The 60,948-nt window shown below is 45.5% G+C and overlaps 1 protein-coding gene across 1 annotated transcript; it reads right to left on the reverse strand.

Moving 5' to 3' along the window:
- Positions 1-33,102: 33,102 nt before the first annotated feature.
- LOC124515749 (cytochrome P450 27C1) lies at positions 33,103-55,461 on the reverse strand. The gene is made up of 9 exons (XM_047084766.1): positions 55,180-55,461; positions 48,421-48,611; positions 47,043-47,242; positions 45,209-45,418; positions 44,004-44,167; positions 39,908-40,074; positions 38,654-38,732; positions 38,015-38,218; positions 33,103-34,591 (listed from the first exon to the last, which is right to left on the reverse strand). The coding sequence occupies exons 1-9, from the start codon at positions 55,459-55,461 to the stop codon at positions 34,475-34,477; spliced, it is 1,614 nt and encodes a 537-aa protein (XP_046940722.1). The 3' UTR covers positions 33,103-34,474.
- Positions 55,462-60,948: the final 5,487 nt, after the last annotated feature.

Below are 60,948 nucleotides of genomic sequence, written 5' to 3' on the forward strand. Positions count from 1 at the left end.
TGTGAGTGGGGGAGAGGTAGAGAGAGAAGGAGACAAAGAATCTGAAGCAGGGTCTAGGCTGAGCCATCTGCACAGAGCCCGATGTGGGGCTCAAAGTCAGGAACTGCGAGATCATGACCTGAGCTGAATTCAGACACTTAACTGACTGAGCCACTCAGACACTCCTTTTATTGCACCTTTCTTCCTTTTTTAAAAATGTTTATATATTTTGGGGAGACAAAGAGAGACAGAGCATGAGCAGGGGAGGGGCAGAGAGAGGGGGACACAGAATCTGAAGCAGGCTCCAGGCTCTGAGCCATCAGCACAGAGCCCGACGTGGGGCTCGAACTCACAAACCACGAGATCATGACCTGAGCTGAATTCCAATGCTTAACCAACTGAGCCACCCAGGTGCCCCACTATAAAAGTGCACTTTTCAACTGCAGAATTTATATATATGTGTGTGTGTGTGTGTGTGTGTGTGTGTGTATGGGTGGCCATGTCGTATTAAAATGAAATATGAGGATGATGATGGCACTACAAATATAAGACACCAATAAAGAGATGGAAATTATATATTAGTAATATATATGTTTTCTTTCAGTATGATATGGTGTTTTTAGTTCTTTGAACGTATTTAAAATAGCTAATTTAAAGTTTTGACTAGTAAGTCCAATATCTGGGCGTCCTCAGGGACAGTTTTTATAATTTGTTTTTTTGTTTTTGTTTTTATTTTTTCCTGTGACTGGGTCATGCTTTCTTATTTCTTTCCATGTCTCACAAATTTTTTGTTGAAAACTGAACACTTCAGGGGCGCCTGGGTGGCTCAGTCGGTTAAGTGTCCAGCTTTCACTTGGGTCATGATCTCACAGCTTGTGAGTTCGAGCCCCACATCAGGCTCTGTGTTGATAGCTCAGAGCCTGGAGCCTTCTTCAGATTCTGTGTCTCCCTCTCTCTGCCCCTACCCTGCTTGTGCTCTCTGTCTCTCATAAATGAATAAATGTTAAAAAAAAAAAGAAAAGAAAACTGAACACTTCAAATAATATTCTGTGGCAACTCTGAAAATCAGATTCTCCCTCTCTCCAGAGTTTATTTTTCCTGTTTGTTATGCTTGGTTTTTGTTTTTAGTGCCTTTTTTGAACCAATTCTGGAGAGTAGGTATTCTTTGTCTTATATGGCCAATGAAGTTTCTGTCTAGTTAGTCTAGTGGTCAGTTAATGGTTGCAGAGAAATCTCCCTAAAGACCTGGAACCAATGAGTCTCACAGCCTTTGCTGAGGGGCTTTGTGTGTGCTGGGCATGCCTTCAAAACTCAGTTTACAACTCTTCTTTTACTTCCTGATTGCACAGAGCCTCAAGATCAGCCAGAAGTGAGGGCTTAGAGCCTTTTCAGGTCTTTCTGGAGGGTGCATACAGCCCTCAGCATGCTTACAGCCCTACTCATGAGCATGGCCTTCTAGATTCCCAGGAACATTTTAGAGCTTCTCAATATCCTATGGAGATTGCATTCCCCAGCTTTTCCTCTTAAGCTTATTGATTAGTCTGTTATTTGACCCAGCTGTTATCAATTGCCTGTAATTATTTTTAACAAATGCTCCCTGGGAAAAGGCTTTTCACACTGTGTGTGCTCAGAGTGGTCACAGTCAAGTCAAATACAGACAGCCTAGTAAATAGGGTCTTCCAAGAAACCACCAGCAGGGCAAATCATGACAGTTTTCTGGTAACGGGGCTTTGGAAGTGCTCCAAGCCAGTTCTGCTCCATTCGGTGGCCTCCAGGCTGCTGATTTTCACACCAAATGCGGGTGTTATTTTTCAAGGCCCTCATGTGGGGGTGGGGAGGGAATAGGACATAGGACAGAATAAAATGCCACTAAACTTACCATTCTTGCCAAGACTCAGGCATTTGTTTTAATAAATGCTCCCCAAATTTCTGCAAGCTTGTAGTTAACTTCCAGGGTTCTTAAAAAAAAACTGATTCTGACCATCTTTGCCAATTTTCTCATTGCTTTTATAGACAGAAATGTCAGAGGTCTTTACTCCATTTTTACCAACATTCACTTCATATTTTGCATTCAACTCCACAATATAGCCAAGTGTTTTTTCCAAGTGTTTTAATAAAACAGAATTTGATTTTAAATTATTTAACATGAAATGAAACCAACTCTCTAAAAAGATACACTGAGTAGTCTATTCTGGGACTTCACACCCACCAGCATACTGCTAACAAGTATCGCTCATTATAACATTCTAATTATGTGTGGTCTTCTGTACCAGACTGTAACCTCCCTGCTGCAGAACCAAGTAGCCTTCATTTCTGTCAACCATTCCTACCAGAAAACTTGAAATAAGGCAATTATAAATGTGGATCCAAAATTAATAGTCCGTGTTGTTATTTATCTGAATGTCCCAACATTGGACAGGATAACCCAATAACCCCTGGGGAGAATGCCCAGATGACCTGAACAGACTTAGTTCAGTACTTACCTCAAGCTCTGACATAAACCTTGGTCATTCCCAAACTGTATGTTCTCTGCCATGGGCTCTAAAAGGTTTCCTGGTGGGAATCACTGTCTTGAAATTCTAGGTTAGAAGCCTCTGATGCCACCAAAAGAGAGACATTTCCTTCAAAGTGAATAAAATCAAGTAGTATATATAGTGTTATATATTGTTATCTATAATTACAGCATATATAGTATATATAAATTACATATATACATATAATATTCAACAGCATATATACATACAGAATTCGTTTACCAGTCATTTCAAATGCATGACTAAAGTACCACAATTTCTTGGCCACTGTAGTGGACATCTGATATTTGGGGATACCCAGCCAGGGGAGTAGTCTTCTTATCTGTCTGGTGGAAACCAGGCTTTGCCTCCCACTGTGTGGCTGAAGGAGGCCAGGCCTTCTCCCTCCTCCCTCCCTGGTAGCCAGGGAAGGTTACGCGACGCAGGCTCAGCTGACTGGGTATGTCTGCCAGGGTCACTGAGCCAGCGACACCATCCATTCTAGTAGAGGAGCTGAGGACCCAGGGAGGGTGGCACCATCCCCAGATGGCTTCTGGGTCAAAGCCTGGGTGGTGACCAGGCCACCCTAACAGTCTTGTACATTTTCTTAACAATTAAGAACCAAGAACCCACTGGTCCTGAATCTAAGCAGTAGCATTTCGATCTCTGGAGAAGATGGGCTCATGACTCATTTCTGTTTATAAACTCCTATGTACACAGGTATCCTCTGGATCCCAGAAGCTTTTCCAGGACCCCAAATGCTGGTGTCATCAGTCTCTGCAGGTCGTTATTCCTTCTGACCCTCTCCCACAGCTTCCCCACTGACTTGTAAGTCAACCTCGTCGAGGCCTCAAAGACACAACTACACTTGTGCACATGTGATACTCGTGCTGCTGAGGTGGCAGTATGCGGGGGGCAGGGAGCTCGAGGGAACCACGCTGTTTTCCTGCATGCATTAAGAAGCATCTCCCTAAGGGCTGGGCATGGCACTCCCCAAAGGGGAAAGGAGCCGATGATGGGAAAATGAGCTCATTCATGGTCCCGCCCCCACTGCCCACTGGGGTCTAGGTCAGGGGCAGGTCAGCCCAGCCAGCAATGGGGAGGGAGGCCAGGAGCTGTGAGTCCCTCAAGGCCTTGCTGGGAACTTGGAGCAGCTCCCAAGGGCTTCTCCTGTGGGTGGAGGTCAGAAGGCCTTGGTCTCTGGAGAGGGAGGTGAGGCACAGAGGCTGGGAGAGCTCCGGTCACCAAGATTTCAGGTAAAGGGCACTGCCTCTGCGTAGTTAGCATCTGTGTTTCCTGACAGCGGCTTTCCTGTTTCATGCGCATCTTTGGCCTTACCACAAAGTACCGTCCCCCCACTCACATAATCATGCCTGATTATGCAGATCGCCAATGAAGACACGCGCTGCCAACATATTATGTAACTGCTTCTCCAGCTACTACTGTGACTGATTCCAAACACACAACAAACTCTGCCAGGAAGGCCAGGCGCTACCACACCAGCCTCCAAAGCCCATGAGAGCTGTGTTAGCACAAGCGCGTCTAGGCAGCAGGGCCCAAGCTAGGAGGCCTTGGGAAGGGAGGGGTAGCACAGTCACAATGACACATTCTAGAAATCTTACACGAAACCCCAAAATAGAAGAACAGGAAAAGACAGCAAGGCCCTCAAACATAGTTCATGATTTAATATAATGTTCTTTACAAGTTCAATATTGACATATCTACCTACTGTGCTGCTAAGGGGGTTGGGCCTAGAATGGAGCTGCCAGGGGACTTGGTTCAGCCAGGCCCAGATCCTGACCACAGGCCCTGTGGGATGATTAAGGTGGGTTGTTTTAAGCTGCCAGGGCGTTATTTGTTTTTTTAAACAACGCAATTTTTTTTTCACATTTATTTATATTTGAGAGAAAGAGAGAGACAGAGTGTGAGCAGGGAAGGGGCAGAGGGAGAGAGGGAGACAGAGAATCCGAAGCAGGCTCCAGGCTCCACACTGTCTGCACAGAGCCCGATGTGGGGCTCAAACTCACAAACTGAGAGATCATGACCTGAGCAGAAGTCGGACACTTAACCAACTGAGCCACCCAGGCACCCCCAAGCTGCTAAGTTTTGACTTAATTTGTAATGCACCAATAGATGGCTAATACAGAGGTACTCTCTATTATGACCATCTTGCAAAAGAAAATTTTTTTTAATTCTTTCCGCTGTCAAATTAATATATACTCTGTAAGACAATTTTAGGAGGAAAGACAAATTAAAATCACCACATTTGTCACCATGCAACTGCCATCATATTAATCATTTGATTCTATTTCTTTCTTTTTTCTACCTAGAAGGTATTTTGCCTAGTTGCCAACATTCAGTATATTTCACTTAACACTTTGGGGTTTTAACATTCATCTCTATTAATTTTATTCTAAACGCATGTATGAGGTGTCCTGGATCTGAGACAGATTTCTTATGATCTTACAGTAAATAAGAAGCCTGGGGCCCCTCCTGGCTCTAGCCAGGCGACATGAAGAGAGCCAGATGGAAGAACCCCAAAGAGCAGACAATATTCTTTGGCCGAGGGATGGAGAATGATGTGTTCGAGGCCCTCTTCTCCTAGAAGAAGCAGAACACCCTTGCTCCTTAGACTGTATGTCAGGGATACCGGATCCTTACTCTTACTTTCTGGAGTGTAAATACAGCTGAACTTTACACAAAGCCGGAGTTAAGGATGCTCACCCCCACACCGTTAACAATTACCATATAACTTTTGGCTTCCCCAAAATTTAACTACTAACAGCCTATGGTCGACTGGAAGCCTTATGAATAACATAAACAGTTGATTACTACCTACGTTGCATGTCAGAGGTGTTACACACTGTATACAACATATACTAAATATACAGTAAATACACTATATGCATTATATAGTAGATACACAGTAATTACACTATATGCAGTATATAGTAAACAAAATAAGCTACAGAATAGATGTTATTAAGAAAATCGTATGGGGGGGCACCTGGGCAGCTCAGTCGGTTAAGCGTCCGACTTCAGCTCAGGCCATGATCTCACAGTCTGTGAGTTCGAGCCCTGCATCAGGCTCTGTGCTGACAGCTCAGAGCCTGGAGCCTACTTTGGATTCTGTGTCTCCCTCTCTCTCTGCCTCTCCTCCACTCGCACTCTGTGCCTCTCTCTCAAAAGTAAATAAACATTTAAAAAAATTAAAAAAGAAAAGAAAATCATATGGAAGAGAAAATATGTTTATAGAACTGTACTGTAGTTCTGGGGGGAAAAATCCACATATTAGTGGATCTACACAGTTCCCACCAGTATTGTTCAAGGGCCAACTGCTTACCCCTCCAGGATAGGTAACTGAGAGTTATGTCCAAGCCCCAGGCCTCACTCCAGGCTGAAGTGTAAACACATACCCCCAGCTTAGGTAAACCTCTCTAGAGTTCTCTCACTACCTTCACACTAAATTAACTTCTAAAACTTGCTTTTAGCCCAGTATTATGGACTGACTGCTTGCCTACCCCCAAAATTCCTGTGTTAACCTCCTAACTCACAATGTGATGATATTTAGAGATGGGACCTTGGGAAGGTTGTTAGAGCTGGATGAGCTCATTCAGGTGGGGCCCCATGATGGCATTAGTGCCTGTGGAAGAAGAGACACCAGCAAGTTCGCTTCTGTGCTGTGAGGACACAGCAAGATGGCGGCCGTCTGCAAGAAGGGAGGGAGCCCTCACCAGAGACCGGATCAGCCAGCAGCTGGATCTCAGACTCCCAGCCTCCAGAACTGTGAGAAGTACATTTCTGTTGTTTAAATCACCCAGCCTGTGGTATTCCGTTACGGCAGCCTGAGCCAACTAAGACAACCAAATTCCAAGTTTCAGCAAAATTTGTCTAGAAAGCCTGCAGAAACACAAAAATGTTTCCTCTACATTCCACAGTGTTATAAAATAATACTACTTCTCTTATAAGCCTACAGTGCTGTTGAGAAACTTGGTCCTCAATATTTCATACACTTATCTGGTATTGATCACAGAGAGACAAACATAATCAATGAAAGCGTTAACCAAATTTCAACTACAGTTCTGGCTTAATAATCTATATATGTAAACTCCACAGAAACATACTGCTTTCTTTTTTTTTTTTTTCCCAATTGCATAACCACCCTTGGGGTACATATCTCTGGTTTCCACCTGGATCTCAAAATATCTTCCCTGGTTTCCTTACTGAATAATCAATATTAAAGAATAAACAAACAAACAAATTAACAAAACCAGGCTCTCCCCCTGGCTGTACATTAGAACCACCTGGGAAGGTTTTTAGACATGCAACCCTGAGTTGCTTTCTGGAGGGCATAAGACACTTGCAAAACAAGAGGAGCACCTGGGTGGCTCAGTCTTTTGAGCACCCAACTTTGGCTCAGACCTCGAACTCATAGTTCACAAGTTCAAGCCCCACATCAGGCTCACTGCCGTCAGCACAGAGTCCTCTTTGGATCCTCTGTCCCCCTCTCTCTGCCCCTGCCCCATTTGCACTCTCTCTCTCAAAAATAAATAAACATTTAAAATATTTTTTTAAAAAAACACTTGCAAAGAAAGAAATTATAAGCACCACCAGGAACCAGAATAGCCTTGCTCTCACTGACCCCTCCTGCCTCCTCACAGCCACAGAAATGTGCACAGGAGGGGTGTTCACACAGAGAAGTGGTCGAGCCTACGGGGATCCAGGCCTTAAGCCCTGTGGCTGGACAGAGGGTGCCCAGGGCTGGAGAGTAAGGAGGCTGCCCCAAGGTGGGACGTGGGCACAAAATTAGTATCACTCCCAATTGGGAACAGTAGTGACTTGCTAAGAGTCCCTTGGGAAGGAGCAGGGCCAAAGAGAGGGCTCCTGGACATTCAGGAGATGCTCTCAGAGTGAGAAGAGCAGACAGACCCCCAGTGGAAGGCAGGAGGGCAGAGCTGCACAAACAGCGCCTTGCCCAGTGTGGCTCCAAAACTCTGTAGCAGAACCAAGGCATCGGCCCGGGGGCCCCATCCCTTCCTGGTTCAAGAACCCATTCCCCTGTGATTCTGATAGCACCCCAGCCCCTCCAGTGCCTCTGAGAGCCCACCTCTCCCCTTACCACTTTCAACCCATTCTGCAGGAAGGCCCTGGAAACCACCTGACAATGTCCAAGCCTGCATGGTCCAAGGTCAAGGTGTTCTGTCTTGATTGCTTTCAGCAGAAGCCAAGGAAAGGAAGACATGCCTGTGGGTTTCTGCCCCTTATAGTTGGGTTGCCTTTCTGCTGTTGGCCTGATGGTCCTGTGGCTAGTTCTCTTGTTGCAGGATTTCCAAATACTTTAAATATTTTAAAAATACCAATTCCCCAGGCACTGCCCCAAACCAACCAGTCTCCAGGGGGTATCTCTCAGGCTTTGGGCATTAATGACACATACCCTATGACAAGTACTTTCACAGACTCTATTTCCCGAATTTGCATCCCAGAGACGCCAAGCATTCAGCCAGCAAACATTTATGAACTTCTGCTGGGTGCCCAGCCCCCACGGGAACCTGGAGCCATGCTAAGAGAAATTGAGGGAACATACCCATCACTGGCTTGAAGATGCTTCCATTTACAGGTGTTCAGAGTATAGTTCAGGCAGGCTGGAAATCCTATGAGACCTTTATAGGTGTGCACGAGGTCAGAATTATTTTCATAATAATAATATTGGAGTGTAACCTGCCTCTTTCATGTTATCGGCACTTGCACTGGCGGTCACACACATTGGTGGGTAAAGATGCTGAGGCTTTGCACAACTCGGGCAACAGCTCCAAATCATAGTCCTTTGCTTCTCCACCACGCACACTCGCAAATTTTTATGAGTGCCCATTCTCCTTGAGATTTCCCTTGAGGAAGCAGTAAAATATATTCATTGCATTAAATTCTAGTTGGCATAGAACATTTATTGCATGCCCAAGTGTGGCAGTTGTCGCAAAGAAATCACCTGTGGGACTATTTGCACTGCAAGTTGATCTGGCCACTTTTGTTTTTGTTTTCGTTTTTTTTTTTTTTTTTTTTTTTTGTGCGTAGAATACCATTTTTACTTGAGAGAATGAAATCTCACAAACAATGATTATTTGGACTTGGGTATTTGACAGACATTTCTTGGAAAATGAACAAAGTGAGCCTGTCATTTCGACGGAAACCATCACGGTGTTTGTTGGCAACAATAAAATTTGAGCATTCAGGCAAAAATTAGAATCTTGTGAAAACTGTACCTGCCATCCTAGGCTTGACAAGCCTCCGGATATTTGGAGTCTTTTCTGACATTGGTGGCCTTGTTAGCAAATTTGATTTGTGATACTGTGTGATGAAGAGGAGAGTCAGAAGCGGGAAAACTGGGTAACTCTGTGAATCTTCCTAAGGACCTGTGCACAACAGCACACGTCGGGGGAAAAGACATTGTTCAAAAGGCAAGTTAGACCAGTGGCTTCAGGACAAACAGGATGAATGGTTTCAGATTCCATGTGGAAGTTAACTTTTAAGAAGCCACCACATGTCACATTTCGGTGCAGTAACAAAGAAGCCAATCTCCAAGTACCTGAAAGGCTATGAAAGAAAATCCACCCCCTACTCCAGCGGCATATTTTCCCCAACACTTCAACCAGCATAACCTCCAACAATGTGTTGCCGGCAGAGGCAGGAAGGTCCAACTGTTTCCCATTAAGCCAGATAGTTTATGTGTGTTTATGTTTATTTAGTTTGAGAGAGAGAGAGCACAAGCAGGGGAGGGGCAGAGAGGAGAGACAGAATCCCAAGCAGGCTCCACACCAGCAGCGCAGAGCCCCATGTGGGGCTCGAACTCAAGAACCACGACATCATCACCTGAGCAGAGATCACGAGCCGGGGGCTTAACAGACTGAGCCACCCAGGCACCCCAGATATTAAACCAGATATTAACTGTAAAAAATGGCACTAAATTTATTTTGGAGACATGTGGTTATTTTTCATAAAAAATATGCTTTTTATGTTTGTATGCAATGGCTTTATTTTTTTAATGAATTAATAAATAAATATTTAAAACGTTCTCAGGTTTGAAGAGGTAAAATATCGATAGATATAGTCCACACAAACAAAAGCTCCTTGGGGTCCTGAGTCATTTTGAACACTGAAAAGGAAGCCAAGGGGCAGCTGGGTGGCTCAGTCGGTTAAGCGGCCGACTTGGGCTCAGGTCATGATCTCGCGGTCCATGAGTTCTAGCCCCGCGTTGGGCTCTGTGCTGACAGCTCAGAGCCTGGAGCCTGCTTCAGATTCTGTGTCTCCCTCTCTCTGACCCTCCCCTGTTCATGCTCTGTCTCTCCCTGTCTCAAAAATAAGTAAACATTAAAAAAAAATTTTTTTTTAAAGAAAAGAAAAGGAAGCCGAGACCAAAAAGTTTGAGACCTGCAGCTTTAATGCAAACCAAACTCCATTAGGCTAGATGTGAAGCCCAGCTGTGCCGTCATGGAAGTCCTGACGTGCGACAGGCACTTTGCTCATTCGCTCAAGGGCTCAGGTATTGGGTGCCGACCTTGTGCCAAGCATGGTGCCGATGGCTGCACATGCATTCACGAGCAGACACCGTGCAGGGCTCCAAGGCAGGGAAATCGTTTGGAAGGGCTTAAAGTGGAAAAGCAGGGGCAGCTCTGCAGAGCAGACAGGGCCTAGGAAATTGGAGGCTAAAGACTCCCACATAGATGAGTAGAATGTTCATTCTATTGTCATGTTGCTGGAAAAGCCAAAGAGGGAGGGAATTATTTGTATTAATCTGACTCCTCTTCTGATGAGGTTTTTCCTAGACGAGATGAGGCTAGCAGTCATGTACACCTTAGTAAGACATACTGAGATCACCTATTACTTTTCCTCCCTGAGACCAGCTGCACTGGCTGAGACTTCTGCTGCCCGGGCACCTGCAAAGAAGGGGTAGATCAAACGAAAGCCTGCAGCCTCTGAGCAAGGAGCAGAGGTGACAGATGGCAGAGAGCACATTTTGAAGCAGCTGAGGATACTAAGGGCCAGAGAATAAAAGTACTCAATGAAAAGATTAAGTTTTCTAGTTATTTTTTATTTTAATTTCTAATATCCTAAATATCTATGAATATGATCAACACGAGCTAAAGCTCTTTAGGACTTTTAGCACTTTCAAGAGTTTAACGAGCTCCGAAGACCAAACAGTGGGAGAAACCACTCCCCCGTGGCGGTGGCCGGGCATCCCTAGGTCTCACTTTGGCGCCATGATTACCCACCAGCTTCACATCCAGCATCTGAAGCGGGAGGTCGGCTGTTCCCACGGTAGGAGTGGTCGGTCCTCCATTGGCCCTGAAGTTCCATCACTGTTGGGTCCGCCAACACACGGACACAGGAAAGTTTGTGCGCAAGCTCCCTGCTGGTGTGTCCATCCCACAAGGAGGGCAAAAGGGAACAGCAGCGTGTTTCCAAAGAAGCTAGGGATGGGCTGCAAAGAGAAAGGGAGACACCAGCTGCTCTGCGTCCCCAGGGAGATTTCTTAGATAAAAGACCCCAGAAACAGCCCTGCCCTCAGAACACGGGTGCCTCTGCTGAAATAGCACACACCAAGAGACGTGGCCTCTGTCCAGACATGGCATCTGCCAGGAGAACAGCAGGTGGAGAGCAGACCACCAAAGGCAGGCCAGGACATCAAAGCACATGGACCCTGTACCCCAGGGCACTGAGAGCCCAGCGAGCCCAGGCCCCTGCTGCCTGTGCGTGCTGGGGAACAGACATCACCTAGGCCCCTTCCCACCTCTGTGGTGTGGGACCTTTGCCAAATATCAATGCCCAATTAGTCTGGATTGATTCCTGGCTGAGTATATCTATGTACATATTTATTTTAAGAACAGTTTGAATGTGTGTCCTCCTTCCCTGATCTGCCTTCAAATGTCAAGAAGCCTGAAAACCAAGCTTGATCTCATGGCATGCAATCAAGACAGACTGCCCAGGACAGGTTGAAGGGTGTGGACAGAAACTCAGAGATCCTTCCAGAGGCCGCGGAACATGCAAGCAGCAACCTAGAGAGGGTCCCTGACCTCCCAAAGGTCCACCTGTCTTCCAACAGGGCCCAGCTATTATAACACAGAGCCTTCTTGGCCAGGGCAGTGATTAGGGTAGTAGTCCCTAGAAGCTTCCACTCAGGCTGGGGCTACATGTCTCAATGGAAGTTTCCTTCCCAGAAAGCAAATGGCAGCTCCTCACTGCCCTTCATGTGCCGACCAGCTCAAGCTGGGTCTGGAACAGTGGGCCTTCGGCCCAGCTCTGTGCTCTGCCTTCTCCCCTATCCTGTCCAAGAGGAAATGTGGTGTCAAACTCCCTCTCCAGAGCTCCCACTCCCTGCTTCCTTTAAGCAAGGGCAATGCTAGCACCCCATGCTGATCACTAGCCCCTACCCCAGTTCCCTGCTTTGGAAAAAGACATTTCTTCAGTGTTCTGCCCCAGCCAATGTTTCTCTGAGAATCACTCCCCCAGGCCCTTTTTGGGGGCAGCTGAGCCTCTTCCTGCTCCTGGACCCCACGGTGGGCTATGTCCTTGCGTTCAGAACCTTGTGAGCGCTGCCTCTGGGCCCACTGGCCTGGTGCTGGGCCAAGGCAGGGTGGCCGCCATGCTGTGTCTTCCGCCATGCCTGTGTTATCCACCATGCACAGAGCCCCTGCCTGCCAAGGCCCCAGGAGCTCTATCTTTTGTAAATCCACCTCTTGGCGGGTGGTGGTCAGACACAAGCCTATCCTCAGGGGCACCCAGCCGAATCTGCTGCCAAGTCTAAAATTTCTCTCAAAACACGTGAGGGAGGGATGAATCTTTTAAACTGGCTTCCTAATGTTTTCATTCTTGGCAACCAGATCTCACTGGGGATTTTTCAAGCTCTTAAGCCAAGTACATTTTCCCTTCTTAAAAAGCAATACCACCAAGAACAGCATCAGGGCTGTGTCAGGGAATGTCCTTGTCTTTAGGAGAGGCATGTTGATATGTGGAATTTAAGAAAAAAAACAAATGAACATAGGGGAAGGGGAGGAAAAATTAAAACAGAGAGGGAGGCAAACCATAAGAAAATCTTAAAGAACAAACTGAGGTTTGCTGGAGGGCAGTTGGGTGTGGGGATGGGCTAAATGGGTGATGGGCATTAAGGAGGGCACTTGTGGATGAGCACTGGGTGTTATATGTAGGTGATGAATCACTGGGTCCTCCTCCTGAAACTATATATATATATATATAGTAAAATAGAGTTCCCATTAAAAAAAAGAGGGAGACACGATGAAATGTTCAGAAGAGAAGTACCATGTCTGCAACTGTTATGTTTTATACACACACACACACACACACACACAGTGTGAGAAAGAGACCAGTCAGGCATGACCACATGTTAAGTAGTGAATCTTGGTGAGACAGAAATAGGTGTTCCCTGTACTATTCTTTCAATTTTTCTATAGGCTTGAAATTTTTCAAAATTAAGTTTGCAGGAAAAAAAAAGAAGAAACTCTAAAAATTAATTCCACAGTTCCAGGATCATCTCCATCGACCTCCTGCCAGTAGAAGTGGGGCCAAAGGTCTATCCGCCAACATCTTCTTCTTGGCCCCACCCGCCTCCTGGAGTCTTCTGGAGCTTCCTGGACACTTCTAGAGCTGCAACTTGTGAGAAATCAAAGTGCACGTCTTGAGACTGGGATCTCCAAGTCCCCTCAGGCTCCAGATTTCTGTGATGCAGTAACTCTCTTGGTGGCTTCCTGGCCGCTTGAAAGTACTCTCCTGGCATGACTGGAGCTCCCCCTCTTCCAGGAACAACGTGGGCCCCGAGAGGGGCTGAGTGGGGATTGGCAGTTTATCCCGCGCTGGCCTGGGACGGTCGGGCCAGCAGCTCCACCTAGTGGTGGGATTGGGGCAGTGCCTCCCTTGCCGGCCTGGCCCCCGCCCCAGGCCTCTCCTTCCGTCCAGTCCTACTTCGCAGTTTGAGAGGCAGCTCACTACATACAAAACACATGGGCTTTGGAAGCAGACAGCTTGCAGTAGGTGCCCAGTTAATATCTGCTGACTGCGTGGGCAACTTGGATTCAAACCTAGACCTGCGATTTACTGTCATTATAATTTTTGAGCAAGCTATTTAATCTCTGAGCTTCTGTTTTCTTATCTGAAATCTGGGGATAATAAACGCATTCCAGGAGGCAGGTGGTGAAGACTAAGAGAAAGAAGAAGAAAGCCCGTGGGAAAAGGCAACAATTCTCCAGCCATGATTGTCCCAAACTAAACGCAGCCAGAGAAACCCCCCAGGCAGGTAAGGAGAAAGTTTTGCACAGAGTCCCTGGAGGGACTTGAGCCCCACGTCTGTGCCCCATCTGCAAAGACTCAGAGTGAGGGGCCAAGAGAGGCTCAGAGTGGGGGAGAGGGGGCTTCTCCCTTGTCCACACTGCACCTGGCAGAGCTCCACAGAAAGGGAGAGCGGGAATGTCAGGCAGGGTCTTGAAGCTCAGGCAGCAAGAGAGGGGGCATATGAGGCAGAGAGGGGGTTTGCCATGCAGGCCACAGCAGCCAGGGCCTGATGAGCGTCCGGAGGGGGTTCGAGACGAGCAGTAACCCCAGAGAACTGCTATGGTGGCGGGGGGGGGGGGGCGACCTGGGAGACAGAGGAGAGGGGCAGACGCCCTCAGTCACAGGGACTCCGAGAAGTGAAGAGTGGAGAGCAATGCAACAGGACCCAGTACCCACGCAGAGGCTGGAGAGCCTGTGGCCATCAGCTCCATATGTTTCTGTCAAGGACTTGCACGGACATAGGGGTTGTGGTTGCCAAAACTGTGACCCACACAGGGCCCGCAGAGCCATGCAGCGCTTGAGTTAACAAAACCAGGATATAAAAGTGATCCCATCGGCCCAACAGGCCGAAGCCAACAAAGGTAAAATCTGGCAGGGACAGAATGTGGGGGGAGGATCCAGGGTGAAGGGTGGTTCATGTGGGAGGAAAGATGGGGCTAAGCCTTTGCCAGGTTTCCAGAGGGCTGACCACATCTTGGTTGCCTCAGTAGGTGGACAACACCTTGAACAAAGGAGGCATTGGCCAAGCCCACCTCAGCGTTTCCCTTGGATCCTGGACCCAGCTCTGAGGATCATGCTTTAAGAACACATCAGATGGAGCACATCCGAAGGAAGAAGGAAGGGGCCACGGTGGCAAGGGAGTTGAAAGCCACAGCATGAGTCATGGCTGAGAAAAGACCTGGAAAAGACAAGACTTCACGGAGACAGAAGCAGCATCCACACGTGTTGAATGAGGGGCTGCCATGTGGAAAGGATGGGACCCGCTCCAAGATACACACCTGGCCTGGGTAAGGAAAGACTGTCTATCAACAGTTGGTCCCCAGTGAAGGAGCTGGTTTCTCGGCACAACCACGGGTCATGGGAAGAAGGTAGTCAAGCCATGTGCCTAAGCTCAGGAGGGCCGGAAGAGGAGAGGTGGAACCAGGCATCCCCTCTGGGTCTTCTAGCCCTAATACAGCATCATTCTACAAATTTGGGATATTTAATCTAACGTACCTTAAGACTCATATTTATAGGCAATCTTTCTTTTTGTTGTTGTTTTTTTATGTTTATTTATTTTTGAGAGAGAGTGTGCATGTGAGCAGGGGAGGGGCAGAGAGAGAGGGAGACACAGAACTCAAAGCAGGCTCCAGGCTCCGCACTGTCAGTACAGAGCCTGTCATGGGGCTCATACTCACAGACTGCGAGATCATGACTTGAGCCAAAGTCAGATGATTAATCAACTGAGCCACCCAGCTGCCCCCACAGACAGTCTTTTCATTTGAGCATAAACCCAAACCAGTGTGACCAGGGAAATAAAGACAAGCCAAGGCATGCTTATGATTCTTAAATAACTAATATAAATCACAGGGGACTACATCAAAATAAAAAGTTTCTGCACAGGAAAGGAAACAATCAACAAAACTAAAAGGCAACCTACTGAATGAGAGAAGATATTTGCAAATGACATATCTGATAAAGGGTTAGTACCCAAAATATATAAAGAACTGATATGACTCAACACTCAAAAAACAACAAAACAAAAATCCAATGAAAAAATGGGTAGAAGACATGAACAGACATTTCTCCAAAGAAAACATCCAGATGGCCAACAGACATATGAAAAGATGCTCAACATCACTCATCAGCAGGGAAATACAAATCAAAACTACAATGAGATATCATCTCACACCTGTCAGAATGGCTAAAATCAACAACACAAGAAACAACCAGTGTTGGCGACAATGTGGATAAAGGGGAACCCCCTTGCCCTGTTGGTGAGAATGCAAACTGGTACAGCCACTGTGGGAAACAGTATGGAGCTTCTTCAAAAAATTAAAACTAAGAATACCTTATGATCCAATAATTGCAGCTACTGGGTATTTACCCTAAAAATATAAAATCATTAATTCAAAGGGATACATGCACCCCTATATTTATTGCAGCATTATGAATAATAACTATGGAAGCAGCCCAAGTGCCCATAAATAGATGCATGGATAAGAAAGATGTATAGGTATATACATGAAAGGTGTATAGATGAAAGGAATATTAGTATATTAGTATATTATTCCATACTAATGGAATATTAGTCATAAAGAGTGAAATCTTTGCCATTTGCAGCAATGTGGTTGGATCTAGAGAGTATAATGCTAAATGAAATAAGTCAGTCAGAGAAAGACAAATACCATATGATTTCATTCATATGTGGAATTTAAGAAACAAAACACAGTAGCATGGGTGAAAAGAGAGAGAGAGGTAAACCAAGAAATAGACTCTTAACCATAGAAAACAATGATGGTTACCAGAGGGGAGGTGGGTGGGGGGGGGGTGGGTTAAACAGGTTGTGGGGATTAAGGAGTGCACTTACTATAAAGGAAAAAAAAATTCCCAGATATGCTGGTGCTGATGGTCTATGAGACCCCACCTTTGGTAAACATGGCTCCACTGTGGAGTGCTAAATAAATATTTAATGAATAAAGTAAGAAAGAAAGGAAAAAAAGAAAGAAAGAAAGAAAGAAAGAAAGAAAGAAAGAAAGAAAATGTGGAGAAATTGGAACTCTCATACTTTGCTGGTGCAGCCATTCTGGAAAACAGTCTGGCAGTCTCTTATAAAGTTAAAATTGTAATTACTATATGACCTTGAAATCCCTCTTTTAAGCATTCATCTAAGAGAAATTAAATTTTTGTTGGGGCGCGTCCAACTTCAACTCAGATCTTGATCTCACAGTTTGTGAGTTTGAGCCCTGCATCCAGCTCTTTGCTGTCAGAGCAGAGCCTACTTTGGATCCTCTGTCTCTCTCTCTCTCTCTCTCTGCCCCTTCCCTAATCACTTGTTTTCTCTCTCTCTCTTTCTCAAAAATGAACATTTAAAAAATAAAAATAAATTTCTTTTGACATACACAAAGTATATATGTGTGTGTGTACACATATATGTCTGTATATAAATATATTATATGTATATTATATATACACATATAATATATATGGCAGGAAGCTTAAAAAGATGTTGCCCATCTCTCCTTGAGATGTTCTATAAAAAAAAGACTACATGGTCAAATACATCTGGACATATCTCACTTTTAGAGATTCACAAAGCCTACTAATATGCTAACATATTCAGGCCTTGAGAAGTCCTGCAGGAAAGAAACCTGATTGTTCCCCAAATGTGATGGATCATAGATAACTCTGATACATTAACAAGTTATACAGACAGCCTGTGAAACTAGCCTTCTAGCTGCTACACACTTGGAAACCTTAGCCCACACAACAGACACTGGTCTTTGTTGACTGGATGTGACCTTGTGATTTGATTAGAATTCTGGTTAAAGTGGTGATTCCAAAATCAGACAAAGACCCCACTAAAAAGGAGAACTACAGACCAATTTCCCTGATGAATATGGATGCAAAAATCCTCAACAAGATACTAGCCAACTAGATCAAAATACATTAAAAGAATTATTCACCACTACCAAGTGGGATTTTTACCTGGGATGCAGGGATGGTTCAATATCCACAAAACAATCAATGTGATACATCATATCAATAAGAGAAAGGACAAGAAGCACATGATCCTCTCAATAGATGCAGAGAAAGCATTTGACAAAATAAAGCAGACTTTCTTGATAAAAACCCTCAAGAAAGTAAAAGTAGAAGGATCATACCTCAAGATCATAAAAGCCATATACAAAAGACCCACCACTAATATCGTCCTTAATGGGGGAAAACTGAGAGCTTTCCCCCTAAGGTCAGGAACACAACAGCGATGTCCACTCTCATCACTGTTATTCAACATAGTATGGAAGTCCTAGCCTCAGCAGACAACACAAAGGAATAAAAGTCACCCAAATCAGCCAGGAGGAAGTCAAACTTTCACTCTTCACAGATGACATGATACTCTATATGGAAAACCCAAAAGATTCCACCAAAAAGCTGCTAGAACTGATCCATGAATTCAACCAAGTCGCAGGTACAAAATCAATGCACAGAAATCAGTTGCATTCCTATTCACCAATAATGAAGCAACAGAAAAAGAAATCAAAGAATCAACCCCATTTACAATTGCACCAAAAGCCATAAAATACCTAGGAATAAATCTAACCAAAGAGGTGAAAAATCTATACACTGAAAACTATAGAAGGAAATCGAAGAAGACACACACAAAAAAGGAAAAAGATTCCATGCTCCTGGATAGGAAGAACAAATATTATTAAAATGTTGATACTACCCAAAGCAATCTACATATTCAACGCAATCCCTATCAAAGTAACACAAGCATTCTTCACAGAGCTAGAACAAATAATCCTAAAATTTTTATGGAACCAGAAAAGACCCCAAATAGCCAAAGCAATCTTGAGAAGAAAAAAAAAAAAAAACAAAGTAGGAGGCATCACAATCCCGGACTTGAAGCTGTAGTACAAAGCTGTAATCATCAAGACAGTATGGTACTCGCACAAAAACACTCAGATCAATGGAACAGAATAAAGAACCCAGAAATGGACCCACAAATGTGAGGCCAGCTAACCTTTCACAAAGCAGGAAAGAATATCCAATGGAATAAAAACAGTCTCTTCAGCAAGTGGTGTTGGAAAAACTGGACAGCGACAGGCAGAAAAATGAAAATTGTTTCTGCACAGCAAAGGAAACAGTCAGCAAAACTAAAAGGAAACTGACGGAATGGGAGAAGATATTTGCAAATGACATAGCAGATAAAGGGTTAGTATCCAAAATCTATAGAGCACTTACCAAACTCAACACCCATAAGACAAATAATCCAGTGAAGAAATGGGCAAAAGCCATTAATAGACATTTCTCCAAAGAAGAGATCCAGATGTCTCACAGATACCTGAAACAATGCTCAACATCACTCATTATCAGGGAAATACAAATCAAAACCACAATGATACCACACTTCGCTCCAGTCAGAATGGCTAAAATTAACTCAGGCAACAACAGATGTTGGCAAGGATGAGGAGAAAGAGGCTCTCTTTTGCACTGCTGGTGGGAATGCAAACTGGTGCATCCACTCTGGAAAACAGTATGGAAATTCCTCAAAAAATTAAAAATGGAACTACCCTGTAACCCAGCAATTACACTACTAGGTATTTATCCAAAGGATCCAGATGTGCTGTTTCAAAGGGGCACATACACCCCAATGTTTATAGCAGCACTATTGACAATAGCCAAAGTATGGAAAGAGCCCAAATGTCCATCAACAGATGAATGGATAAAGATGTGGTACACACACACACACACACACGGTGTATATATATATATATTGTATATACAATGTGTGTGTGTGTATATATATATATATATATATACACACACACACAATGGAGTATTACTCGGCAATCAAAAAGAATGAAATCTTGCCATTTGCAACTACATGGAAAGAACTAGAGTGTATTATGCTAAGTGAAATTAGTCAGAGAAAAACAAATATGTCTTAACTTATATGTGGAATTTAAGATACAAAACAGATGAACATATGGGAAGGGAAGCAAAAATAATATAAAAACAAGGAGGAGGACAAAACATAAGACTCATACAGAGAACAAACTGAGAGCTGCGGGGGATGTGGGTGGGGGATGAGCTAAATGGGTAAGGAGCATTAAGGAAGACACTTGTTGGGATGAGCACTGGGATTATACATAGGGGTTGAATTACTGGAACCTAGTCCTGAAATCATTAGTGCACTATATGCCAACTAACTTGGATATAAGTTTAAAAAAATTTTTTTAAAGATATAATAAAAAAATAAAAATAAACACCTATCAGAACTAATTTTTAAAAAGTAATATTTAGCTAAAAAAACAAATTAAACACATTTCAGACATTAAAACACATTTTTATTGAGAGATTTAATCAATACAAGGTAGCTAAGTTAAGACAAAGAATTATTCACAGAATTAAGGATCCTTTGTACGTTTGTTCATTATTCTTCTGTCTTCCCAGCTGAGTTTTGAAGGGAGGTGGGATGTTGAACTGTTAAGTGTGTGAGCTCTGGCATGAGACAGACCAGGGTTTGAATCTAGCTTCCAGCATGCATTAGCTGGAACTTCAAGGTCAGGAGTAAGTATAGTACCTACTGTTAATAACGTTGTTAAAATAATACTTTTTCCTAGTGAAGAAGAAGAAGAAGAAGAGGAGGACTAATTCTGGTCAAGGTGGGTCAGGATCCAACTTACCATCCTTATCCGTGTCCCTACTTCAAGTATCTTAGAACAGGGGAATAAGCTATTTATTAATCACCTGCCTCGTGCCATATAGAGTCTCATTTACCCTTCCCAACCATTCTGTGTAGGTATTATTACCCGTGTGACACAAGGGAAGAAAGCAGTGGCTTGGGAAGACTAGTAACTTGCCAGGAAGCAGTGGAACCAGGATATAGGCTCGGGGCCTCCTGAGGATGCTTTTCTCCAATGTTGTTACTCTATGAGAGAAAACAGATCATATATGTACATACATATATATACACACATATGCATACGTATATACATGTGTTCATATACACACATACTATATATATGTTATAACATTAAATATATTAAATTATGTTTTTTTTATATATATATATATATATAATAAACATGTAGTTGTGTATCTAATACAGCAGCCATTGACCCCAGAAGGCTATTGAGCACTTGAGTTGGGGCTCGTTCACACTGAGCTGTGCTGTGAGCATAAAGTACACAGCAGATCTTGAACACATTGAAAAACAAGTTGTAAAATATCTCATTAGTAATTTTTACATCAATTACATATTGAAAAGATATTTTGGGTTTATTGGGTTAAGAGGCAAGGTGGGTGGGGGGGATGGGTTAAATGGGTGATGGGCATTAGGAGGGCACTTGTTGGGATGAGCACTGGGTGTCATATGTAAGAGATGAATCACTGGGCTCTACTCCTGAAGCCAAGACTACCCTGTTAACTCACTTGAATTAAAAATTTTTTTTAAACACATGATTAAGGGGCGCCTGGGTGGCTCAGTCAGTTGAGTGTCCGACTTAGGCTCAGGTCATGATCTCAAGGTCTGTGAGTTTGAGCCCTGTGTCGGGCTCTGTGCTGACAGCTCGGAGCCTGGAGCCTCCTTTGGATTCTGTGTCTCCCTCTCTCTCTGACCCTCCCCCATTCATGCTCTGTCTCTCTCTGTCTCAAAAATAAATAAACATTTAAAAAGAAATTAAAAACACATGATTAAAGTTAATTTGGCCTGTCTCTTCTTACATTTTTAGTGTGGCTGTAGAATTGCATATGTGGCTCATATTTTCTTTCCATCAGACAGCCATTCTGGAGCTTTATACACTTCTTCCTCCTCGTAACCTACTACAAAGTAGATGCTTCATAATATTTGTTGTTTTTGAGACAATTGTCTTTTTCTTAATGTTTATTTATTTTTGAGAGACAGAGAGAGAGACAGAGCATGAGTGGGGAGAGGCAGAGAGAGAGGGAGGCACTGAATCCGAAGTAGGCTCCAGGCTCCCAGCTGTCAGCACAGAGCCGGATGTGGGGCTTGAACTCACGAACCACGAGATCGTGACCTGAGTCGAAGTCAGAGGCTTAACCAAATGAGCCATCCAGGCGCCCCAAGAAAAATGTTGATGTCTTGATTTCTGAAAACACACTCGATCCACCTCCTTGGTCTTAGCCTCAGAATAGTGAACCGCAGGTGGGAAGGAGACCCCACAGGGCAGGCTGTGTGCATGGGCCACAAGACTGAGAACACTGGTGAAGAAATTTTTTTAAGAAAGAGAGAGAGACAAGATGAGCCTCCCTGGAGAAAAGTGTGATGTCAAAGCACCTTAAGGAGCCAAAATGAAAGCCACCCCACCTGATTGCATATCTGACATTTCTTCCCTAACACAGCAAATATACCAATCAGGGTACCCTCTGCTCCCGGAGCCCTAGTGACAGGAAATTGGCCACTTCATGGCTATAGTTGAAGAAAGACTAGATGTCCCATCTCCTGTCCCCCTTGATTGAACCAGCAACACTTGATCAGAGGTTTACTCCCAAATTGGGACATTGCCTGGTGGGGAAAGATGAATCTGGTCTGTCCAGTGTTTGCTCTTAGAAACAGGGGTGGGGAACCATGGAAAGGAGCAGTGGTTGGAGAGACAATGGGCACTAACTTGGAGTTTATTATATATAATAGAGAAACAGTCTGGCCTTTGTCCCTGGTTCCTGGGAGGCAGCCCCTAAACCCCTGGAATGTCCCCAGTGTTATCTATGGCAGATCCCTTGGACCACACCTGATGGTTTATGCTAGCAAGGTGACTCAGGAAGGAGGCTGGTGATGCCAGAGAAACCAACCATGTGATTACAGGGTTGGGATTTTGAGTGATATGATATCAGCCTGACCCTGGGGGGAAAGGGGGCAGGAAATGGAGTCACATGGCCCCCAGTTCGATCGATCATGACCACATAATGAAATCCCAATAAAAACTCTGACACCAAAGCTCGGGCGAGCTTCCTTGGCCAGCAACGTCGATGTGCCAGGAAGATAATGTATCCCTGGGGGCATCTCCCCTTGATGCATCTCTCACCTTGACTGGTTCTGATTAGCATCCCTGCATCATAATAAAACTGCAGTCATAAGTGCAGCAATCTCTTGAGTTCTGTGAGTCTTCTAGTAATTATTGAATCTGAGGGGGTGGTGAGAACCCCTAAATCTGTAGCCAGGTGGTCAGATGTGAGGGTGGCCTGGGGACCCTTGAACTGGTGCCAGGTGTCTGAAGTGAGGGCAGTCTTGCAAAGGACAGCGTCCTTAACCCGTAAAACTTGGCCCAACTCCGGGAAGCTGGCATCAGAGGCCACTGGAGTTGTGTTTGCCATGACCGATTCTGAGCATAGCTTAAAACACAACGGTCAGCTCCCATGAGCCAGCACGGGACCAGATGGCAGCCAGGGCCGAGCCGGCTCCAGCATGAGCTGAGATGGGGAACAGAAGCCATGGGGAGCATCAGGGCCACACGGGAAAGTGAAGAAGCTGTGTCCTCAGGAGCCGCAGGTCAGCACGGGCTCTGGTAAGACAGAATGTGCCGGCAGGGGGGAAGGGAGGGAAGAAACAGACTCAGAGAGAATCATGATAATAGACCTTCTTCCCAGGGCCAGACAGCCTCCCAGGAAGTTCTGAGAGGTCAGCACTGCCACCAGAGGCGGGCCAGTGAGGATCCGGGCACAGGGAGGCCTGGTCACTTCCCAAGTCCTGCAGTGTGTCAGCAGGGAGGCCAGGACTCGGGCCCAGCTGCAGCCCACACACCACGCTCTGCGCTTCCTCTCTGCCAGTGGCCTCTGAGGCCACCTGGACTTCACCCCAGTCCCTTTTGCCCTTTTCCCATCTGAGCCATGACTTTGGAATGGCTCAATCCCCCAGGACCAGCCCACAAGTGGTTCCTGTCCTCAGAACCACACTAACCCGTGACTCAGAAATCAGCGTGCCCCCCCTCGGATTTACTGGACTGCAGTTAGTGCTGACTGGTTACCCATGCCACCTGCTTCATTAATTACTGCAGGGAAAGGCCCGCAGCATCTTTCCTACCTAACCCTGACCCAGCAAGATAGCTATTCCATCTGTTGTGTTTACATGAAGACCTCAAGGTCCTGGACTGCTTGCCAGAGTCAAGTGCTGAACCGAACTGAGGTCTAGACAGACCCAAACCTCCATGTGTCTGCATCAAAGCCCAGAGGTGTGTCCAGCGTCCTGCAACTCATCTCAAGAGCTTCAGGGCAGGGTGAGGATAGCAAGTGTTTGGGGAAGCCTCACCTGGCAGTGGTGCTCGGGATTATAGTGAGACACAACTTTGGTGCCCACCTGCTGCCCGGATGGATCACAGTTATGGCTCCTGTCCCCTGGTCTTCCTTGAGGCAGGGCTAGCAGGGAGCAGGGGGTCATTTGCTCACAGAGCCCCATGCTGCTCTTCCGGAATAATCTATTTATGGAAATTGCTTCCACACCCTGGAGGAGGGTGTAACTTGTCTCTCTCTGACTCCACCAAAAGCCAAAACAGTTTGTATGTTTTCTTTTTAAAAATTTAGTTTTAGGGGTGCCTGGGTAGATCAGTCAGCTAAGGGTCCAACACTCAGGTCATGATCTCACAGCTTGTGAGTTCGAGCCCCATGTCAGGCTCTGTGCTGGCAGCGTGGAGCCTGGAGCCCTGCTTTGAGTTCTGTGTCTCCCTCTCTCTCTGCCCCTCCCCAACCCCCCCCCCTCTCTCTGTCAAAAATAAATAAACATTTAAAAAAATTTTAGTTTTGAGTGAAATATGTTCTGGCCATATGTTCTGTCACACAGAAGGCACTTTCAAACATCCTTGGGGGTCCCTTGGGGTTGTCTTGACATCACGTTGCAGGAACAGCCCACTCGTGGTTGCCTCTCGGATCCCACTCGGGCTCTGGGGGATCCAGGAAGGCCTCTGCAAGCCACGCTGTAATCCTCACTTTTCACTGAGGCTATAATTTAAAATCCATATGGATGGTAATATTAACACAACCACCTACCACATGCCTGACATTTAAAAACCCACTCTGGGTACCCGGGGAGTCCTCGTGGTTTTACCACTCCGACAAATGCAGACCTGCCCTGGAGGCCAGCACTTACTCATGACAGCGGGTTCACTCTCTATGGGGCCTTCTGCTCCCACTGCTCTCCTGCCTGCCCAGTGGCTGACACAGGGTTGGCTCCTCAGCATGAAATGAACCAGGAGAGTTCTAGAGAGGGTTTTTCTTATCCAAGAGCTAAATTAGAGCCTTTAGAGAAAACAAAGCATTTGGCAGTGACTAAAATCTTCTGCCTCTTCTAGATGGCCTCCCAAGAAATGCACAGGATGGGGTGTTTGGCCACTGCCATCGTGTGTGATGCCACCGACCCTGGAACCCATCAAGATCATTCATATTCAAGACCTCACTTCCTGCACTTGTGTTTGTTCCAAAACGTGCCCCACATGGAGCACCGGAGCCATCCTTCTCTTTGCTCTTATGCTCCAGGGACATATACAAGACATGCTGGATTGAGAGGGAAGAATACAAGGAAGAGAGCCCACCTGCCGTGAGGGCAGGAGACATGCCCTGAGCACTGAGTTAGAACTGAGCCCCCCACAAAGCCAGAGACTCTAAAGGGCTGACTTCAGAGATAAATAAAAATCTTTCCGGTGGCAAAATGACAAAGGAGTTTGTCCGGACTGTCTCATAACGTTCCCATGAGAATAACACAGCCACAGAGGTGCCCTCATTCATCGTCCAAGAAACCAACTGCCAAGAAATAAGAAAATAGCTGTCTCAAGCATTAATACCCTGGATGCATCTGGAAAATGCAAATATAAAGTTCCTTTGGATGAACACACCCTCAATCTGGGCCGCATGTGCTCTACAGATGAGGCACCGCCGATAGGGATGCATAATCCAAAACCACAAAGCAAGTGAAGAAACTAGCCATTGTGAGCAAGAGTCAAAGGAAACAGTGAGCCATTGAACTGGACTCCTAAGAACTCTCAATAACAGAACAAGTTGATCAGATTATAAAATAAGTATCTTTAAATTTAGTAAAGAATAAAAGAAGGAATCAGGGGTGCCTGGGTGGCTCAGTCAGTTAAGTGTCTGACCCTTGACTTAGGCTCAGGTCATGATCTCAGGGTTCTTGTGTTTGAGCCCCATATCAGCCTCTGCGCTGACAGTGGGAACCTGCTTGGGATTCTCTCTCTCCCTCTCTCTGTCCCTCCTCTGTGCACACGCTTCTCTCTCTCTCTCAAAATGAATAAACATTTTTTTAAACAAGAATAAGGAAGGAATCAAAGTGTAGCAAAGGAGCAAGATATTATTAAAATATGTTACCAGGCATGCAGGAAAATGAACTAAATAGCATTTATGGAATGGAAAACAATGGTTATTGAAATGGAACACTCAATGGATGTGTTCAGTAGCATATAAAACACAGCTGAAAGAACAATAATAAACTGGAAAATAAGTCTGAAGACATTCTCTCCTGAGTGGAGAGACAGAGATGGGAGTCCTGAAAGAAAAGATAAGAGACATGGAAGGCAAAATGAGAAGAGCCAACTTACATTTAATAGAAGTTCCTGTAGGAGAGTACAGAGAGAAAAGGAAAAAGAAATTTTTTCAAAAAGTAATGGCTGAGAATTTTCCAGATTTGATGAAGGACATGAATCTTCCAATTCAGGGATTATAATGAGCTCTATGTAAGATAAATAAAAATAATTTAATCATAGGACTCCAAGGCCAAGGACAGTTGGACAGAAAAGATAAATTGCCTACACTGACCTCAGACTTCTCAACAACAATAACCAAAACATCATGACAATGCAATAATATCTTCAAAGTGTTGAGAGAGAATAATTACCAATGTGGAGTTTCTTAGTCAACTCAATTACTCAATGATGAGGGTGGCCTCTAGATCCAGCCACAGATATGCGGGGAAAATAGAGAATAGAAGAACATTCTAAATGATACAAGAAGGATGACATCAGCAGCATTCAGACTGTGGAGGATTTCACAGGACAAATGACTTGGTTTCCTCAACAAATCACAAGGAAATTTTAAGAAGAGAAAAAAAAGAAGACAAGGAGAACCCTAAAAAAAAACTTGAGACAAATCAGCCAATCTTAGCAAATAGACCTTATTTGAACTGATTCAAACCATGTTAAAAATTATATTCAAGAGACAATTGGATGTTCGAGCACTGACTGGATAGTTCATAATAATAATGAATCATTGTTAACTTTTTAGGTGTTATTGTGGTATTACAGTTATCTGTTTTAAATATTCCTTATGTTTGAGAGATGTACATTGAACTATTAAGACATTTAACGATATAATGTATAGCGTTTACCTCAGAAAAATCTAGTAAGTAGAGATAAATGTAAAGTTATCAACTATGAGTTGATTGTTGAGTCTGGATACATGAGGCTCATTATTCTATATGTGTGGTGTTTGAATTTTTTCACAAAAAAAGCATAGTAGTAACTCTCATTTTAAAATAAACCATTAGTTGAAAAAGCATCTTTCATGGTATATATATACACAATGGAGTATTACCCGGTCATCAAAAAGAATGAAATCTTGCCATTTGCAACAACATGGATGGAACTAGAGGGTATTATGCTAAGCGAAATTAGTCAGAGAAAAACAAATATCATATGACTTCACTCATATGTGGAATTTAAGATACAAAACAGATGAGCATAGGGGAAGGGAAGCACAAATAATATAAAAACATGGAGGGGGACAAACATGAAAGACTCTTAAATATGGAGAACAAACAGGTTGCTGGAGAGGTTGTGGGTGGGGAGGATGGGCTAAATGGGAAAGGGGCATTAAGGAGGACACTTGTTGGGATGAGGTGTTATACCTAGGGGATGAATCACTGGAATCTACTCCTAAAAACATTGTCCCATATGCTAACTAACTTGGATATAAATTAAAAAAAAAAAAGAGAAAGCACCTTGCAAGTCTATGGGTAAATACACTGTGCTATATTACTATAATTAATACTATGGAGAGTTCAAATGAAAGAAATAGAGCTACATGTAACAACATGAATACATAACTTAATGTTGGCAGAATAAAGCAGGTTGTGGAGTATTGTACTATTTATATAAAATTTAAAACCATAAAAAAAAAAGGAGCATGAAACAGACATTTCCAGGCAAAACTGAGTCTCCTACCAATAGATTTGTTTTGTTTTGTTTCATATAGGGTTTTTCTTAGAATTTTTTTCCAGTTTTATTGTGATAAAACTGACAGACAGCATTGTATAAGTTTAAAGTGTACAGCATAAGGGTGCCTGAGTGGCTCAGTTGGTTAAGCATCGACCTTGATCTCAGCTCAGATCTTGATCTCAGGGTCGTGAGTTTGAGCCCTGCATTGGGCTCTGTGTTGACAGCGCAGAGCCTGCTTGGGGTTCTCTCTTTCCCACTCTCTCTGCCCCTCCCCTGCTCATGCTCACTCTCTCTCTCTCTCTCTGTCTTTCAAAATTAACTTCAAAATAAAATGTCTCTCAAATAAAACAATCTCTCCAAATAAACTTTAAAATTAAAAAAGTGTATGACGTAATAATTTGACTTATATATACTGTGACATGATTACCACGATAAGTTTAGTTAACATCCTCGTCTCCTATAGATACAAAAAAATAAAAGAAAGAAAGAAAAAAAGAGTTTTCTCCTTGTGATGAGGACTCTTAGCACCTACTCTCTTGACAACTTTCAAATATGCCAGACAGCAGGGTTAACTGCAATCATGTCGACTAACATCCCTAGTATACCACTAACAGATCTTGACAGCTACAACTTCTAAATGATGTACTTCAGAAGGAAGAAATTAAAACCAGAAAAAGGATCTGATATGCAGGAAATAAATGGATGACAAAGAACCAGGTGAATATATAAATCTAAATGAGTACTTACACTATAAAACCATAATTATGATAGTAAATAATGTGGATGTAAAAAGGTGAAACTAAAACATGGGGCAAGGGAAACAGGTAAGACAGAAACATGGGGTCAGAATTAAACCCTGCCGATGTCCCTGCATTTCGAGGAGAAGGTGGAGATGCAGATTAATTGCAGACTTTGTAAAGTATGAACGTTAAAAGTTTAGGGGAAAGGGAGCCTGGGTGGCTCCATCGGTGGAGCGTGTGACTCTTGATCTCGGGGTTGTGAGTTTGAGCCCCATGTGGGGTGTAGAGATTACTTAAAAATAAAATCTTAAAAAAAAAAAAAGTTTAGGGATAATCATTAAAAGAGTAGGAAGAGAATGCATCATTGGCAAGCCAGGGGAGAGGGGAAAGGGAACGAAAACTCAAATCATAAAAGACGTCAGGAAAGGAAAATCAAAGAAGAGGGAGGGAGAGAAGAAGTTAAGCACAAAGCACAAAATAAAACGTAAGGTAAATCCAAATGTATCCATGATCACAAGAAATGTTAAGAGTTAAATGATGGGGGATGCCTGGGTGGCTCAGTCAGTGAAGCATCTGAGTCTTGATTTCAGCTGAGGTCTTGATCTCAGGGTTGTGAGTTAAAGCTCTGCATTGGGCTCCGTGATGGGCATGAAACCTACTTAAAAAGAGTCAAATGACAGAGGTAACCAAATGGGACTGTTTTTCAATCCAGCTATGTTGCACTTACAAGAGATACATCCAGGATGTAAGACCATGGCGAGACTGAAAATAAAAGAACTGCAGGGGCCGGGGCGGTAGAAGGGAAATAACAAGGAACAGAAATGCCAGGCAATAAAATAAAGCTGCAGTAGCTACGTAAATGGCAGATGAAAATGCACTTTGAGGCAAAAGTGCCTGGAGGCCATCAGTGATAACAATAATGGTAATGACATATGGATGGTTCACCAGGAAAATAAAACACTTTACTTGAATGCACTTAATAACATGACCTCAAAATATATTAGGCAAAAACTGATAAACCCACAATTGTACTGGGAATTTTGAACACAGCATTTCCAATAATTGGCATTCAGACATTAATAGGTAGACAGCTGTTCTCAACAACACAACACCAAGCCGGGCCTAATAAGACATATGTTGAGCCCTGCACCCAACAAGCACACATGCAACATTTAAAAACATTAACCCTGTCTGAGACCACAGAGCAAGTTTCAACAACATCATACAGATCATGGTATAATTAAATTAGCAATTTAAATCAAGAGAGGGTCATAGAGGGGCTCCTGGCTGGCTCAGTACAGTATGAGACACTCGATCTCAGGGTTACAAGTCCAAGGCCCACTTTGGGTGTAGGGATTTCTTAAAAATAAAATCTTAAAAAAAAAAAAGGTCATAGAATTAGAAGACATGACAACAGGCAGGCTGTAAGTGGCCCCCTTTCCACTCCAGACAGGGCTCAGAGGGCCTGTTCCAGGTAACAGCTCTGACCCTTATCCACAAAAGTAAGAAAGCGCTGGAGCAGACAGCCATGCCTGCCACTTTGTCCAGTATGGGCCTGTCCTGTCCCCGGTGTCAGCTAGGACCAGTCCGAGTGGCTTCCTGGAGTCCTGTGGAAGGCGCATAACAAGGTCTCTGTGAGAGCAGCTGTGACCAAGGCAACAGGACTGTGTCTCTCTGAGCTGAGGCAGCAGGTGACAAGCAGCCCACACTCCGGCTCACCCAGCCCCTGCCTGGGGTTACCTCCTCACCCCAGCCTGAGTGAGCCACTCAGAGGGAGCTGACGCTCGTTGCCTGCAGGCTGTGGGGTACCGGCACTGGTGCCCGGCTCACCCCCAAAAGACTCCCCACACAAGCCCGGACACACAGGGAAGCAACTGTGTCCATCAAGAACAGGGACAACAGAGTCTGGCAAGGGGCTTAGATTCTGCCCAAGGGGAGACTTTGGAGGGGCCAGGGGACCCAGGCAGAAGTGGACCCCGTGTGCCCCAGGGCCGGGGGGCACTTGTAAGAAGCCACCTGGAGGAGGGGCACTGCCTGCTTCTTGGAGCGACAGTTGGAGGTTCCTCATCAGGAAAGCCCGAGGAGTGAGAGTCAGCTTTGCATGTCTGCTCAGGCCCAAAGGGCCTAAAGGCAGAAGCCACCTTCCCCTTCCCGCCACCTCCTGTTCCTCTGCCAGCTCCAGACTCAGGACATGGCAGGAGAGACAGACACCGACCTGTCCGTCCCTCCATGGGCTTCCCTGAGCTGCCCAGAGCTGAGGGTGCAGAGGGCTCGGCTGTGAGTGAAGTTCAGGGACGTTTTCTTCACACGGGACTGGATATTTTCAGTACTAAACGAGAACGATATGGTGGCTAAAAGTAACTGGAGACTTTTTTCTTTTCCAGCAGTGACCTTGGGTCAGGGCGCCTGTCACCGGCCAAGCCCATCACACACCTCATGGAACAGGAACCCCAGGCTGGGAGGGGGCTGCCCACAGGTCCTGCAGCCCGGGGCCCTTGGTCCTTCCTGGTGTTTGGCTGCTCAGCTTCCCTTCGGTTTGGAGGACGGCCAGCCTCCTCCCGTCAACTGTCCGTGCTGGGGGCCCTGCTTGCTCGCTGGAGAAGGGAAATGGGGCAGCTTCTAGCTGATTCTCCCTGGGTACCAGGCACCTCAGTCGTCTCGCAGCCCTGCCAGGTACAGAGGTACAGACCCCTTCTACTTGACCGGCACATGTTTAGAAATGGAGTTTAGGGGGCGCCTGGGTGGCTCAGTCAGTTAAGCATACAACTTCAGCTCAGGTCATGATCTGACAGTTGGGGAGTTTGAGCCCTGCGTGGGGCTCTGTGCTGACAGCTCAGAGCCTGGAGCCTGCTTCGGATTCTGTGTCTCCTCTCTCTGCCTCTCCCCTGCTCTCACTCTGTGTCCTTCTGTCTCTCAAAAATAAATAACGTTTAAAAAAAAATTTTTTTTAAAAGAAAAGAAATGGAGTTTGGAGCTGGAGAATGTTGAGGCAGGGGACGCACTCTGCAGGCGCTCGCACTCTGTGGTCTCACACCCAGAGCTCTCACCCACTTATGTCCCCTGCTCAGCTCCAGATCTGTCCCCAGCTCTCAAAGCTGGCTGACCCCAGGCCGCCAGGTCCCCCGAATCCCAGCACAGCGGCTGTCCCATAGTGAGTTAAATCAATCATCTCTGACACTCATTGAAAGAAGTGTGGCTCCCTGAAGAAGCTAGCTTATAGTCAGTTTGGCTGGTGAGTGAATAGTCATGAAAAAGAAGTGAACTATAAGGTTATTAATCCAGTCGTTGGCCTCTGAAGACAGGTTTTTATTATAGAAATGCTCACACACATACACAAAGCGGAGGGAATAGTGTCACCAATCCTTCACCCACCTTCACCGGCTCCAACAGTTATCGACACTGGGCCAGACTTGGTTCACCTCACCCTCCCCGCACCCTCCACCCCTGCCCCCACATCACCGGCCCTCCACAACGGTGCTGTTTTACCGCAAACCCAAGACATCACAGCAGCTCATCCATAAATGAGATACCATTGGTATCTCTCTCCCTCGTTTTAACGTAAGAACTACCACTATCACACCACAACACCCCAGTAATTCCTTAATATCATCAAATACAGTGTTCAAATTTCCCTAATTGTCTCTTAAATGTTTCTGTACAGCGGTTTACTCGAATCTGGATCCAAACCAAATCCGGCATCACGTGTGGTCAATAGGTTGCTTAAATCTCTCGGAATCTACAACAGGCCCCTTCCTCTTTTTCTTTTTCCTTGTCACTTATTTGCTGAAAAAAATGGACTTATTGGTCGTAGACCTCACTATATTCTGGATTCTACTGACTGCATCTGCTTGGAGTTGTTTTTTCAGGGGGTTGTTTTTGTTTTTTTAAGTTGTTGTGTATTTTATTTATTAATTTTTCCATTTAAGGACCACTTTATTTTTTTTTCATTTCAAAACCACTTTTTTTATTTGAGTCTAGTCGACACACAATGTTACCTTAGTTTCCGGTGCACCACACAGTGACTGGACAAGTTGATACATTATACTGTGCTCCCCACAAGCATAGCTACCGTCTGCCAGCATACACTATCACAGGACCAGACTATATCCCCTAGGCTGTGCCCTCTGTCCCCGTGACTTATTCATGCCATGATGGGAAGCCTGGACCTCCCACACCCCCTCACCCATTGTTTGCCCCTCCCCCACCCCTTCCCTGTGGCAACCACCAGTTTGTTCTCTGTATTTCTAGGTCCAATTCTGCTTTTGGTCTGTTTACTCATTTGGGTTCTGTTTTTAGATTCCACTTATGAGTGAAACCATATGGTAACTGTCGTGGAGTTTGAACTTGTTCCTCTGTGTTTCCTATGAGCTGGTAGTAAACCTACAGGCTTCCCCAATACAATTTCCATTTCTTTGGTAAGAACACTTGATAGTCCCTGCCATCTGCTTCCTGTTGCATCACCTCAGGAGGCTCCTAAGGTCTGTCTGTCCCTCTGTTCATGAGACGGAGAGCTGAGCAGCGGTTATCCACCTGACCTGCACTTCAGCTCTTCAGCGTGTGCCGATTGCCAGGCAGGGCCAGAGTTCACGGGGCGGGGTGTGGGGGAAGAGGGGAGGGGGGTGCCTTGTAGAATAAGAGGTCCCTTCAGGTTGCTTAGTCTCAATTCTTTTTAATTTCAGTCACAAACAGAATAGAATCATAGCTGGTTTATAAAAGCTTACATACCTCAAAGTAATCCAACATTTTGTCAGTTATTAGGACATCATTTCATATTTAACTGTACATATTTTTACAGCTCTCATACTACAGTTATTCTGTCTTCTCACACAGATTTAATATTGTTACATACTTTAACAAAAACAGTATGTGAAATGAATATGATCTCTACTTTACTGGAGGGTTATTTTGCAGCCCGACTAACTAAAGGCAGGGGAGACGTACGGTATGTATTCGTAGGGAAGTGATTTGGGGGAAGCGTTATGGGCAAAGATTTATGGGATTGAGAACAAGCAGTTTCAAGCACGACCATGCAGAGAGAATGTTATCAAATGGTGTTTTTTTCTTATTAGCGACCAGCAAGTAGCAGGAGAGGCAGCAGAACTTGGCACGAGCGAAGAGTGCCGAGGCCCAAGGCATCCACTTGGAGCCTTACATAAGCACCAGCCGCTGGATCACGTTTCCAGTCCAGATCTTTAAACTAACACCATGAAGATAAAAATATTATTTTATCTACAGCATGTCCATTTACATGTTTATTTTTCCTCGCAATAAAAATGTACTAAAGTTACGCTGTTTTCCACGATGCTTCTGTAATTCATTTTTCTCAGCCGAGACTATGACATTCCACCCTGTCAGGTTTTCTTTCTTATACATCTGCTCAGTGTTTACACTCGGTTAGAAAACCCAATTATTCTTGGTTTCACCAGGAGTTCTCTATTTTATTGATTATTTCTTTTAAACAAAAACTAACATTCAACTTCTTTAGGAGCCGTCACTGGAAAAGGAAGCACTAGTTTGGAGAGAAAAGTAATAATATGGTTCTTTTAACTTTGAGCCCTGCTCAGGATAAAATGTTGACCCTGGCGCTTTCTTCCCATAATTGTGGTCTTACAGAGACACGTTTCCTCATCAGATTAGAAACAGTAAGTTGAGCTTGCCTCCTGACAGGGTCCTGGTGCAGCATTACAGAACATATATTCAAGCACTGAATTTATAAGCAAGCCAACATTTCCTTGCAGAAATGCATAGGAGACTACGCCTAACTGAATATCAAGTAAGACCACATAGGAGACATGAGAATTCAGTGCCACTGGTTTTTAAACAGCCATTTCCCCAAAGAAAAGGCAGCTCTGGTTTGCAAAAGCCAAATAATCTTTTCACGTTACTTTGCCTAAAGATTTAGGAGTCTTGCAAAACATGGAGGGAGGCCAGCTTATCAGCAAGACAGCCTCTGAAAATGACGATTTCCTTCCTCCACCATCATCAGTTGACACTGGTTTGTGGCAGGCGGCTGGCTGGGTTTAAAAATCCAGGATCACTTTCTGTTAACAAAACGCACGTGGATGGGCCCCCCTGGCGTCAGAAGCCCATGGGTTTTGGCAGGAACTGCTTTAGTCCAAGAAGATGTCTTGATCTCAAAATGCTGAAGCAACTAAGAAGAGAAAGAGAGAAGGGGGATTCAAAATTGGGATAGTACAGGACTTGCAGTGCTCCAAATGAGGGCCCCTCACCTGCCCGTGATGGCCGCGGGCTGCAGGGAGCCCAGGAAGTAGGCAGGACGCCAATCCCCGTCAGGACGGTGCAAGGGAGATGCCATGCTTCTGAAAGCAGCACCAGGTCCTGCACAGGAGCCTGGTCTGTCCACTGAGCAACCGTGAATCTCACATGACAAAGGTATGCAGACACGATGTTCAAATGACTTAGGCTTTCTCAGCCATCTCAAAGCTCCAACTCCTCTGCTTCCTCTTTAGGTGGAGGGAAAGAACAAATCAAAGGAGCAAGGAGGACAGAGAGATAAAGTGAAATCCCAGGTTTCCCTCCGGCTGGGGATCTGAGGTGATACAGACCCAGGGGAGCACACCGCCGGAGGGTGGGGGGCAGGTGAATCATTCCAACAGGCTTCAGTGATAAATGTCCTTAATTTCTCCTTAATTTAAATATTCTTGATCTGGGGGCGCCTGGGTGGCTCAGTCAGTTAAGACTCTGACTTTAGCTCAGATCATGATCTCATGGTTCGTGAGTTCGAGCCCCATGTCGGGCTCTGTGCTGACAGCTCAGAGCCTGGAGCCTGCACAGTCTGTCTCTCTCTCTCTCTCTCTCTCTCTCTCTCTCTCTCAAGAGTAAATAAACGCTAAAAAAAATATTAAATATTCTTGATCTGTACCTTTGATCCCATTTCTCATTTCTATGGTCCAGAAGGAGAACCAGCCTTACCACTCAGGATAAAACTAGAGACAACCTCCAGAACGAGTTTTAAAAAGCACCAAAGTATGCGTCAGCCTAAAGCAATAACCTCCCCGACCAAGCGGCCATGGCCTGACGTTCCAGGCCACCAGTGGGCTCAGGAACACAGCAACTTGCTCTAAAGACCTGTGTCAGAACACACATGGGCGCCTGTGTGACTCAGAAGGTTAAGCATCTGACTTCGGCTCAGGTCACAATCTCATGGTCCGTGAATTCAAGCCCTGCATTGGGCTATGTGCTGACAGTGTGGAGCCTGCTGGGGATTCTCTGTCTCTCCCTCTCTCTCTGCCCCTCCTGTACTCACTCTCTCCCTCCCTTTCTTTCTCAAAATAAATAAATAAATAAATTTTAAAAAAATCGACAACTGCATTTTTTGCTGTCTCCTCCGCATTGCTAACACAGTTTACGTGTGCCTTCTCTCTCTTTTTTTTTTTCCCTGACAATTACAAATAGTGATGTTCCCTTTCTGTATTCGCACAAGTAGAAATGAGAACTCTGATGGGGCACCTGGGGGGCTCAGTTGGTTAGGCGTCCAACTTCGGCTCAGGTCATTATCTCACAGTCCGTGAGTTCGAGCCCCATGTCAGGCAGGCTCCGTGCTAACAACTCAGAGCCTGGAGCCTGCTTCGGATTCTGTGCCTCCCTCTCTCTCTGCCACTACCCTGCTTGCACTATGTCTCTCTCTTGCAAAAAAAAAAAAAAAAAAAAAAAATGAAGCAGATCCATTTGTATGTTAATAGCACCAAACAAAACCCCATCACTGCCACCAAACACCCTGTTTCTGACCCTCTGCCAACAGAAGCATCGGGCAAGGCTGGCCTCTCTTGCTCTCGCAGTGGCCTCTGGTCCTTCGGGCAGCCAGAGCAGGGGAAGCAGTGAGCTCCACGCCTGCCTGAATGACCCTTGGTAGGAAATGGCCTCAGCCTGTCCGGGACGTGGCCACACAATGTACAGCAGAGTTTTATGGAACCTAAGACCTTCCTAAAAGCCGAAGGCAGACACTCAGAGCACAGCAGAGACAACAGCAGCTCCCGGCCTGTCGGCACAGATCGCGTATGGACACTGCTTAGTCCCCACACAACCAAGAAGTAGGCATTTGGCCCATTTTGTGAATAAGGAAATGGGGTCGGCATGGCTGAGAAGGCTGCCCAGAGTGTCAGAAACAGAAAACAGCTGAACTGGGCCCTACTCGCCCTGGAATCAACACCTCACTGAGCTGCCTCTCACCTCCGACACAACTGGATGGGCCAGCGTCCCACGGTCCCCAGGATGGCTGCTCTGGTGACACCCTTGAACCTTGCCAGCAGCCAACACATCCTGACAGAGGTGGGAATGGCCCTTTACACACACCGGCCACCAAGCTTCCCTGACCTGAGCCACCCAACTCCAGAGAGGTGCCTTCCCCCCACACTTCCCTGTACGTGCTCTCCCACTGGGCAGTAGCCCCTCAACTTCTCCAGCTCTCAGAGAGCCCCAAGCACCCACCATCCAGAATCCCTCTCCACCCCTCCCAGGCTGACCAGGTTTCCATGGTGCCTTACGCCCTCTCTCTCACTGTCATCAAGGTCCCAACCCCTCAGCGCTCTGCCCTAAACTCTGTGAGGCTTCAGAAAAGCCCCTCTATGATATGGGGGGGCAGGGGATGCAGGAAGGAGTCAAGACGCCTGGGTCGTGCCATGCACCTGTCATTCTCTGACTGTGCCAAGTGGCTCCAACTCTCTGAGCCTCAGTTTCGTCATCAGTAAAATGGGGAGCTTGGGTCATGAGGTAATCTCCGTGTTCTTCCAATGCAACGTCAATGACAATAGCTCCCAAAACTTGGGCCAAGGCCTTCCATGGCTAAGCTAGGCTCATCACAGTCTTCCTAAATTTGCAAGGCAACCTAATTAAACCTAGGTTTAATTTTCTCTATCAAAGTCTTTTCTTTTATGAAATTTCCTTCAGACATTACTTAGTATAGTATAGGCCAAAAAGCATCTATTTTAGTATTAAGAGATTAAATGTAAGGTATTCTCCAACAAGAACAAAGCCTTCCTGATGTTTGGCAGCCTAAACAAGTGTGAGAACCACTGCGCTGTGTGAGTGGCTAGTTCACTCATCTCTTAGAGTGCAGCCCAGTGGTCACTGGAGTCCGAACCGCCCAGCAGGCCCATCCCAGACCCACCAAATTACTCTCTCTGCGGTGGGGTCCTGGAACCTACATTTTAAGGAGCCCCCTAGTGCCTTTTCTCTCCATAACATTTGAGGACCACTGATTTGACACCTTCCCGTTCACATGTGTCCAGAGCTCCTAGTGTGACAAGAGTTGAGCTCTCGGGCCCCTATACACCCTACAACACCCACATGTACACACCCCGGTCCTTCAGGCCTCCAAGGGCCTGAACTGCTGCCCTACAAGTCCAAGGAGGCAAGAGGCTCAGCAGGTGGTCAGGGGACTAAGGAAGGTGGCTACTGTGGGGGGTGGCATTTTAAAATATAAAAGGGACTTAACATGAAGCTCTTGCTTTTGAGTTTTCCAAATCACATCTCCTCTCCCACCCAAGCCTTGGTCCAACAGAGCCCCGTAAACCAGGCCAAGGCGGAAGGCCAGCGTCCGGACCCACACACCTACCTGGATCACGACGAGGTGGATCTCCAGTTCTGCAATTCTCCGCCCGATGCAGCTCCGAACCCCGAACCCGAAGGGGATGGACCCAAAGTTGTCCACTCTGTCCAGGCTTCCTTTCCTCAGCCAGCGCTCCGGCCGGAACTCCTTGGCCCGAGGGAAGTTCTCATCCTCGTAGGAAGTGGCATAGTGGCAGAGGGCCAGCTGGGTCTGAAGACACCATTTGCAACCAAAAAGGAATAAAGAACAGGATGGCGTGAAGGCAGAGCAGAGGCAAGAGCCCCAGGTGGACAGTCCCTCCAGAGGCACTTCTGGCCAGGAGGAGGGCCCCCAGGATGGCAATCCTCCCTCAGGAGCTGAGCAGGAGATTCAGGTCCTTCAAACCCCCCCAACCCTCCAACCCCCACAACTGCTGTGTCCACAGGCCTCTCAGGGAGGGAGGGAGAAGCCTGCGAGCTACAAAAATCTCTGGCTTTGCTTCTGCTCCTCGCTTCCGAAGCCCCGTCTTCATCGTGCAATACGTGCAGAAGGAAAGGAACCTACTGATATTTGCTCAGGCGCAAGGGCTTTGTCAACATACCAGCACATTTCCCATTCAGCCACACGGCAGAGCCCAAGTGCCCACACCCTGGCAGCCAAACTTACGCCTTTGGGAATCAGGTACCCGCCAACAACCAGGTCTTCCTGGGTGACTCGGCCATTCCCTGGAAGCACTGGAAACAGCCTGGAAAAGAACCAGTGGAAGAAGGAATGGAACAGCCACTTTTAAAATATTGTGCTAAATTTTCAAAAAGTCTGGCTATTTTGCCATTTTCGTTTTCTACAACGTTACACATGGTCCGGTTTCAACTAAGAAATCTCGCAAGGACCTTTGTGGCTCCTTAGCTGTGGCCAGCGAGTATTCTGAGGGATGCGAAGGAAAGTCCCACAGTCAAAAATGTGCACAAAACACAAAGCAGAGCCTTGAACGTACTATTGTGTTCCCAGGAGGGAGAGTGTGGAAGAAATTCTGAAACTTACATGCACCCGGGACCCCTTTATCAAGGAGTAGTCCACAGGACTTGGGGGTCCAGGAAACACATTTTGAGAAATGCACGTCCGTGTTTGGATTGTCTTAGAGAGGCAATCCGGAGAAAACTCTGAGTAAAACTTTAATTGACAAATACCAGTAAACACACAGCTAGTTATTTTTCTCCCCCCCAAGGTTAAACAACATGCTATAGACTGAGAATCCAATTATTATAATGGGTACTATGTAAATAACTTCTGCTCTTTGTCAAGGCATTTCCTCCACAGAGGAACACTGTGTTCAGGATCCTTGAACCTCAAAGGAGGAAGAAGGTTCACTGGCCACCTAATCCCACCACCACCCACCCAAGTCCACCTATGGCCACCCAGAGCCCTCACATCCCGGCTTTTCCGAGTGTCGGTGATCCCTGTCAGGGACTGAATGAGCCTCGCTGTTTGGTGTCTCCAGTCCAACTAGCATATCCACACAAGAACCACAGTCTTTTGTAAGCAGGCCTGATAATTAGCCAAACAGCCCCAAAATATTTTCCTAATAAATCAGTCTTGTTCTGGTTCAAAGGAACAGACACCTAGGAGTACTGATCCAGGAGCACACTGGGGAGCGTGGTGAACCAAATCACTAAAGCAGAGGGCTCCAAAGGGCTTTATGAAGAAAAATTAATATTTCAAACTGTAAAACAGAATAGCTTTCTACCATTCTGACAAGGGCAGAGAGGGAACAAAGATAGCCATAAATAGCTCCTTCCTCAACATTTCGGCCACTGAAGGATGTTGGCACATTTGTTTTGGACCCGGTTTTTAGTCAAAAGCATGAGTCGTCACGATAAAAAATCAGAGACTTAAAAGGCACAGTTTTGGCAAGGCTTTTACCTCAAGGTTTCCTTCAGCAGAGCTCTGACCAATGGGACTTTGGGGACATCGGCTGCCGTTGGGACATGTCTTTCCCCCAAATTCTTAACTATCTCCCGATACACGGTCTGCTGCACTTCTGGGTGCCTCGCAAGGAGATACACTGCCCAGGATAATGTGAACGATGTCTAATAAAGAAACCGGCAGACATAGGCACAGGAGTGAGCAACACCAAAGATTTAAGCAGCAGGCAACATCAGGCATGAAGTCATGTGAACATAAGCATATGTGAAAAGTCACGTTCGTAAAACTCCATCGGAGTATGTTAGGTCTTACCAAAACAAAGGTGAGTTTCCTAATTCACTCCAGAAAAAAAAAAAATACTTTGGAAAGTCACATCAATTGTGTGATTCAATTGCTCTTTCGATAAAAAGCCAGAGGAAAAATTACGTTAGAACTTCTTTGGATCACTTAAAAGCAATCTGCCTCCTCTTCAGTGGAGTCTGAGGGGACTTGGGGATGCTGGTCAAGTCTGGAAGTTGTGCCTGGAACTTCCTGTGAGCTTCTTTGCAAGGGTCATCTGGCTTTTGCTAGAAAGGGCCTGAGACTGCCCATCAGCCTGGGGAACTGTTCAACCTTCTGGCATTCCATAGCCCACAATAGCTGGGTGAGGCCCGCTCTGGCTGCCTCATCTGTGGCAGGATTACTCATTAGCTCTAGTTTCCATGCACTTATCAAGTAAAGCAACCTATAAGGATTTAATAACTCATTTATGCAAGACAGTGTCTTTTTTTTTTTTTTTAAGTAGGCGTTCACACCCAGCACGGAGCCCAACTCAGCTTGAACTCTCGACCTTGAGATCAAGACCTGAGCTGAAATCAAGAGTCAGACACTTAACCAACTGAGCCACCCAGGCACCCCAAGCAGTGTCATTTTTTATACCACTCAGACTGAATAATTACATTTCTGGTTATTGAGAATAATTCTATTTTATCCTCCAAGACCTACACCACATTTTCACTATTATCTATGTGACTGTGTTTCACTCTCTTATAAGCAAGGAAATTCCACAGTATAAATGCCCTTTCTTTTGCCTAAAAAAAATTTAAAGTAAGTCGGCCATACTGATATCATTTCCCTGTAATAAATATTATATGTGTTTAGAGGGCAAGCTCTTCTGTAATATATATAATGTACAAATTCTTCTTTATAAATGGTAAGGGAATCACTTAGAAATGTCTATTAAAATTACATTTATGTGGAAAAACCAAATGTGGTATATCCAGACAATGGAATATGACAGGCATACCTTGGAGACATTGAGTGTTGGGCTCTAGACCGCCATAATAAAATGAATATCACAACAAAGCAAGTCAAATGAATTTTTTGGTTTCCTGGTGCATATAAAAGTTATATTTACACTATACTGTAATCAATTAAGCATGAAATAGCATTATGTCTTTAAAAAAACCCAATGTACATACCTTAAAAAATACTTTATTGCTAATGGGTAAGGGGCAGTAAGGAATATACTCCTGAAATCATTGTTGCACTATAAGCTAACTAACTTGGATATAAACTTTAAAAAATAAGTTAAAAAAATAATAATAATTAAAAAAAGAAAATTAAAAAAAGAAAAAAAATACTTTATTGCTAAAAACTGCTAACCATCACCTGAGCTTTCAACAAGTCGTAATCACTGATCACAGACCAGTGATTCTTTATTATATATATTTATATATTGTATGTTACAACAAATATAATATGTATTATGTTACAACAAATATAGCAATAATGAAAAAGTTAGAAATGTTGCAAGATTTGTCAGAATATGACACAGAGACACAAAGTGAGCAGGTGCTGTTGGAAAAATGGCCCCACCAGACTTGCTCAACGCAGGGTGGCCACAAACTTCTATTAGTAAACACACAAACAAACAAAAACATTATCTGCGAAGCACAATAAAGCAAGGGATGTCTGTCCTTGGTAATAAAAAAGAATATACTGCTTTGAAGTTATTTTGCTGAGTGAAGGAAGCTGGGTGCAAAATACACACTGTATGTATGATTCTATTTCTATAAATTTCTAGAAAAGTGCGAACTGATGCTCAGTGTCAGAGAGCAGATTGGCGGTTGCCTGGGGCAGGGGTGTGGGAAGAGATGGACTAAAATAAGGGTGAGGAAACTGCAGGGGTGGTAGGAATGTTCAGGATCTTGATTGTGGTGGTGGTTTCATGAATGACTGCATTGTGCTTTATCCTGTATCTGCCAGCAATCTGTATCAAATTGTACCGTTTCGGTGGATGCAGTTTCTGGTGCATATATTACACTGTAATAAAGGGTTTGTTTGTTTGTTTTTAAATGTTTATTTATTTTTGAGAGAGAGAGCACAAGTTGGAGAGGGGCAGGGAGAGAGGGAAAAACAGAATTTGAAGTAGGCTCCAGGCTCCAAGCTGTCAGCACAGAGCCTGAACGGGGCTCGAATTCACAAACCGTGAGATCATGACCTGAGTCGAAGTCAGATGTTCAACTGACTGAGCCACCCAGGTGCCCCTAAAGGTTTTGTAAAGTAATAAGTTAGGAAACGAATATGAAGTTGTGAGACCGTCCCTTCCTTTCTGTGCTCCACCTCATGTGATGCTCTTAGCTACCACCAGGCGGCAGGAGGCACAATGCACCCAAATCTGCTTAGAGGCAAGGCCATCCACTCACTCATCGTTTCCGCATTCAAGGAAACCCACACCACCCATCACATTCCCACAGCTGATTAGAGTTTTCATTGATCGCCTTGATTTCATTGGTTAGTTTGTATTTGATTGAAATTGTTTTTGTTTTATGTTGTGGAAGATCCATAAGAATAAGGAGTGTATGCTAATGTTTTTGCTTTTACATGTTTATGTCCCATTATAATAAAAATAAGTCAACTTGGAGGGGAGGGGTGCTCCCTTTAAACAGGAGGTCTGTGCCTTATTCCTGTTTCACTACTTCCTTTTAGCAAATTTAAAAATGTCTCTGTAACTATACCCACATGTGTATCATTTTCCACACATGAATAATGGTATCCTATTATACATTATTATAATGATTTTGGAGAAAACATGGTTCCCACTCCCAGCCAAGTAACCCATGTTAACAATCCAGTGTGCACCCTCCGTACCTCCTCCACATGCACACAGACGGGCCAGTGCCAAGCCACCGTTTGCTTTACCAACATGAGCACAGCACACACACTTTTCTGCACCTTCATTTGTCACTTAACAGGAGGGTACAGAATTCCCACCCAGTCACTTGGCAGTGCTGTTTCACTCTGACGGCCACCCTTCCTTGGTCATAGTACATTATGCATCTGCCACAATAAATCTATTCATTAGGATTTTAAGACTGATACGCACACATGTCCATAACTCAAACTGTTCATTACACTTCTCTTTCTTTTTTTAAATTTTAGAGAGAGAAAGCGCACGTGTGCAAATAGGGGAGAGGGGCAGGCAGGGGGCGGGGGGAGGGAGGGAGAGAGAGAGAGAGAGAGAGAGAGAGAGAGAGAGAGAGAATCTCAAGCAGGCTCCACACTCAGCACGGAGCTGGACATGGGGATCGATCCCATACGCCTGGGGTCATGACCTGAGCCTAAATCAAGAGTCAGATGCTCAATCGACTGAGCCACCCAGGCGCTCCTACACTTTTCCTTCTTTCTGTCCTCTTTAGTAAGTTTTGGTTTAAAAGTTACATGGCTTTATGAGATGAATCGTGGAGCTCTCCATGACCTTCAATACTTTAAATGATAAACACTAAGGTTTTTAACGTCTGTGCCTTCTTCATTTCTGATATCATGAAGGAATGGTTCAATGTTTGCAAATCAGGAATGATTTTTCAGGCATTAAAACATAATTGGTACTTTGCGTGTGTCATAAGTGAATGGGGATTACCTTTTTTTGCAGAATTACGGTTTTACGTTTGAAATACATATATAGTATTTAAACATTAGAGTTTTCTCCTGGAGCCTTTCAGCAGTGAGGCAGGCGTCCAGCTGGTACAAACGCGTATGAGATTACTGGGAAAGGCCACCGGCTTTCACCACGCTCTGCTAATGGAGAAGACAGAAAAGCCAAGCCGCTCACCGTGTCGACGCCCGCCAGCAGCATCTCGGTCATGTTGGCGTAGATCTCCTCCAGCGTCAGCTCCTGACTGAGGAAGAGGCAAGAGAGCAGCCCGCCCCTCACTGTCTCCCCTCGGTCCATGTGGCACTGTATGTCCCTCAGCTTATTGTCCACGTGGATCTGGCCTGTTTGAAAAGAATATTCCTCTTGAAAGACATTCTGGTTGAGAACAATCTCTTCGTCCTCCCAATAACTTAATCTGTGGCAGGTTCCAAAGCTAATTTACCATCAATCTGGGAACCTCATCAGTGGGCCTGTCTGTATAAATGAATGAAAAGTTAAAGACAAGCTAAGCATCTTTTTTTTTCCTCTGAAAATAATCTAAAAGATATTTGCAAATGTTTGCTTTATTCATCAAATAGCCAAAAAAGGATTGGAGTAACAAGAATACAGATCCTTCCCCCCCACTTTTTTTTATCCCACCATGTTTCCAGAAGAGGCAATGGATTGACTATAAAGGCCATGTTACCATAAAAAAGATAGTGGCATAGTAAGTCCATCAGGACACATATATTCAAATGAACGTTGGCCTCTTCAAAAGGCACCGTAGGATACTTCTTTCAAAGTTAGTATTGTTCTAGAAACACTGTTCTAATAAACATTTTGGAAATCTTTTGTTTTGGGAAATTCTTTTTTTTTTTTATGTATTTAAATTCAAGTTAGTCAACATATAGTATAGGAAACTTTTTTAGTGAAATTTTTGGCCATGTAGGAAAACGGATCTTGCTTTGTTGAGTTGGAACAAAGTATTATTTCTTAGTTTGTTTCACCCAGTAAGAAAACAGGAATTTGTCTCTTCCAAACAGCTGCAAAGAAGAATGTTCAAATGAGTGTGCCCAGGCCCACTCATTTTCAGCAATGACAGAATTACTGGACTAAAGACATCGTCTCCCTTAGGCAACATTTACTTGCCTACATCACTGCTAGCAAGTTTGCCAAAATGAGAAGAATCTAAAAATGAGAAATCGGTCAGGTTGCTTGTAGTAGCCACCCACACGCTTTTTTTCATCCAAGAAATCTGTCCAAATAGGCGGTCCAAATAACAACATGTGTCAGCTCATCCCCCGCGGAGCTCCCCTCTGTCTGCACAAGCATTAGATACACCACGAGTAAAGGCAGTCAGGTCGGCTGGCTGGACAACAGGTGCCCCTGAATTCTTCACTTACTGAATTTGAAGAGTCCGTCCCAGGACCTGCAGAATTCCCGCCAGGGTTTCGGGACGAAGGGGCGGAGCCACCGGGGGATGGCGCCCGCGTACATGGAGGTCTTGAACATGCTGAACATGAGCCCCAGCGCCTCGATGTAGTCCACGGTCAGCTGCGGGACGCTGTTTTCCAGGCAGCCCAGGCGGCTCTCATACAGGATGGTGGCCACTCCTGCCCGGGAAAGAGAGTTTAAACCTGCTTCTAGGTTACTTGCAGTATCAACAGGCCATATCTAGCCACAAAAGTCACTTTCAAAAGCGATGGAGCTGCCCTTCGGAAGGGAGGCTCTGTTCCACCACCGGTCGTCTTCTCCACCACCTCCCGGGTTACAGGGCGCTGCACACTCAGTGCTGACAGCCGGCAGGTCCTTCCTTCCACCTGGCGGGGCTTCACCTCATCACACCCCCCTCCCCACGGTTTGTTCTACACCCAGGACCCAAAGCACCCAACCTATCAGCCCCTTGCCCAACCTTGGGGAATTGAAAGGTGGCTCCTCTGGGCCACAGAGGGGGGAGCCCCTGGCCAAGAGAGCCATAGGAAGAGAGGGAACAGCCTCAATGCATCAGGATTTTCCAGTGTTTACAACTCCACCCTGTTGATTGCGTTACTAGATTTGGCAAGCATTACTAGAACTTTAAAAAGTTCACTTAAAAATTAAATTTGAAGTAAGGTAAGCATGCGTTAAAAAAAAAGGGGGGGGGGGCAGGGCACCTGGGTGGCTCAGTCAGTTAAGTATCGACGTTTGATTTCACCTCAGGTCATGATCTCAGTTTGTGAGACCAAGCCCCACTTCAGGCTCTGCATTGACAGCACGGAGCCTGCTTAGGACTCTCCTTCTGCCTCTCCGTCTCTCCCCCACCCTCTCTAGTGCACACATGTGCACTCTCTCTCTCTCAAATAAATTTTTTTAAAAATCTTTTAAAAAAGGAGAGGGGCGCCTGGGTGGCTCAGTTGGTTAAGCATCTAACTTCGGCTCAGGTCATGATCTCACAGTTCATGCGTTTGAGCCCCGCGTCAGGCTTTGTGCTGACAGCTCAGAGCCTGGAGCCTGCTTCCTATTCTGTGTCTCCCTCTCTCTGCCCCTCACCTGCTTGTGCACTGTCTTGCTCTCTCTCTCTCTCTCAAAACTAAATGAATAAACAACTTTAAGTAAGTGAGTAAATAAATAAATAAAGGAGAAAACTGACAGAAGTTCCTTAGGAAAAAGCAAAGTACAGAATAAAGTGGTATGCTACTGTTTTGTTTCGTTTTAGGTAAAAAGACTATTCACATGTATCCCCTTGTATGTGCATAAAATATCCCTTGAAGACACTGGTGACCTCACCAGGTCAGGAGACAGGGAGAATGAGGGGATTCAGTGAATCCCTTTGAGTGAATACCTTTTTCAGTGAATACCTTTGAGATTTGATTTTTGATTTTAGGACATGGCAATGTCCTACCCATCCCACACAAATTTTAAAAGCTACAATGACTGTAGTAGAGGCCCTCCAAACTTCTACTGGTTTTTACAAATTGTGCTAAAGCAAGATGTACGGTAATTTAGGAGCATGATTCTTGAGTTAAAAAGACCCGGATTTGAGACTAAGTTTCTGCCAGTAAAAATGGAGATGGTTTGTCAGTTTGCCCACGTGCAAACCAGTGGCGGTACACCGGGCTCAGTTAGCAGGTGAGGGTCACATGTGTGGGTACAGGGCTCAGCACAATGCCTGTGGGGACACAGGACATGCCCAGTGAATGAGAACTCCTATGTTTGGCACATGTCCGTTCTTCCATCTCCCTCCTGACTTCACCTCACCTTCCATTGAATATTTGAAGAAAAGGTCATTGATACTGGTCACAGTCTCTCCATCTTCGGCCTGGCTCCTGAGGATGTAGATTCTTTTAATTAAATCTGCAATAACTTGGTTGATTTCTCCTGAAAAAATGGCCACGTCTCTCGGTTTCAGAATTCTTTGTCTCAATACACGTCTCATCTTGAGCCATTGTTCACCCTCCCTAGAAGAGTAAAGTGAGTTTCAAATAATCTTACTTCCATTGACATTCTGGAAAAGAACTCAGAGAACCTCTGAGAGCTCCCCCAGCCATAAAAAAGCCAGCCAGATCTGCTGATCCCAATGGAATTAAGACACTGTGCAGGGGGAGGGGAGTAACTTCAGTCTCGCAGTTGGTCAGAGCTTTAACGGGAAGCAAACTTTAAGGGGAAAGATTGCCACTGGGAATCATCTTTATAAAAGGAATATGATTTCCTTTGAAAAACCTTGCAATAATATTATAATAAAGAGACATGAAGCTGTTGTGATTAGCAAAAGAGAGAAAAGTTTATGTGTATGAACTGCTGAGCCCTGAACTGAGCTCCGGGGCCCACAGCGATGCAAGCCGCAGGTGATAGGGCAGAGAGCAGAGAGCTTTTCTAGCATTTGGTCACTCCCCATCTGGGGCCAGACTCACAGGGAGGAGGTGTTTGATTATTTCCCTCAGAGCAGAAGTTGAGGGATCCTGGTGACATCCAGTCACAGCTTTTATTTACCTCATTTGAGAAACCGATGGTTGTATTTCTCCCTAGTTCATGTATAAGGGCATATATACCAAAGAACCACAGATAGAATTTCTAAACCAAAGGGATTTGGACCAGGGGATCCACAGAGGCTTGTGTTCTCCTCCCTGCCTGAGACTGTGCTGATTAGCTCTTCCTTAGAGGGCACAGAGGTCTCCGTGAGGCTTGTTTACAAGTAATAATCAAAGCCTGTTGTGAGTTGGGAACATCATCACATGGTGATCCACGGAGGAAGGCTCTCGGCCCTTCCCCAGGGTCTCCTAGAGTAGCTGCCTGCCTCCTCTCCTGCCCACAGAGAGGCTCTGTGAGCACCCGCCCCCCCCTTGGTTGTCACTGAATGGACACCTACAGCCTCAGAGCACTGCTTGAGAAACAGCTCTCCCCCTTTACCAAGCTAGTGTGACCCAGCCTTGTCCCTGCCATCTAACCTCTTCCCAGAGGAGAAGGGACAGGGCCCTCCACACCAGTATTTAGGAAATCACACAAGGAGGCTGTTTTGACACTATTCCACTGGGAGTTCTACAATTTATTAAGGCTGGTTTTCAGAGCCCAGCATCCAGGCAGGGGTCTCCCTGGGCTCCCCACTCCCACCCATGGCCTGACCAGGCCACATACTCACGCCGAGATGAGCCCGGTGGATCTCCCTCGTAAGTGTCGGTACTCCTGCCAGGACCCCATGTTGGCTCTCTGGGGCGCAGCCCCCTCTGCCCGGAGCACCTGAGCCACCATGTCTCGGTCTGCAATAGATACTACAAACTGAGGACCAAAGTGAGACTTGAAGATTTTTCCATATTCCCGTGTGTGCTTCTGCTGCAATACCATGGAGAAACCAAAAAAGGAAAAAATGCACAGATATGATATACCTTTGACATGAACATTTCTGTGTTTTAGGGGAGCAAAAAACTGGGGCAGAGGAAAGCTCTACATTATACAGAGCTGAATCAGAGTTGTGACTTTAAATATTCCTGAGATAAATGTACTTTCACATCATTAATCATATTCACTAAGTTTTCTTATTCTTTAGAGCTATGTTTTTAACAATACTTAGCTGTGTGGAACAACAAGAGAGAAATGTCATTATGGGTGGAGATGAGTTGCAGAGCCTTCAATGGCCTGAGCCAAAAAGACTGTGCCAACCCCCTGTTCCAGGCCCTCAGCTGCTCTGCCTCCCTACTCTGCAGAGGGAGAACCCTCTGCAGACAACCTGTAATGAACCTGTAAAAATAGCCCCCAGTGCGAAAATGAAAGAAAAGTCATCCAGATTAGAAAGAGAGAAGTAAAGCTATCTCTAGTCACAGATGACATGATCTCACATACAGAAAATTCTAAAGAATTCACTAAAAAACTGTCAGAATTAATAAACAAGTTCAGCAAGCTTGCATGACATAAGATCAAAATACAAAAGTCAGTTGTATTTCCATACACTAGCAATGAACAATCCAAAAGTAAGATTATGAAAATAATTCCATTAATAATAGCATCAAAAAGAATAAAATGCTTAGAAGTAAATTTGAGAAAAGAGTGCAAAACTAACACTCTGAAAACTATAAAAGATCATTGAAAGAAATTAAAGAAGAGCTAAAAAATGGAAAGATATCCCATGTTCATGGATTGGAAGATTTAATATTATTAAGATGGCAATACTCCCCAAACTGACCTATAGATTCAAGATAAACTCTATCAGAATTTCAGTTGGCTTCTTTGTAGAAATTGACAAGCTTAAAATTCATACGGACATGCAAGGGACCCAGAATAGCAAAAATGACCTTGAAAAAAAAAAGAGTGAAGTTTAAGGGTTTCCTGATCCCTATTACAAAACTTGCTACAAAAACAACAATAATCAAAACAGTGTAGTACTGACATAAGAATAAACATCTAAACCACTGGAGGAGAATTGAGAGTTCAGAAATAAACCATACAGGCTCACTTGGGTAACTCAGTTGGTTAAGCATCCGACTCTTGATTTCAGCTCAGGGTCATGATCTCATGGTAATGGGATTGAGCCCCACATTGGGCTTTGCACTGACAGCACAGAGCCTGTGTGGGATTCTCTCTCTCCTTCTCTCTCTGCCCCTCCTCTGCTCTCTTTCTCTCTCTCTTTCTCTCTCAAAATAAACAAATGAACTTGAAAAAAGAAAGAAAGAAACCCATACATTTGTGGTCAAATGATTTTCAACAAGGATGCCAGTGCCAAGACAATTAAACAGGTAAATAGGAAAAGAATAGTTTCTTCAACAAATGGTACTGGGACAACTGGATATCTATAGGCAAAGAATGAATTTATATCCTTCTCTCATGCCAAACATAAAAATTACCTCAAAATTGTTCAAGCCCTAAATGTAAGAACCAAAACCATAAAATTCTTAGAGGAAATGATAGGGGTAAATCTTCAGGATCTTGAATTTGGCAATGGTGTCTTAAGATACAACACCAAAACCACAAACAACAAAAGAAAAAACAGATGATTGGATTTCATCAAAATTTAAAAACTTTTGTGTTTCAAAGAAAGTAAAGACAACCCCCAGAATTGAAAAAATATTTGCAAAGCACATATAGGATAAGGGATTTGTATGTAAAATATATAAAAAACAACTCAATAAAACAATGAACTTATTAAAAACTGGGCAATTATTTGAATGGACATTTCTCCAAAGAAGAAATACAAATGGAGAATGAGCAGATGTAAAGAAGCTCAACATCATTAGTCATCAGGGGAATGCAAATCAAAATCACAATAAGACACCACTTCCCACCCACTAGGATGGTTATACTCAAACAGACAGGTAACAACAAGCCCTGGCAAGGATGTGGAGAAATCACAATGCTCTTACACTGCTGGTAGGAATGTACATAGTGCAGCCACTTTCAGAAACATTCCGGCAGTTCCTCAAATGATTAAATACACAGTTACTACTTGGCCCAACAATTCCACTCCTAAACATAAATCCAAAGAAATGAAAGCATATGTCAAAAATAAACTTATACCAAATATTCACAGCAGCATTATTCATAATTAGCAAAAAGGTGGAAACAATCCAAATGTTTCTCAACTGATGGATAAGCAAAATGTAGTATATGCTTACACTGGGATATTATTTGTCCATAAAAAGATATGAGGTACTGGCACACGCCACAACATAGATGAACCTTGAAAACATGATGCTCAGTGAAAGAACCCAGATGCAAAAGACCACATATTATGATTCCAGTTATATGAAATGTCCAGAATAGGCCAGTCTATAGAGACATAAAGTAAATTAGTGGTTGCTGAAGGCTGGGGGAATGGAGAGTTGGAGAGTGATAGCTAAAAGAAACAATATGGGGTTTCTTTGTAAAGTTATGAACCTGTTCTAGGATTGACTGGGGTGACTATTGCATGGTATGTAAATTATACATCTCAATAGTGCTGTTACCAAAAAACAATGAGAAATTACAATAAACGTAAATGGGTTAAACAAATAAATAAGAGAGAAATAGAGAGAGAGAAAGTACCCTCTAGCCTGGGTCAGTGTGGCATAGCCAAGGCTGAGCATGGGGAAAATGACTAAGTCTCTCTTTGGCATCTGCCAACATTTCTTATCACCCCAACTCTTTGCCTCAGAAATGGCAGGCCAGAGGGTCTGTTGTCTTTCCATTCTTCCTTCTACTCCTTAGGTAGAAGATGTTCACTTCCTTATCAACCTGGATGACATTCTCCCCCCCCCCCATAGATAAAGACACTAAGAATCAACTGGGATGTTCCTCTGGGTCTCTGAAAAGGAGCCACTGATGAGATGAGTGTTAATAGCAACTACTGGGAAATGGGTCACTTCTCAGGCGAATCCAGCTACTGAATGGGCACCATCAGCACAAGGGAGCAACTGACCAGGCGGGAGAAAGAACAAGATGCATGGCCTGGATAATGTATGGCACTTTTTGCTAGTGGACTGCCGAACAGTATAGTCAGTCCTAGCACTTAGAATTTGCATAGACATTAAGAGCACAGACTCTGGAATTTGAATCTTAGCTCACAGTTTACGAGCTGAGCACCCTTGGGAAGTTAAGGTCCACCGTACTTCAGTTTCCTCACCTGCAAAACAGGCAAATAATAGAACTTGCCTCACACAGAGGACTTGGAACTGTGCCTGGCACATGAAAAGAGCTCTAGAAATGTTCATTATTAGTATTTACTTGTTATTATTACAGTTTACAAATTTCACCTGACCTCACAATAGGTTGTGAGATGGATGAGGATGGTCAGACTTCTGGGCAGATGAAGCAACTGGAGTTCAGGGAGAATAAGTTATTAGCCAAGACTCCACAGGTGCTTGTGGAGGGCTAGCATGAGAACACAGGGCCCTCCTGTTCTGTCCCATCTGAAATGGCTGCTGGTGACATGGGTCAGGGTGTATGCTCTGCCACTAACTAGCTATGTGACCTCAGGCAAGTGACTCCGCCAACACTTTGGGCCTTTTCCACCTGTACATGAAAGACTTGATTGGGGCGCCTGGGTGGCTCAGTTGGTTAAGCGGCCGACTTCGGCTCAGGTCATGATCTCATGGTTTGTGAGTTCGAGCCCCGCGTCAGGCTCTGTGCTGACAGCTCGGAGCCTGGAGCCTGTTTCAGATTCTGTGTCTCCTTCTCTCTGACCCTCCCCCATTCATGCTCTGTCTCTCTCTGTCTCAAAAATAAACAAACCTAAAAACAAAAATGTATAAGCCTTGATAGAACTCTCTGTGATCACGAGTCGAGTACAGTAAGCTGGAGGTATGGTAACAGAATAACCCTCTTCCTCCTACAAGTGCCTCAGGAGCCTGGAGAGCAGGGCAGAGGGCTTTCCTAGAACCTTATTCAGTCTGGAACAACCTGAGCACACCTCAAGTGGGGAAACCCAAGGCCATAAAGCACTCCTGTGGGGTCCTCAGAGGAGTCACAAGGGGATTCGTGCTCTTGCAAATGAGCACTATTTGGAAATAAAGGAAAAGGGGAGCCCAGAAGGACAACCAAGCTGGAAACCCTTGGGGCCCATCTACCATGTTGCAAGAAAGCACAGATGAGTCAGTTCTACGACTGTCCTCTGACAGGTGTGCACCACCACTCATGACGGACCATGGTGAAAGGCATCATCTGAGCCTCAGGCAGAAGGGCAGGGTTTAGGGTGATGGCCAGAAGCATGGCAGATGCAGGGAAAATACCCATCTGAACTGAGACACTTTCTGGTTGTGGAGAGGTGGCCTTCTAGGTGGCTCCTCCCAGAGATGTAGGTTTTAACAGTGGTCTGCTTCTCAAAGAACCCTGTGGGGGGAAGGGGGAGTGGGGGGGGGAACCAACAGGGGAGGGGGGTGCTTAGACTGTGAGGATAAAATCAGATAGAAGCAGAGGTAGATAGAAGTAGATAAACAAAAACAAAAAAAATCAAGCCGTATTGACTTGTCCACAGTAAATAACAAAACATTGCAAATCCCATTTTAAAAGTATCATCCTGATATCTTATGTACAGATTCCACATGGAAAAGAAAATCATTTTTCACCTCTAAGAAGCATGTCCAGGAAAAACTGTGTAGGGGATGGAGAGAAGGGGCAGGAATTTCGGCCAAATTAAACTTGTCCCTGGGGCACCTGGGTGGCTTAGTTGGTTAAGCCTCTGACTCTTGATTTCAGCTCAGGTCATGATATCATGGTTTGTGCGATCAAGCCCTGAATCTAGCTCTGTGCTGACAGCATGGAGCCTGCTTGGAATTCTCTCTCCCTCTCTCTCTCTGTCCCTCCCCTGCTCTCTCTCTCTCTGTCTCTCAAAAATAAATAAACATTAAAAAACTTTTTTTTAACTTGCTCCGGAGTTCTACTGTTTTTTCTCCTAATGAAGTTTCTGCTTCTCCAACCCAATCAGGGCCTCTGCACCATCAGGTATGTTTATTGGTTGAGGGAATGACCTTGACCACACCCAGGGTGGGTGGTTACAAAAGGAGGAGAATAAGCTTTGAACAAAAGCAAATGGGGGGGGGGGATGGGAATGGGGAAGGGGTCTTGGGAGAAGTCAGAAGGCCCAGAGCCCAGAAGTAAGTGTGCCCTGGGGTGCGAGCCCTGAAAAAATGAAGTCAAGTGGAAGAAGCAGCTGCCACAGTCAGTGAGAGGAAAGGGGATCCGACGACCCTTGATGGGGAGGATCACCTTGCAATGGAAGACAGATTGCAAATTGCGGTGTGGAGAGGAAAGGCAAAACTCGGGTCAAGATGGGAAACTGCACTCTGGGCCGGTCCCAACACTCCCCCCGTAGTTGGAACGACTAGGTCCCTGCCCCAGTCCTGGCAGCCTGCCCAGGTTCATTGACATTCGTGTGGTGACCCCATCATTTAAGAGCCTAAGCTACCTGTGGCCTCTGAACCTCAGGTTTTGGAGGGTGGGAGGTGCTTGTTTTCCATTTATAAAACACAACCCAAAAGGCCTAGAAACGGACGCCACATGACCTCGGTCTGTTAGACACGGTGCTCTGGAGAGCTCCGAGCCGCTCTCTGCGCTCCCGCTCCCGGGGCTGGACCGCGACCCCCTCTGCTGGGCGCACCAAGTCCCGCTCCCGCTCGCGCCTCCGCCCGCCGGTGCCTCCTACCTGGGGACCGCTCCCCGGCACCCCTCCCCGGGCTCCCTCCCCAAAGCCCTCCCCCCGCGCGCCCGGTCCGGGGACCTCGCCCTCGCCCTCCTTGAGGCCTCTTTCTTGGCGCCACTTGCTCGGCGTCCCTCCCCAGCATCCGCTGCCCGGTACACCCTCCTTGGGGTCCCTCCTGGGCGCCACTCCTTGGCATCCCTTTCCCCGCTGGGCCTTGTGCCTCCTCCCCAGAGCGCCCTCCCCGGCGTCCCTGTCTGAGCCCCCCTCCTGGGTGCCTCCTGCCCTGAGTCCCCTGCCCGGTGCCCCTGCCTGGTGACCCTTCCCTGAGCTCCCCTCCTGGGTGCCTCCTGCCCGGCGCCCCTGCCCGGTGCCCCTGCCCGATGCCTCCTCCCTGAGCTCCCCTCCTGGGCGCCTCCTTCCTGGCGCCCCTGCCCTGTGCCCCACCCTGTGAGACCCCTCCGGGGCGCCTCCTTCCTGGCGCCCCTGCCCGGCGTCCCCTCCCTGAGCCCCCCTCTTGGGCTCCTCCTCCCTGGCTCCCCTGCCCGGCGCCCCCTCCCTGAGCCCCCCTCTTGGGCGCCTCTTCCCTGGCTCCCTTGCCCGGCGCCCCCTCCCTGAGCTCCCCTCCTGCCTGGCGCCCCTGCCCGGTGATCCCTCTCTGGAGTCCCTCTCGTGCGCCCCTCCTCGGCGTCCCTTTCCGGGCCTGGCCCGGCGCCCCCTCCCCGAAGTCCCTCCTGGGCGCCTCCTCCCGGGCGTCCTCCTGGGCGCCCCCACCCCCCCCCCCCCCCGCGCCGCTACCTGGATCTCGTGGATGCGGCCGAAGCCGTCCTTCCAGAAGAACTCCACCAGGTTGGCGAGGGGGTGGGGGCCCGGCATAACGGCGAGGCTCCTGGGCCCCTCGGTCCGGCCCCCGGCCCGCGGCGCCCCCCGCCGGCCCGCTCCTTTGTCCTCGGCCCGCGCCCCCGCCGACAGCCGAGCGCCCTCGGGCCGCCACCGCCGCGGGGCCCCGGCGTCCAGGAGCCCCCAGCGCCCGGGCGCCGGGCTCCCACGGGCTTTCAGGACTCGCGCCAGCAGGGCCATCGAGGCCGCCCAGGTCGGTGGGTCGACTGAAGCAACTTTTTTGTGTAGGGAGCTGCCCTTTGGGGCGGCTCCTGGCTTCGCTTTAACTGGTGCGCGCGGCGCTTCTTCGAGCTCATTCCGCCTGGGCATCAGTTTACACAGACCAGTATTAAAGACTCCCTCCCCTAAGGCTGGGGGAAAGGGGGTGGTCTGTGGTTAGACTGCCGGAGAACTAGGCGGTTAGCTTCTCTTTACATCGCACTAATTCACCCCTTAAGCCTTCTTTAAAACCACAAAATTTTAAATTCAACCCTATTTCTGGCCATGGCCAAAAAAAAAACAAAAACAAAAACAAAAAGGAAAGAAAAGTCTACTGGGATTGGAAAAAAAAATTTCTTCTTTAAAAATTACTATGGAGAGTATACGCAAAAAAAAAATTCACCTTCTTTTTTCATATTTTGGAAACCGCGCTTTATGATTTCAAGCCTTGCAGTTATAATTCAACATGCAGAAATGTTCGTTTTTGCACATAGCTCGTGATACTGTAAAATGGCCACATGATCATTTTACCACAAGTTCCCGTGGATAATTGCGCGGTCTCCGTTTGGCCTCCAAGGGCCTCCCGGCTTTTACCCCAGCGCACCCCTTCAAGAAGTGAGGAAGTGGGGTGCCTGGACATTGGCTTGAACGTTTGGCCTGTTTCCGGTCTCTCAGCAAGACCGGCCGTGTTGCACAGGCTGGGAGAAAGGAACGCAGCTCCTAGGGAAGGTGAGAAGAGAGCGCGGTTCGCCAGCAGGGGCTCAGACCCCAGGGCCTGGCTGCAGAAAGGAAGCGGCCGCCGAGGGAGGGACTTGGCGTGGGACGGCCTAGGAGTGTGTCCTCAGGTTTCAGGAAGGGAGCCCAGATTCTGAATGAGCCGCTCAACCACTTACTCCGAAAACGGAGAGCGTTACTTAAGACCTCATGCAGGGCGTCCTAGTGCAGCCGGAGGTGAAACAGCAGCGATAACCGAAACCGAAAACTACAAACGCCAAGTGTTGTTACCACGCAAAACATAACCCACTCTTTGACTAGTAGTTTACACCTTTAATGCTCTGTTAAATCTCCACTAGTTTTATAATTATAGTAAGTATGAAAGTGAAGCAAAGGGGCGCCTGGGTGGCTCAGTGGGTTAAGCGTAGGACTTCGGCTCAGGTCACGATCTCACGGTTTGTGGGTTCGAGCCCGGCGTTGGGCTCTGTGCTGGCAGCTCGGAGCCTGGAGCCAGCTTCCGATTCTGTGTCTCCCTCTCTCTGTCTCTGTCTCTGTCTCTCTGTCTCTCTCTCTCTCTCTCTCTCTCTCTGCCCTTTCCCCAATTGTGCTCTCTCTCAAAAATAAATAAATGTAAAAAAAAAAAATTAAAAAAAGAAAGTGAAGCAAAGGTCAGTTATTCAATTTCTAGAATTTACTAGTAAGTACTCAGCAACTCTTATTTCTAAAGATAGGTGCAAGAGATTCAAAGAGTGAGACACTGAATCTGGCTTTGAGGGCTCATAACCCGTGAGAGGAATACAACAGGTACACAAATCCAAGCTGGATTACCATCAGTGTCATAAGACCGGTACAATATGATGGGGATGTGTGGGAAAGAGCCATCACACCCAGTTGAAGGGTGCTGGTGCAGAGGAAAGACCTCTGGATTTAAGTAGCATTTTTTTTTAAATATACTTAATTGTCAAACTGGTTTCCATACAACACTAGGTAGCATTTTCCACAGGGTTTGAAGACAGGGCTCAATTTCAGCAGGCAGAAATGGGGCAGCAATTGTGCTAGGAAAGTATCAATGGGGCGCCTAGGTGGTTCAGTCTGTTGAGTGACTGACTCTTGATTTAGGCTCAGGCCATGATCTCATGGCTAGCGCCAGCCCCACATCAGGCTCTGCGCTGACACCAAAGAGTCTGCTGGGGATTCTGTTTCTCCTTCTCTCTCTGCCCTTACCACACTCTTTCTCTCTCTCTCAAACTAAACAGACTTAAAAAAAAAAAAGGTGGAGAGTATGAAGAATGGCACAATGACTTTGTTCCTAGAGACTTTTAAAAATATTTCTGAGGGTAACTGGTCCTACGGAACGAAGACACCCCTAAGCAATTCAGTCCATTCTAGACAAGCTGTTAAATACAGATTTATATGTAAAGTGATTAAAAACACAGCTAGTTCTTTATTAGGGCTAACTAAGAAAAAGCCTGCAGTAAAGATAGGAAGGTAGAAGAGAGTAAAAGCAGATAGAGAAAGACCAGGAGGAAGAAAGATTTAATCATCCACAGAAATAGGTTTTCAGGGAGTACCCGTGCTCTCTCTGTCTCAGGGTATCATCTCTGGTAACTTGTAAAGCTAACTCCATAATCGTGGATCCAAATAAAATTAGTTCTTCATATTTGCCTGACACTCTAATGAAACTAAGCCGAAGACTACTTCAGAGTCTCAGTACAGTGGTACAAATTATCAATCTGTAATTCTGCGATAGAACAGTTTACTGTTTTCTTATTACTGTTCTGTAGCTAATTATTTTTAATGGAAAGCACAAATGAACCCAGAAATAGAATAAATCATTCTGATTGGGAAAATTTCTTTCAATCGAACAACAACAACAAATTATAAAGTAACTTACTTTGGTCTTTGTGCTAGTTTTTTCTTTTTTTCTTTTCTTTTTTTTTAGTTTAAATCCTAGTTAGTTAACATATAGTGTAATAATGATTTCAGCAATAGAATTTAGTGATTCATCACTTACCCAGGACTCATCCCAATGGTTGTCTTCCTTAGAATGCCCCTCACTCTGTTAGCCCATCCCCCCACCCAACACCCCACCAGCAATCATCAGTTTGTTATCTGTATTTAAGAGTTTCTTATGGTTTGCCTGCCTGTTTTTATATAATTTTTGTGTGGATATTTTTCCTGATGAATATCACTTTTATAATTAAAAAAGTAGTTGATGTAAAATAAAGGATTCTCATAGTTGTGGGGAAGTTTAATGGGAGAAAATAAAGGGTAGAATGTTGTAAGAATCTGAAACACAACTAAAAAAATGATGAAAAAAAATGGTTTCTGAATAGGAAAATACTGTCCATGTGTCTGTTCCTTTCTCCCTGAGTGAGCAAGAGAAACAAACATGAGACTCTGATTTCAAGTAGACAGGACAGCATTATTTGTCCCCATCTGACCTGAAACCAGGAGATTTTGCACAGCTGTTTTCCCTCAAGAAAACCAGTTTGTTGGCAGCACAGAGGGAAACAATGAGGTGCCCTTACCCAAGAGGAAATAAAGGAAATAAAGTTGCCCTCTAGAAGTTGGACGAATAAATTCTACACACAGTAACCAGCCATCTGTGGAAGTAAAACCAAGATACAGTCTTTAAAAATCTCCCAGAACTCAAATCAAGGTGACCTCGGATGAATCCCTGGGATGTGAAACTGGAATCTGGGGGCTGTTGGTAAGCAAAGCTTCACGAAGTATATTCTTGGGATAGAACAGGGATGATCAAATAATCTCAGAAAAGAGGACTCTTGTACAAGACGTTCTAGGAAGCAAGGCTTTCCTTTCCAAAACCCGAATTTGCCGGTCAAGGTGGGGCAGGAACAATTTGCCAAGCTTCTCCTGGTCTCTCACCCACGCTGGCTTCCTGTGCTCTGATTCCAGGCCACTGATTGGTTTCTTTTTCCATCTGGAGAATTAATGATGTTTCAAAAAAAAAATGAATGGTGTGATCTTGCTACTTGCCCACACTAGTCAAGAAAAAGACAAAACCAAAAGAAAATGAAACAAAAGTATTCCGGAAGACAGAACTGGGAGGTCTCAGATGGTCTTTCTGTGAGCCTTGTTGCCACGTAGCCCCAACAAGAGGCAAAGAGAAAAACTTCCCTCTTCCTGAAAGGTATGTGGGAATTCTCCAGTGGGGTTCATTAACCGGCAAAGCTTTAGAAGGAGTTGTCTGGCTGCCAAAATAGCTTTAACTTCCCATAATGAAAAACTGTTGCTTCCACGAACTGGCCTTGTGAAGTATTGGTTTGCATTTTAATAAGCACATATTGAGCAACCCTTTCATCCAGCTAATTGCCACAGCTACCGTATGACCTGGGCACACGGTTCCCATTTCTATGAGGACGCAGGCTTCAGCTCTAAAGAGCTGAGTCAGGAGGAGTCCAGTTAACCCTGAATCTGAATCTGCTTCTGCGTTTGCTTTCCCTACACCTGCTCTAATGTAAGTGAAGAGAATTCAGACTAGGCCAGTTCTCCATGCATTAGCAAGGGAGACAGGCTTCACAGAACTCCCCATTTCTTAGACACTGGTGATGTGATAGATTAACAAAGAATGGCTCTGGTGAATTCGGAAAGAAAGGCTGCATGAGGCAGAAGGCCCCTCCATTGTCTCCAGAAGACTTCGGTAGGAGATGAGAATTGTTTGCTCACTCTCCCTTTCTTGGAGAGCCACCCCCTCCTCCTTTCAAAGATGCCCTGCTCAGTCCAAGTGGTTGGGAGGGGGCCAGCTGTCCTCGGCCCCTCACTCCAGGGTGCTCGGAGTCTTCAAGGGACTTTGCTAGAGCATCAGTACAGGTGCTCTCTTGTCTGGGGACTGCAATCCGGAAGTCCCTAGGAGCGTCTGTCCCCTCACACATAAAGAGCACCTGATTGAGAGCTTTGCAAACAAAGGAGAGAGAACCCTGACACCCTCATTTGAGACACTGGACCCATCTGTGCCCAGAAGAGGCCTTCCACCCTTTCCCTGATTTCTTGGTTAGGTGAGTCAGCACATTATTTTGTTTTCATGAGGGGGTGAGTTAATCATGGCCCAGGGTGAGGTCTTAACTCTTGCAGACACAGAGGCTGCGAGTGTCTCATTAATGAGCATACCTGCCCAGAGGAACGGGAACTTTCAATTATATGATTAATTCACAATAAGAGAGAGAACTCACAGTGTACCAAACATTTCCACTGATCTTACCAGGACACTGGAAACTAAACTATCAGAAGGTTGCTTGCCTGGTGAGGACGGCCCAGTCTTCCTGATCTGTAGGACGGCCCAGTCTTCCTGATCTGTAACCCTTGAGCCCCAGCTGAACTTGTTTATGTAAGTTACCCAGCCTGAGTCTAGAACTGTAAATGTCCTAAGGGCTGGGATTGTGTCTGACTCATGGCTGGATTTCTCCAAGCCTAACACGGAGCTGGCACACAGTGACACTTACAAATGTCAAAACAAATTTCAGTTTCAGTTAGCAAAATAAAAAAACCAGTCCCTACCACTAAGAGATATAAGCCACAAAGCACCTACTTGCTAAATGGAAACTTTCCCTACAATGGCAAGACATGACTTTGACATTAGCCACATGACCCCCCAGTAGCTAAACAAATTGCTGACCCAGCTGTCCATTGAAGGAGGCTAGTGTAGACCAGAAAGCCCACGCATTTCCCTCTACGGTCCTCTGGAACGTTGTGCTGTTGCCCTAACCCAGGAGCTCTGTGGAACAATTGCTTCCG

This window comes from Lynx rufus, unplaced genomic scaffold (genome assembly GCF_022079265.1).
Source record: "Lynx rufus isolate CCGP_SWC_20201006 ecotype Redwood Valley unplaced genomic scaffold, mLynRuf1.p SCAF_2, whole genome shotgun sequence".
NCBI lineage: Eukaryota > Metazoa > Chordata > Mammalia > Carnivora > Felidae > Lynx > Lynx rufus.

Coding starts and splice junctions, on each gene's coding strand:
- LOC124515749 (XM_047084766.1), bottom strand. CDS start 55,461: ATGGCCCTGCTGGCGCGAGTCCTGAAAGCCCGTGGGAGCCCGGCGCCC. Junction 48,612..55,179: donor GCCGCATCCACGAGATCCAG/GTAGCGGCGCGG, acceptor ATGGTATTGCAG/CAGAAGCACACACGGGAATA. Junction 38,733..39,907: donor CTGCTGAAGGAAACCTTGAG/GTAAAAGCCTTG, acceptor GTTCTTTTCCAG/GCTGTTTCCAGTGCTTCCAG.